This window comes from Vanellus vanellus (assembly GCF_965231255.1).
Source record: "Vanellus vanellus genome assembly, chromosome: 8".
Lineage (NCBI taxonomy): Eukaryota > Metazoa > Chordata > Aves > Charadriiformes > Charadriidae > Vanellus > Vanellus vanellus.
Genome location: NC_138913.1, coordinates 14,172,344 through 14,243,809, shown reverse-complemented (window position 1 = coordinate 14,243,809; position 71,466 = coordinate 14,172,344). Strand labels below are relative to the sequence as shown.

Sequence of the window (71,466 nt, the reverse complement as noted above, 5' to 3'; positions counted from 1 at the left end):
GCTGCTGCCCCAGGCACAGCTCCCTGCAGGTTAGGAGATGCTTCTGCAGTTTGTCTGGATACTGTTCTGCTGCAGCGCCAAGAGAGAAGAAAGCCCTTGGGTGGCGGGGGCAGATAAAGCAGAAAGCCCAATAGCCAGATGCAAGGATGCATGGAGAGCAAACCAGCACAGGACAGCTTAGTTCCCAGAAGCGTGTGCCACGGGGCTTCATTATCCCCCCAAAGAGGACAGTGACCTGCTTGCGCGGTGTTTCTGTTAGCCCGTCAGCCACACGGCTACCTTGCAGGGCTATCTGGGCAGCGTTCCCTGAGAAAAACCTCAGCTGCTCACATTCCTCCGAGCAGCTGCTGCCAGCACGCCCGGTGCACTGCTCGGAGGAGAAGCGCCTCTCCTTTCAGGAAAATAATCTTCATTTATACAATATACTTAGCAAGGTCCCATTGGTAAGGAATGCTTGATGGGTTATTCAGCAGTGCCTTTCTCCTGGAAGGACATAAGCCATTCCCTTAGGAGACCTAAAAAAAAATAAATCACATTAACACTAACATGTTCTTTGGTGATTAGAGACTTTCCCTGGCAACGCTCCATCAGTGCAGGCTGGCAAAATATATTGCCATAATTGGACATAGACTTTCCCCCTTTTGCATTACAAAGTAATTTGGCCAAAGGGCTCCAAGTGGATTCTTTCACACACGGTGCCACGGTATCAATTAAAACTCTCTCCTTTGAGACGATGGAAGGAGCACGTTTTCAGGAATTTTCCCATACTGGCAATTGTGCGCTCATGTGGTTTCATTTAACACAAAGCAAGATCTGGATCCACCATCTGTTGCTCAGTATCTTACGCAACATTTAACTGAGTGTTTTGTATTAATGATGATCACCATTAATAAAACAGTTTGTAGATTAGGAATCCTACCTTTTATGCTTAATAGGCAGCTCTTGCTGATCTCCTCTATGGTACTTTCTGTCCTAGATTCTCAAAGCACTTCGCTTTTGAGATCTAGATCTCACTGCCAGGCCATAACCTACCATAGACAACTGCCTCAATTCCTAATTGGGGAAAAACGGAGACGTGGCAGGGCATCAGCTGGTGCAAGAAATCACAACAATTGGACTTGCTGAGAGAGACCACAGCAACTATTAGAGTAGCTGTTGCATCAAACATCAACTTTTTTCATTCTTCAGCAGGTAAGTGCAGTTAAGACCCCTAACGTTTGCTAGAAGTATTGTTTGCAAGTACCAGCACCCACTGGGGCAAGTCAACCTCGCCGTACTTGTCTGTGTAACTAAGTCTCAACGAACACTTCCCTGGGAAAAGATCAGAGGCTTTAGGAACTGATACCTGCCAAGACCTGTTCCATATTCCCAGTCTGCCTACCGAGGAAACTGGAGCAGCTCCTAGCCTCAAAGATCTCTCTCTAAGCAAGCGTGGGTGCAAAGACAAAGCCTCGATCTCTCCGTTGAAGTTGGACTTGAATTCTAATAAAGGGTCCTGAAGAAACATGAAGCATAAATTATTTCTGTTAAAAGTGCAGAATTAAAGTTATGTTAATAGAAGTCATTTGGCCATCCGAGCAGTCTCCTAGCAATTGCATAAATTACTGACTGAACAAGGAGTTTCAACCAGAACATCATTTCATGGCCGGACCCTGACTGATCCCCAGGCAAGCAATAACAAGCACTCCGGAGGGAGCTGCACTATCCTCAGAAGAGTGGAATTAATAAGTCGCAGAAAGCTGTTTAATAAACAAATTTCTCCTTTTTCTCTTGTGGACTGTACAGGAACCGAGCATGTGAGCACAGAAGCCTTTGCTATTTCTGTGTATTTCCCAGACCGTTCCCTCATCCAGCCCGTGCCCCTCACTTTAAGCCCTCCACTTCTGAGCCCTGAGCTGCTTTGATCTGCAGCACAGACCCCATGGCGCTGCTGCCATTTCCTGAGAGGACTTGTTGTCACCTCTGTAAATCCATGCACTCCACTCAAAGGCGGTTAGTTTTTCCACTGGTCTCTGCCTCCAGAGGCAGAGTGGCAGGATTTTGGTTCAAATCTGTTATTCCCCTCTAAGACTCAGCCATTTGTAGCTCATAAATTGCAGCTTAGCAGATAGATTGAGACGTTTCGAGTTTATCTTCCCACACAAGTAACAGCAAATTGTAGCGTGAGCCTTGTGTGCAATTTTGTTCAAGTGCCCGGAGGCCGGGAAGCGGCTCAGGGAAGCTGTTTTGCTGGAGAGACGCACACTTCCCCAGTCACCGTCTCCCCAACACAGAGCTCTCCTCCCGCTGAAGCAGCTCTGGGAAAGGTGATGGATACACTGCAGGCAGAAGCTTTATAAAAGGTCCAGACTGAAACCCCATGCCGTGAGCTAAAACTGCTTCTTTGAGACAAACCGTTGCGGAACTTTTTAGCGGGTTGGAAAAAAAAGGTCATTCGACTTCTTTTAATTGTACCTGATTTATATATGGCTCTGTACATTCCCAGGGAACAGCAACAGTCCTGCTGAATCACCGTGAGGAAAAGCCTGTATCTAGGCAGATCTGAGTTTGCAGAAGCAAGATTTCAAATTCCTTAGGACTAGAAGGACCGGAAAGAAAATCTAACTGTGCACATGCACAGCATTTACCAGAGGAGAGCTGGATCCTTCAGCTACTGTCACAGTGAGGTTTAGCACTACCAGCGGGAATGACTACGGGAAACTTCTTTTCCTGAGGCATTTCCACGTGCAACTGTGGCTGTAATCACGTCCAGTTCATCTATGCTGTGCCCAAAACAATCTCAGCCCCAACCATCTCTCCACAACCTAAGGCACAGAGATATCACAGTTTGGCTCCAGCAAAAGCTAACCTCCATTTTCATCATGCACAAACAAAAGACTTGTGGCAAAATTCTTATCTTTAGGACTGTGATGGTGTCAGACTGGAAGGAACAGCTCTGTCCCATCTGAATCTGAATCCTCAGTCGGTGCCTAAATGTCACGGGGTGCTCGGTCTCATCGGAGAGAAGCCATGGGGAATACCCCAGATCTCCTTACGACCCACCCCGCACAGAGCTGGGTTTTGTGGGTTTGGCAGCACAGGGCAATTCCCCTGCGCAAAACCCCACCAGGCAACGGGGAGGAATTTGGTCTGGTATTTGCTAAGCCTCATCTCCCCCTGCATGGAGACACTGCAACAGTCTGGCACCTCGACCCCTTTCTGCCATTGGGTTTTCCCTACCGGGCAAGCAGACGGGGCTGCGGACTGGCCGGGAGCCCTCGTCTCACATCCCTATGGCACGTGCTATACCTGCAGCACTGATGGGTGCAGATCCTCGGCAGCTCCCTTTGGAAGCTGGTTGCCCAGATCTTCCTTGGCTTTCCAATTCGTTTGAAAACCTGAAATTCATTAAAAGGAAGGAGAGAGGAAGGGGAAGTGGCATGCTGCTCTATCAAGCCTCATCTCTGAGAGACAAACCTATCGCCGCTGCTGCTTCCACCCAGCTCCAGTTCCAGCTTGACCTCTATTTACCCACCGTCTCCACAACCCACAGAGACATCAAGTGGCCAAATAGTCTAACTGCACATACACAGACTGCAGATTTTTTGAGAGGACAGTGGGGCATCTCAGCTTAATCAAAGTCGGGCCATCCACAGCCCAGCAAGAAGTTTTCTCTCTGTGTTTTTTCTGAATGTTATTTCATTTTATTCTTCCTTTCCTCTTTCGATTATAAGCAAAAAAAAAAAAAAGAAAAAAGAAAAAAAACCCAAACAAAACTAGAAAAAAGAAAAGAAACTAAATGATCCCTGAAGACTGAACAGTTTGTACGCTCCACACAGACACTGCCCCGACAGAGGAGCGTGTGACAAAGCCCCCCAACACCGCAGCCTGCTGGAGGAGACTCAGGCACTGGAGCCTGTGTTCAGGCAAGAGACACCTCAAAGCAAATAAACGGGTTGTGCAACAATTATTTCCTTGATATTGCCCTTTCTCTCCTTCTCCCTGTAGAAAGTACATAAGCATTGGGCTGTTGTTGGTTCCCCCCCCCAAATCCCTGCTGCAAGGTTATCAGCAAGACAAAGCAGAATGGAAGAACGGCTGGAAAAGCTGAAAATCATTTGCTATTGTCAGTGCCATGGGGAGAAGTCTTTCTCTCAGAGACCTGAAAAACATTTCAAAGCTAATCCTAGCCCAAAGCTCCCATCAGCCGCTCCTTCCTCCCACACCTTCCCCTCTGCTAACAAGGGACAGTGGCTGGGGAGCTCGGCAGCAAGCCCGGCAGCCCCAGAGATGCTGGTAGGTACCATCCCCAGCTGATAATGCTGTCAGGAGCCCAGCAGTACCTTATGGGAATCAACTTACTAAGTCCTGTATTAAATAAGTTGATTCAGAGGGGGGGTTCTCTCGCACCAGAAGCTAAGAGGGTGTGGAATTATGGGACAAGAGTTGTGCGCAGGTGTAAGAGGTGAAGGACAGTTACAGTTCCACAAACCAGGCACACAGGTTTCCTATGATTCAACCGTTAAACACCGCAGCAGAGAGCAGTCCCAAACCTCACTGCTCCCTGCAGGGTTATTCCAGAAGAGGTCTTTGCTTTTCCACTCCCAAGCACTTGCCATCATGGTCTGCACAAGAGTTGAGAGCATGCCCAGAGGTCTACAGGTAGGTGTGAAGACAAGACCCCATGACTTCAGGTCTGCACTTTCCCCAGGTATTGTCTTAATTAGATATGTGATCAGCCCCTCCTCCTTGGAACAAGTAGTCTTCACATTTTCCATTTTCTAGAAGGAACAAGGAAGAGTCCAGGGACAGAGACTACGGACACCTGAATGGAGAAGGCAAGCCCAAAGCATGAAGAAATCTTGCCCCAGCCTCAGCAGAGAGGACAAGCTGGGCACCAGGAGACACCAAACACATGGCTACTTCAGCTCTCAGTCACCCTGCTATAAGTTTACCATTACAAAGGGAAAGCACGTGTGATGGGATACAGACAGGGATTGTTATAGAAAACCCGCATAAAACCTGCCAAGAGAACAAAGTTTCACATTGAGGTTCAAGTGCCCACTTGACCCAGCAGCCCTTGCACTCCCGAACCATTGAATCATGCCAAATTTCCTCCCGACACCCAGCTGCTCCTCTTCTCCGTCTCCTCGCATCCCACTGCTGCCTGTGGAGGTTCGATACCCAACTCAAATTCGACGTGCTTCACACAGCACCTCGGGAGATGAGCTGCCTGGCTCCTGGGGACAACCAAAGAGGGGTTCCTTCCTGAGCAGCAGAGTGTACAATTCCCATTTGCCTTCAGAACTGCCGGTGTGGATTCTCTAGTGGCTAATTAGTTGAGCACCTGCTGCAATACCGAGGATGCTTCTGGCTAAATTCACTGGAACTAACCTATAGGTTCACTGGAACTAACCCGTAGGTTCAAAGGTTAGAGGAGCACTGACAGAGTTTCAGCTCAAACCACAGGAAGCCAGGCAAGGAAAAAAGTGTGTCCCCAAAGAATTTCCACCTGGAAGAGTTTCCCCAGCTGAAACCAACACCTCCTCAGTAGCTGGACAGTAACTACGTTAGAGAGGAAAGGGTGTGTTACTACACTTCCAAAGCCCTCTCTGGGGACAGCTGAGCTCCCCAGGGCTCTGAGCAGCGCCCTTTCATGCACATTTGAAAACAACATGAAGATAAACTCTTCCCACTATCTGTGTCTTTCCAATGCAGGTTTAAAAGCTGTGCAGAGTGTGCTGCACCGATACTGCTGCAGTTAGAGCTGCACCAGGAAATTCCGCTTTTTACATCCAAAGGTTGTTTTCTGTTACCCTTGGTCCAGCCCAGGAAACAGGAGTGCAGCGAGAACAGACATCACCCGTGGTTGTTCCCTTCCTGACAGCAGCACCTCTCCGAAACTGCCTTCCTCGTATCAGCTTTAAGGCAGGACAAAAACGCATATAGCTGCTCCAGCTCTGTGAATATCAAAGAGACAGCTCTATTAAACCCAAAGGACAATTGTCCTCTCTGTATTTCAGATTGGTCTAAAACTGTGCTACAGGGGACAATTAATCTTCAAAATCAATTTTTTGTCAGCAGGCTAAATTTCAATTGTCTCAGGAATGGTGGTGCTGGGCTGGTAATTACTGTCTGATGAGGCAACCTCTGAATTCACTGCCCAAGAGAACACTTTTTATTAATAACTTTTGTCACAAACCCCAGGTCCTTTTTTTGACTTTGAAAAAAACCTGTTGCCTTATTTACTGTGTTAAAAACCTCAGGCTGTCAGGAGTCAGACCATTTGCTGTGGGTTTTCATCACCCTGTGCGACAGGGAGTAGATGCTCCCTTTTCCCCAGGAAGGCAAAGCAAAAAAACCCAGTTTGTTCTAGAAGAAACACAATAAAAATGCTAATTTGCATTCTTTTGCATTTGCGTCCTTTTTCTCTGTGCCGCCCTCCACGGTAATCCTGACTCCCCTATGTCTCCCTCCCACTATTTTCCACACAGTTGCTCGTTGTCTGGCCGCTGCGTACACCATAGCCATTTGGCTCCCAGGCTCGCTGCTTGCCATCACCCAGAGGCACACGGTGCCCAGAAGAGCCTCTGAGCATGTCCAAGCAACAAGCCTGGGAAGCCACAGAAGCACCGACTCCATCCACCCGCTCAAGGTGGCCGCCCACCCCAGGACTGTGCACCCTGCCAGTGCCAAGCTTGGCTCCCCGCAGCAAGGATATTTCAGGTTTTAATCCAATGCCAGTGTCAAATGCCTACATCGCTTCAGAAGCAGGACTGATGCAGGGCTCCCCTCTTTCTGAGGGACACCAAAGGCTCCCCCTCGCGCTGCTCACTCGGCCCTGAGGGCTCACATCATCGCAGAACGGCAGAGCTGGAGCCCCAGAGCCTGGAGAGCAGAGCCTTATCAGACTAAACTTGTGTAGCCAGCACACTCTCCTGGCACGGCAGAGACATGGCTTCGTATCTCAGGGAACAGATGGAATAAAATTCGGGTTTTCAACTTGCTAACCACCTACATTTTGGATGCCGAAAACCGGTATGCAAGTGCAGGGGATGCTGCCTGAAGGGGATCTAAGTCTCCTCAAGCCATGAAAGCAGATGTCACCCCCACGCACATCACATTTCCTGGTGAATAGCCCAAAGCGTGTCAATATATTGGACTTCTCAATCATACTTCCAGAATAGCAGCCTTCCCCGGGAGAGGTCTGGTGCTGGCAAGGTGTTTCGTATTCCTTGCTGGGCACCAGGCACCTCCCGCCACAGAGCTCAAGTCCTTCGCTGGTACCCTCAGCCCTGCCGACGCTGCACTGGGAGTTCCCAATGAACTGGAAGACGCAGCCAGCTCTCCTGACCCACAGTCTTGCGCTTAACGCCACAACTGTCCCTCGCAGTGGAGGAACCCCCAGTGTTTCAGGAAATCGGGCTCTGCAGGAGCTACTTTTTACTAGAAAAGGGATTCCACCGAATTGGATCTCCTTTAAGTCCCTGCACGCTCTTTATTTTCCAGCTCACCCAGCTAAAGCTCATTTGATTTTAAAGATAATCCAATAAGTATCAATTAATAAAATTAACTTTGGCAGGATTGGATTTCCCTAGCGCATGAGACGGTGCGATTAAGGGAGAGGCCGAAAGGGAAACAAAGCTGACATCTCTCTTATAAAAAGGCATTTCTGCTAAATCCGAGACGTTTTCCTTTGTACACATAAATGTTTGAACAACTCCTGCTCTGCAGAAGGCCAAGCCAACACTGTACGTAGGTGGCTAGATCTCTCCCAGGCATCGAAACAGGCACTGCACAGGTCTTGGAAAACCAGCTTTCCCCAGGCTGGTCCTGCGTGCCGTGAGAAGCAGGAATGCCGCTGCAAGGGTGTTACAAGTGACGCAGACGTGCCAGGTCCCAGTTCACTTATTGCCGCCTCTGCTGTCCCCAGATTTGCTCTGAGCCTGTCCAGTCTGCACAGGCCGGAGCATCTCCATCCCAGAAACACATAGGGATTTTCCTGGGGAATAAAAAAAGTAAAAGAAGTATTCCAGAAGAGAAAGGAATACGCACTACATGGTTGGAAGTGAGGACAGCAGTGTCTAAAGGACCTATCGCAGTGTGCCTTTGCATCCTGTAATGTTTGTATCAATATTGGCATTAGCAGGTCACAGCTAGAAGAATTCATTCTCTGTGGCTGAAGACCAAATTCAGCTTGCTAAAAGCCCTGAAAACTAAAAAGCTTGGTAAAAGCTCTCCGCTGTCTAAATATTCTGCTGAGTGGCTAGCGCCAAATTAAGCTCTTTCAGACTTAAGCACGGACCCATTCTCTTAGCACAGGCCGGTACGCTTGCGAGACAGCCTCTGCGTACGCGGCTAAGGGCAAAGGGCACCACAAGGACTCTCCTGAGCTGCAGATGTGTTTTCTAAAGAGGTTTCCTTCCTAGCGCTGAAATGGGAGCCATCTCTTGAGTGACCTCCATTACATTCTCAAGCACAAAACACGCTTTGACACCTCAATTCATATACCATGAAAGCAGCACGTATGTCAAGGAGAAGAAGGAACGATACTCTTTGTTACAAGGAAATGCCATTAACCAACAGTCTGGGGTTGCTGTAAGACACAGTTCGGCCCATGAAAAATTAAAGGCAACATAGACCTCTAATGCATCATGTATCAGGAGAACCATTAAGTAATCAGTCAGCATCCAGTTTTATAGGGCATTTTGGGCATAATTCAATCTCCATTCATTTTAGATCATTTCCTTAATGAAGTAATGCACTGGACATAAATATTTCAATGCAACTCTCTAATGCCCTTTGAGTAGCAAGCAGCCTTCAGTAATACAGAACCCAATTAAGCTGTAAAGGGTAAATACCGCAAAAAGGAAGAAGCGCTGATATGCTTAAGTCCATGGGACTCAGGAAAATACATACAGCTGTGCTTCTGAAGCAAGAAAAAAAAAATTAAAGAAACAGGAACAGCAAAAAAAGCCAGTATCAGTGAGTTGCTATTCCTATAGCTGGACTACCCTTACACGTGCTCCTCAAGCAATTTGGGGGACGGATTGTTTTTCTATTTCAGGGGGTACAGCACCAACATAGTGATATGTGGGTAACTCCTGCAATGGAAGTTCCTAATACTCTTCACAGCGGCGGTGCTGTTTCTGCCTTCATGCACAGCAAAAAAGGGAACGGTTTAGCAGGAAGAAGGTTCCATCAAGTGATTTTTTTCCCCTCTTTCACAGCACTAAGTGGTAGTTTTGCTGCAGAACATCTCTCTTCCACAGGTTATGGCGGCTCCTTGTGAGGTTTAAAGTAGTTACAGGCAGTTTACTACAGCAGCTTGGCTGCAGGGCCTGAGGCAGTGCTCTCCACCAGCCCATACCACCTCCTCCCCACCCTCCAGCGCCGCAGAAGCCACCCACACCAGTTCCCTTTGGAGGGGAGGCTGCAGGGCCAAGTTTTCAGACAGGTTGCTTAACACACAGGTACCCAGTATAGCATCCTAAAAGTGCTATGCGTCACAAAGTCACTGCAAGCTTCTTTGCAAAGCAGCAGCTGCCACAGGTTCCACCGGGATTGCGCTCACACCACATTAAGAAGAGATTCTCCAAACCACAACAAAGCACTGCAAGCCAGAGAGAACCAGTTACTCCCTTTGAACCCCAGGCTGAAGTGTTTCACACCAATAGCTACAACAAACATTGCAGGGGAGAAGCTAGGGAATTAATTTTAGCATGTAAGAGTCCATTTTTAATCTTCTAAGGAGAAAAAAGTAAACCAAAATACTCACAGGAAAAGCTAAAATCCATTAGAGAGATGGGGGGGAAAAAGCATCTTCCCAAGTGTGAAAGAACCTGTTCCCAGCAGAGCACACTGGGAAGGGCTGGCTATAAAAGGGAGGAGCCACTTACTTCAGGACATTAAGAGCTTGTAAGAGAAAGTGGTGGAGACTCTGGCTCAAGCTGTGGGTGGGTGGTTATGTTATTTGTCAAGAAGCAGAACTCTGTTCTTTGGGGAGTTTGGGCTTTATTTAATGCTTTAAAACTTGTTAGGCTGCTGCTTTTTTTTTTTTTTTTTTTTTTAAATATCCTTGTAGCTGATGTGTTGTATTGGTAGTGAACAGCATTCCTGTGGCTGCTACCCAAAGTTTGAGGTGATGGCAGTAAGCAGCACTAGTCACAGCTCATCACCCAGTGAGATTGCCCTGGGGCTGAGGTAAGAATCCGGGGAAAAATACCGGCCCTGATCTTGTCTGGCTTACACTGTGTGCTGGCAAAGGGGCTAAATTAATATTACCTCTACTATTTAAATTCTGCCGTTTCCTAAATTTTTGACTGTTTGGCTTTGCCACATACCTGACATCACTTAAATCCATGGTTTTGGCACACAATTTCTATAATGAAATGAATATGAGATGTGCAACGGTGTCAATAAGAAAATTGCCCAAATATTACCCTGTAAGTGATCAATAGTTTAGGTGCCAATAGTTATTACCCACTGTGCTGCCAAATGAAATAATAAAAAAAAAAAACAAAACAAACAAACAGGGGCCTCCGAAGAGTGTCAGCCAAGCTAGAGGAGGAATCCTCTCTGCTGTCCATTCCCAGCTGCAGTGTGCTGAACGGAGCAGGGCAACGGTACGGCTCTTAAAGCGCGAGATCCGTCTGTAACCGATACGAATAACTGACCCCATCTAATTGTGTAAAGTGACGCTCGGTCCACCAGGTGTTTTGACTTTTGGAGGGCTTCAAATGGCTTCATCCAGTTGTACTTTTTCAGCCCCTGAGGGCTTTGCAGGACTGAAGCGCCATCAATACATCTGTCCCAGATGTGGTTCCTCCATGGGCACGCCTCGCGGGTAGGATTATAGGCTGCATTTCCCCGTTGCTCCTGCGGCCTGATCGGTCCACGCAGGAGGCATAGCTGCAAGAGGGGAGCCTACAGCTTCCCTGCTCTCTGCTGTGGGGCGTCAGCACCCCGAAACCCCCCTCCCTCGGTGCAGTTACACGTGTCTGTCCAGAGATGCGGCTGTAGCTCTGCCACTGAGCAGCTGTACAGTACCTTTTTCTTGTCCGTGCTCTGGCCACTAGAGAGAGCCATGGTATAAAATGTGCTGCTCTGGAGCGTCCCTGGGCGCAGCACACAGCACTTGAACTGTTATCGATGAGGAGGAGAAAAAAAAAATCACTTAAAAGGAAAATAGATTTTTTCCACCTTCATTAGGTTGTGGGTTTTTCTCCCCAGCGTTATTATAATTTATCTTTATTAATCCAAGGTTATTTTCAAGCCTGTGTTTTTAATTTGCTCTTCATGTCCCAAGGGAGAGCAGGTTGGGAGGAGAAGGGGTAGGCAGACTGGTAAGTATTTATCCCATCCCTTGTTAAGAATATTAGGGAAAACATTTCCCACTATGGCGGGCACTGAAACTGAATGAAATTCACTCACGTGAGTAATATGAAGTTGATAATATACCCAGTAAGTGTGGAGTAGATGTATCAAAGCACCCTCATGGGAGCTCGAGGCCCCTTTTTCATAGTGCAAAGCTATCAGTGTTTTATCTGAAAGTAAAAGCAGTTTAGTGCAACGTAATATTTGCACATATTTGCCTTGCTGACAGGCTGGGTTGTCTTGCTCCAGCCCTGAGCTGGACTGCTTTGGGGATTGATCCAAAACCTGTGCAGAGTGATGTTTTGCACACATTAGGGTCACAGGGTGATCAGCACTAACTTCAGTCTTGGTGCCATGTGGTACCCAGAGAATAACGGTAGATGCCCCATCCCTGGGAACATCCAAGGTCAGGTTGGACAGGGCCCTGAGCAGCCCGATCCAGTTGAAAATGTCCTTGCTCGATGCAGGGGGGTTGGCCTAAATGACCTTTAAAAGTCCCTTCCAACCCAAACTATTCCATGATTCTATAATAAGATTCAAGGAATAAGCCCCCTATGATGCTCCTCTTCTTGCCCAGGTTCATACTGTCTTTATGAATGTCCCAGTAACCAACCACAAAGGTGATTATTTGTATTTAGATTATTTGTTGTTTTATTTCTGCAAGAACTTCCACTCCTCTGATTTTTAGGATTAGCAGCTAGCTCATTTTGAGTGTTTTCTGTTCCGAATTCAGGTGGGTTGGTCTGGGTCCCAGGGTTTGGTAAACCAGATGGTGAAATCTTCCCTTGTTCCTGGGGATTTGACCTCATTCTCTCCTGGGGAAGACTTGCTCTATTTGCACACCTACAACTCAGCAAATTGGAAGAATATTTAAAGAAAACAAGATGTTTTCAGCTGAGCAGAAAGTGACTTCCAAATTACAGTGACCGGTCCAAGCAGCACACCCTGAGTCACCTGAGATCAGCTACCAGTGCCTGTCCCGCAGAGAAGAAAAGCCATCCCCTCTTGGCCTACCTGCTTCTGATGGGAGCCACCGCTGCCGCCAGAACCCACAAGGGCACTGGTCTCCTCCCAGCTTAAAGTGCAGAAGACAGAGAACAGCAGGGCTAGGAGGGATCAGCTTTGATCAGCTGTTTTGGCATCCTTAGGGATGAGGCAAGCTGGCATTAACTTGTGCCTTTGTACAGCCGAATTAACTCCTGGCATCAGGAGAGCTGGCTTGGGTTCCTACAGGAGCAACCACCAGGAGGACCTGGTCATCATCCGCTGCTGCTGCTGCTGCTGCTGCTGCTGCTGCTGCTGCTGCTGTTGGGACATTACAGTTCTCCCTAGCAAACAGAGAGCCACCCATCCCAGTTGCCTGTACTGCTGCTCTGGGTCTCTTTTATCCCCTGGGGCTGTCAACAGGACACAGCTGCTGTCAGATCTGCAGTCATGGCCAGACTTGGAGCAGCTGTGGGTCCTCTGCCTCAGGTGCTGCAATGATGCATCCCCTTCTCCTGTGGGGTGCTCTGCACCAACTCTCCCAGGCTCCTTGTGGTACCAGGGGCAGTCCTGTCTGTGCACAGGACTCTCTTCCTACAGTTTTCCAGTAGGACAAGCTGGCTGGGTTTGCTAGCAGACTGGAAAATTCACTGAGAAACCCTTGTTCTTGACGCCTCCCCTTGCCTTTGGAGAGGAGCCTGCAAGCAATCTCCTCCTCCAGACCTGCCCGCACGCTCTATGGTAGGGATGTTCCCGGGCATTAAGGTGCACCCTCAGGCTGGCCTTCAGTAGTTCATCAGTTGTGAGTAATTAACAAGTAAATAAAAATCCATCAGTGAAGTGCTCGAGTGGGGTTTGTGCGTCGCTTGACAGGCTGAGCGCAACTTCTCGGGACAGTGTGCAGCAGGGCAGCTGGCAGCCAGCGGTGGGAATAAACCTCGTGTAGCCAGACATCTCATCCTCTCCCCAAACACCGCCTTCCCCTGGGAAACCTCCAACTCTTATATCAGTACCTGTTAAAACTACAAATCAGCTCTTTTCCAGCCTCGCTGGGACAAAGCTCATGCTCCCCAAGTACCCTCTGGTGACACGCACGTGCATGGCCGTGTCATCGCCCTCTGGACACTGCCTGTACCTGGGGAGGACGCAGAGGGAAGGACGGCCACAGAGCGTGGAGCACATTTTGGGTAAGTGCCTGTCCCAGCTCCATGCTCGGCCCAGGGAAGGGGATGCTGGTGTGCTCCTGCAGCGCTCATCTGGGCACAAACCCCGTTAGCAAGACACGCACGTGTTCCTCTGGCTCATAATTAGGCGCTGCATATGTCAACCGTGTTTTAATAAAAATGAAAGAGCATCCAAATCTAAAATAGCCAGGGAAAAAATTGACCTGTGACGTGGCGTTACGCTGTTTATACATAAATAGAAATCACGCGGTGGTCCTGGAGCCCCCAGCACCAGCTAGGGGCTAGTGGAGTTGGCGTTTGAAGCCTGGCCTCAGAAGGCCACGAGGTGAGTCACCGAGGTGGAGTTAGGATGCCCGTTTTGGGGGAAAGGGCAGGACAGGGGAACTGCTACTAAGGCAAAGTAGTGCCAGGGGAGAGGAGACTATGTGAAAACTGAGGTGTCAGTGCTCAGAGCTGCTGCAAACCACCACCACCGATATGAAACAGGAGCAGGTTTTGGCACAGCCACTTGGGTGCTTGTCTTGGGCTCTCTGGGGGCAGAGAAGCACGGACATTCAACAAATTCTCAGCTGCTAGACTCAAGTTCTGTACTTGTTTTCAACTTGTTTTGCAGTCTGATCCCAGGGCTCATTTACTAAATCTGTTTTACCATTAACTGTGGCAGGAAGTCTGGCCAGGGTGATGCAGGATAAAACTGATGGACTCATGGTGCTGTTCAAGGATCACTGTCTGAAAGAACAAATCATGGTGATGGACACGCGTACCTCTGATCTGAGGTAACTAGCTGGTGCCAGGCACTGTCACTTGTTTGCTAGCAGGATGGCACAAAGGAGTGGGATGTAGGACCTGGGTTTGCTCTGTGTTGACACCGAGAAGGAAGTGTCTCAGACATAGCCCAAGGTCTCACATGGCAGAGGGATGCTCTCCACCTCCAGGCAAACTGCAACCCACCAGGTTGAGAATGAAATTGAGAATAGTACATACATAGCACGTGTAGTACACCCAGTCATTTGTATCTCAGCCACCTCAGCTTGTTTAGGCTTTGGGTCGCTCTGCAGCCATGGTTTGCCTCGTGAACAAGAGGAGCATCAGTTCCAGGTAAGAGAATCAAGTTTCCCCACCAGCATCTGCTCCCAACGCAAAGTGTGAGCCAACCCTCAACAGCTCAGCTTAGCCCTGGCTGTCCACGTGGACGTGAAAAGCCATTTACCTGCTGTGTGAGCCCCCTCCAGCCCTGCAGTTCCTTCAAGAGGCAGCCTCTAAGCAGGGCTGAGTCCTCCCAAGCCATGAGCAGCACACACCGAAGTCTGTCTGGGCAAGAGCCCCCAGGTACACAGCATGGACCTGGGTGAAAGATGAGCATCTCGACATGTGCAGAGGTGGGAGATGGCAGCTGCCACCTGCAACTCCTACCTTGCAGTGCAGGATGGAACAGCCAAGTGGGCAGTTATGCTGCCGGGTACTGAGCAACGCTGACTTCAAGCAGTCTCTGCCAGCTTACCTTCTCTCATGGTTGGAGGACACCTGGGAAACCTGGATCCATCACCAACGGCACAATGGACCCACGTCCATACAGTTTGAGAGCTGCATGAGACTTGGAAATCCAGAGATCGGTAATTCCTCTGATACAGAAAAAAAAAAAGAAGAAAAAGACCAAAGTCCCCAGGGGCTCTTCAATGTTCCTTTTGTGGTTCCCACATACAGTCCTCTGTGCACATCCCTGCAGCAGGTGGAAGATGCTACTCAGGGCTCCAGCTGGCCCCCCTCCCACCACAGCCTAATGCTTAACCAAGTGCCAAGGCTGGCATGAAAGAAGCCTTTCAAAGAAAACAGACCAACCCAGTCGCTTCAGACAAGAGGCTGCAATAAATTGTAAGTTGGCAGCACTCTTGGCACTTCCAAATGCCCTGTTTTTACAAGAAGGCTCTTCCACTGCTAGCCACATCCTAATATTTTTAATTTTCTAACTGTTTTGCTGGTCCCTACCTCCACTCGCTGCTAATACCTAAGGGACTCTGAGGTGGAGTTGGTAGGAGGTAAAGACGATGCAAAGGTTTTGAAAGCACTGGGGTAGTGCTGTGACACAGCCCCTACTCAAGCCCAAAACTGAACTCTGTTAGAGTCAGAGCACTCACTCCTGCGCAGACCCAAACCCCTGGGGAAGGAAAGCCCCTGGCCCACGCAGGGACAGCCTGGTGCACCCTGGGGTGGGGTGTGAAAGGGGTCCCTGCTTGGGAGCAGAGGGAAATGGGTAAATAAACATTTAAGAAAGGTTTACAGTTTGGACTCAAGATCCAGTGTTTATATTTAGTAACCCCCCCATTAGTAACATGCTTGGTCACCAACCGAATTTGCGACATGGAAATGGCTTTGTGTCTGCTCATGTTTGAGCTGCTTCCTCTGCTGATGCCTTTGAAGACATCAGTCTGTCACGGAGCATTTGCCATGTTTCCTTCTTGCCTTCCATCCGATCACTGTAGGTGTGAGTTGTTCTTGGGAAGCTTCAAGCAGGCTTTTTGCAAGATAAAAAGCTATGTTATCAAAAAAGAAAAAGGGAAAAAAAAAGGAAAAAAAAAAGTATCCTACCCTTGCAAATAATTACACTGCTTTATTTTTCAGTATCACAGTCTCAGGAAATGAAGCAGTCCAGATCCTTTCCAAGATATTACACAGCTTCCCCCCTCCCCATCTCTCTGGCTACAAAATAATCAAATTAAATACAAATTTGTTGTTTTGCTACATATATTACACTGGAAAAACATAATTATTGGTAGAAGAAGCTTAGCTGCAGACGCCAAGGGTGGAATGAAGTGCTGTTTTCTCCTGCTCTTGTGTGACCCATTTCAGTGTTCCCAGAAAAGCACACGGAGGGACAGAAGGATGTGGTAGATAACAAAATACAGCGGTTTATTGAACAAAGTGGGGCAAGGCAATGTTCCCTTTACATTCATGAGAATTCAGGAGTATGAAGCAAAACATGCTATACACACACAGACATGATACTTTGGTTAAATGTCATTCAGAAGTTCTATGCCAAACCTGATAAAATTATAGAGTGAACAGTCAAAATTAAGAAAAAAAAAAAAAAAACTAGGCTTGCATAGGCAGATTATTGTCAGTGCGCAATTTATATTTAAGGATTAGCTGTTGCAATACAGGGTACACTTGCAGCTCTGAAGAATTTAAGCCTTCTGACTAATCTATCTCATTGCGTGGCCAATATTAAGATTCAACAGGCTGAAAGTTTACCCTGAAGAGCTGAATGAGACAACTGCAGTTATTTCTCCGAGGCAATTAACTATATTGCAGTGCACAGATGCAGTTAGAGACACACCGTGGAGTCTACTTAAAGTGAACACTGATACAGTGGAACTCATTTACTGCGAAGTAGAAAATACTCATTTGTGTGTGCCACTGTCCTCTCTGGGACTCTCCTGGAAGAGCCCACGCTGCACAGCTAAGCCTTGCCCTGTGCTACCCACGGGGAGGAGGCGGCTGACGGTGTCTCCAGCTCAGAAGCCGAGGGCAGTGCAGCTTCTCAACACAAAAACCTGTGTCCTGCAGCTTGTCCTGGGCGTAGCAGTCCAAGCGCCTCTTGTGTGCAGTACAGCCGGAGCCTCCACGGCAGCGCTGCACAGCCAGAAATGTGCTACGGCACATTTATTTTAAAGATTACAGTAAACCGGGATGGATCTCTGTAGGTTTATGCTTGTCCTCCACAATGAAAAAAAAAAAAAAAAGAAAAAAAAGACAAGCGGCTGTGGTATACTTCATGCAAGGGGCACTGCTGTGCCTCAGCACTATATCCCACACCCACCTCCCAAAGCAATTGCAAAACTAAGCACTGAGCGCCTTGAGAGAGTGGGGCAAAACCAACCCTGTCCATCAGCTGGGCATGGATATAGGGCAGAGTAACCCTCAAAGTCACCCCCAGATGGGAATTCCCGCTGCAGCATCCTCCCTGGCATCAGTGCCAGGAGCAGGACAGCAGAGAGGTCGGTCACCCATCAGTCCACGCTATTGAGCTGCGCTTCGTCTCCTGTTGCATCTCACACAGCCTTGCAGCGCCTGGAGGAACGGCAGGAGCAATCTGCTCAGGGTGAGAGACACCCGGCAGATCACGCTGCGTATGCAGCGATGAGTTTCATGGACCTGCTGCACTAGATTACAAGAGTGTAAACTAAGTAGGAGAATCCTCACACTGTTCTCCAAGTACTCCCCTTTAAATATAAATTAGCAATCCACAGTTAGTTTGCATACAGGTTAATATGAATTAAAAAAAAACAAACCTTGATAATAAAAATATATAATATACACATTGATCAATAGCAATAAACTGAATGAAAACACTAGAATGTAACAGTGGCTGTAATTTGGCACAAAATAAAAACGCACAGAGGTCTAGCACTGTAAAAATAAAAATCCTTTTCTTTTTTCCCTAAGTAAGAGAATGTTATTAATCCTGATTCAAATCCTGACAGGTGGGAATGCAGAGATATAAAAATACTGTACATACAAGATCCCTTTTACAGAGTGAAGCAGACTGCAGCATTTGTAACTCCGGTCCTTCCTCCTCAAGAGGAGAAATTCCACGATGAGACTTCATCTATCCCCTAACAGCTGATATTTTCCCACCCCACTAAGGTCAAAACCATGAAGTCCTTGGAAAAAAAGATGAGATTAACCTGTTGGATCTATCCACGTGACGACAACTGCTTCTTGTTGCAGGAAGCTGTACAGTCCACGTTAAGACAGTGTTTCATAGCAAGGTGACTCAGATCAGACCGCTGAAGACATCGAGTATCCCTGCATGTAAGGCACGATCACTCGGGTTCGCCCGACCTCTCTTCTGCAGACCATTGTGCTTTGGACGGAGGCGAGGTGGCGGCGAGAGCTCTTGCTGGCGAGATGTGCCTACTATGGAGATTAGGAAGTGCCAGGATTCCATGGTGATGAATTTTCAACATGGTGCTTGTTGCCTTATTAATGCACAGAGTCAGAAAGGGATGAAAGACCTGAATAACCGGGGCAGGGGTCCCAGCAAGGGCTCCGACGTGCTATTAAACCCAGAGCAAAACCACAGGCAAAGCGACTAAAACTTGGCAAGAGAAGATAAGGAAAAAATAAAGTTACTTAAACATTTTTTCTGCCATAGAAATATTGCTCCGATTGCTTCTTTTTAAAAAGATCAACTTTGTTGTGCCTCTTCCCAGGGACACAAGTGCAAGGTGCCGATTTTGCATCTCACCTACACATGCTGCATCTTCTTGACTCTCAGCGGAACCATGGCTGCTGAACCTCAAGAGGAGTTGGCTCCTTGATCATCCATGATCTTAACTCAACTCTTGTTGACTTCAATGGGATCATGGAATCTCCTTCCAAAAAGTGGTTACTAAACATGCAAGTCCAGTTGCAACCTTTGCCTGAGGAAGCCTCTAACCTGGAGGAGGCCCACAAGGTATATTAGATGAATAATTGCTCGGTTTATACCCCATTTGCTACATGCTTATATCAGCTACCATTCCTAGCATTTCTCTCTCTCTCTCGATAGATGTCAGCCCCTTCTAACAAAACCTCAGGACCCCCCTTTTCAAGAGAGCTATGGAAAAAGAAAACAGGAGAAACACTTACAAGGGAGTGCAAATGAATAAAAGTAGGGAATAGTAATAAAAAGGTAAGAACTAAGGGAGGATATAGAGCACAGCAGCACCTAAAGCATTCTGCACTCCCTGAAGGCATCCAAGGAAGCAGCAGATGCTCCTGGGATCCTTCCCTTGGGGCCTTGTCTCTTGGTGCCATGGCTGGAGAGCTTGGCTGGCCCAAGGAGGCCATTAAGGAGATCCTGCAGCTCCCCAGAGTAGGCACTGAGGTGCTCTTCATACTTTACCCAGCTTCCAAACAAAAATCAACTGGAGTTTTCTCTCGTATCATTTCCACTCACTCCCACTGAAGTCAACAACTTGGATACTCCCAAGCATCCCTCCTGAATTAATAGCTTCTTCAAATGTCAGCAGGCTCAGGGCCTTCATGACTTTTTCTGATTAGGGTAAGAGACAGAAGTTACCTCAGCCAACTGCAGTGCAGAAAGCCCGTCACAGCCAGCTACACAGAGGCCCAGGGAGGGCTGAATTCCTAGTCGGCGATTTCCCCTTGCCTTGTACAGAGGGTTTTTCCCCATGCACAGCGAGTACAAAGCACAACCACTTTCTGATTTGGCAGGATTTTTCCCGATCCAGTTTTCACAAGTGCACCAGATGATACAAGCAGCACGGCCTGGACTGGGGTATTTGTAGAAAGTATTAGTCCAGAAAACCCCACCAGGCATTCATTCCACAACAATAAATACTCTGATGGCAATGGAAAGGAAAAATCCACAAGGGAAAAAAAAATAATGGTATTTTCAGCAGTAGAAATTTTGACTGTTACATGAAATACAAAAATAAATTTTTACAAAATAAAATCATTGCAGATGAGGTTGCCACATTGGCCCAAGTTATCAAATAAAAAAGGAGAACATACGGTCTATGTTGTTCTTTTTCCAGATCCTGTAGAACAACGTTAACACTTCTGAATGGACAGAGATGGAACTAGAAGAGGGAACAAGGCAAGGGCAGTACAATCTAGCCGCTGGCTGGGATATTTCCTGAGAAGCAGCAGCAAGCAGGCAAGAGCTTGCACGTCACTTAAGGGTTCACGCAGGTGAGGAAGCTCATGGTTTGGAAGCAAGGGTATGCAGCTAACGGGACGCTGCCAATGCACAAAATCCTAGATTACAACATTTTTGGCTAGAGTATGCCTGGAGCAGAGGTCTACTGGGGGTTAATTGGTTCTTCACAGGTAGTGAACTGCTGCCAACGTGCCAGTAGGGGTAGGAGATGGGTTTCTTGAGCTGTTGGTCAAGGCTCATGCTGTGGTATTAAACATGCCCTTGCAATTTACGTGAAGGAGTTGCCTTGTCTTCCTAGCGATTTGCCTCGGTAACTATCCTGACCAAGGACAACCACCAAGGGTAAAGCCCTACAGCTGCCTTGGAGCTTCAACTGTGCATTAGTGCAAGAGCAGAGAGTCATGATCTCTTCCAATCTCCTACCGGTGCTCCACACCAGAATGTGCTCTCCACAAAGCTCTACAGAGCTCCCAACAGCAGAACTGAAGCTGCCAGCAGAAGACAAAGAGCATGGTAGGACAGACTCAGTGCTGGGCAATAAGGGGGCTGGGCTGCAGAGGCAACACAGCCAGGCTTTGCTGCCATGAACTAGGCTGCCAAATGAATAACTAGCTTGTACTGGATGAACAAGACTCCAACCCAGTGTCTAGATGCTTCGTTTTGCTGTTTAAATATGCACTTATAAAGAGCAAAAAATATTTAAAAAGACAAAAGAATTGAAACGTGAGGCGGCCAAGGGAAAAAGCTACTTTTTTGCACAAGAGAAGAATGATTTTCAAGGAGTGGAGGGAAAACAAGCCACGGTGAGACAAAAAAAAAAAAAATTAAAAAAAAAATGACCACATGGGCAAATCTATACAGACAACTTATTCTTGCAGACCCTGCTATGCCCGAGAAAGGATTAGTTTTACCCTGACTGGAGTCTGCCTGGGGTACCGGGCAGGAGTAGGGTAAAGGGGAGGCAGTCAGCCCAGACATTGTGTGGACTGTTGGGCATTCCGTGTCTAGCTCAAAGTTGCCTGTAACTGTAGATTTTGGATTCAATGCTCAGTGCCTATATGGCTCTCCTTCAGTCCCATGTTTCCAAGACATATGCAAGTTCAGACACAAGTTACCGTACTCAAGTGCAACAGCAACTGATCTAGGAGTTACAGTAGTTCCTACTTGGCTTCAGTGAAAATTCCTTGGCTTCTACCGCACCGAAGCTCAAAGCAGGTGACCACAGAGGTCCCTTCAGGCATTTAAATCTGTTTGTGTGATTCTTCCCAATCCACAACTCACAGCTTCATCAACTCCCTGGCATGTCTTAAAAGTCATGCACACAAGGTCTAATTTCAGTTGAAATTGCTTTTCTCTTAACTGTTCCATCCTATATCCTGGAGCTAAATGCCTGGTTACACACTCTACCCAAATTGCTGGAAACCCTAGAAAGAAATACAGCAGTTAAGAAAAATTTTTCTGTAAGCAATTTCTTCCTCACTCGTCCCAGGTTCTGGCTTTTGCTGGTGTACATTATGAAGACGCTCTCTCCTTTCTGCAAGCTACCATGACCCTGTCAGGTTGGCTCAGCTGTCCTGTCCAGCACAGGAAGAAACACGTTTCTTCTTATAACTCCTAATATAGAAAGGACTCGTACTTCTGACGTTCTGCTGCATTGCCATAACCCAACTCATTTCTTGGATTTTCCTCCCTGTCGTACGTGCATCTCTATTTGTCAGAGCTACAGCCAAAGCTTAAGGGGAAAGCCTGAAAACAATCTAAGAGGGAGCTGTCAAATTCAGCTAGTTGATTCACACAGTTCAGTGGCGGCTAGATTATACTGCACTGCTTCAGTGATCACATATGAGTACAAAATTGAAAGAAACAAGTGTTCCATATTTATACGATGACACTGGGAGATCCTGGGAGTGGAGGGTGTACCTCCCATTGGGTAAGGAATCGAGAAAGTTGCCTGGCAATTCCAGTAATGTTTGCTACAGAAGAGGCAGTACCAAAGCAAAAGGCTAGCACAGCTTACTGCTTCCTACGGGAACCTGTAAAGCAAAACAGAAAGAAAAAAACAACGTAAGGATATATATCCTGGTGAAGAAAATACTACCTGCAATCATCTTTTACTTCTCCTACCCTCTTGGATATCTGTGAGACTTCCACGGTACTTGTTAAGTCAAATGCCAAAATGGGAACTGCTCATTACTTTATGCAAGCAAAAGGAAGGATAGGTCCACAAGACAGGCAGATATTTGCATTTCTTCTAGGCTGTCAACAGCACTGCAGCCACATTTCACAGCCTCACTGTGAACAAATGCAAATGCTGGGCTTAGAGACTATATGAAGTGCCATCAACTTTCCTGCTTGTTTGATGAAGATAGAATGCAAAAGCTTCCCAAACTTTAAATTTTGGGAAGTAAACTGTCCACATTTAAGTCACAATCAGTTGAGCTGGAAGAAATCTGAGCAACTGAGTCAAACTCTGGCCACCCCTGTGCTTCCCCAGAGGCTCTACAGATAAATCAGACAACTGGATTCGGATTTAAAAAAACTGGAGAGGGCGACCCTAACCACACTGCCCTTGTGCCTAGTGATTTCAGGAAACGAGCCAACAAAGCAGCACTAAGATGCTGCAGGAACACAACAAGCCTGTGCTGAGAAAAATCTTCTGTCTAATCATCCCATTCGCCCGCCAGACAGGTGATACTGTGAGGTTTTGTCTTGTATTGGATTGCTTGATACTATCGAGTCACCTAAAATCCATCATGCCATTGTCTTCCTGTTATTTCTCCTTCATTTGCTGCCTGGATTTACAGTCATTCATCATTAAGAGATCACAGAGGACAAGCAGACAGCAGTTTGATAAACCCAAGGCAAACTCATTCAGCTTTTTAGTCTCTCAGCCTGCAATGCACTCAGCAAGCACAACTCAAACACCGAATAGCATCACCTGCCTATGGGGGCAATCATATCCATTCTTCCTCTCTATTAGCACCCCTCTTTCAAACATCCCGTCCTGCAGGCTAGTTATTTGTGGAAAACAGCCCACAATAACCCAAGTGTGGAGGCAGCCATGGGCTCGATCCTACCTTTAGGAGAGTGGTCAGGTCTGTGGGTCTGGCGCAAGGGGCTGGGCTGGCTTGTGTAATACCGAGAGTGTTCAAAGTCATTGAGGAGAGGCTGTGACCTGCCAAGCACAATGGGAAAAAAAATGTGTTGGGGGGAAAAAACCTCAAAAGCGTAACAGCGTGGCAAAAGCAACATCTCCGCTGCCTGGTCTGTCCATGGCAGTTTGATGCCAACTGTGCCTGGCCCAGGCTTTCCACCTGCAGACCAGCTCTTCTGAGCACAGCCCGTTACTGTTTCTGTGGTGAGAAATGCACAGTATTTACTTCTCACGGAAACAAAGAATTTCCATTATGAAGTTTGATGCAAACCTCACTCAAAAGAGCAACATTTTAAAGTGTTTAATGCTTGCCCAGTTTTAACGCCACAGTATTTTAATAAGATCTCCCACAGTATTTTAATAAGATCTCTCTCAGTCTCCATCTGCAGACCTCTCACAGAATCACAGAATCACAGAATCACAGAATTATCAGAGTTGGAAGGGACCTCTAGAGATCATCTAGTCCAACTCTCCTGCTAAAGCAGGATTGCCTAGAGCACATTACTCAGGACTGCATCCAGGCGGGTCTTGAAAATCTCCAGGGAAGGGGACTCCACAACCTCCCTGGGCAGCCTGTTCCAGTGCTCTGTCACCCGAACCGTAAAGAACTGTTTCCGTGTATTTGAACGGAACTTCCTGTGTTCTAACTTGTGCCCATTGCCCCTCGTCCTGTCACTTGGAACCAATGAAAAGAGCCTGGCTCCATCCTTCTTCAACCCACCCTTTAGATACTTGTATGCCATAATAAGGTCTCCCCTCAGCCTTCTCTTCTCCAGGCTAAAGAGTCCCAGCTCTCTCAGCCTTTCCTCATAAGGGAGGTGCTCCAAGCCCTTAATCATCTTAGTTGCCCTTCGCTGGACTCGCTCCAGCAGTTCCCTGTCCCTCTTGAACTGGGGAGCCCAAAACTGGACACAGTATTCCAGTTGTGGCCTCACCAGTGCAGAGTAGAGGGGGAGAATGACCTCCCTCGACCTACTGGCCACACTCTTCCCTATGCAGCCCAGGATTCCATTGGCCTTTTTGGCGACAAGGGCACATTGCTGGGCCATGGATAATTTACTGTCTACCACAACCCCCAGATCCTTCTCCTCCAAGCTATCTCCCAGCAGGTCAGCCCCTAACCTGTACTGGTGCCTAGCATTCTTCCTCCCCAGGTGCAGGACCTTGCACTTGGTTTTGTTGAACCTCATTAGGTTCTTCTCTGCCCAGCTCTCCAGCCTGTCCAGGTCACGCTGGATGGCAGCACAGCCCTCTGGGGTGTCAGCCACCCCACCCAGTTTGGTATCATCAGCAAACTTGCTGAGGATACACTCTGTCCCCTCATCCAGGTCATTAATGAATATATTAAACAAAATAGGACCAAGTATTGACCCCTGGGGGACACCACTGGTTACAGGCCTCCAACTAGACTCTGTGCCGCTGATCACAACCCTCTGAGTCCTGTCCCGCAGCCAACTCTCAATCCACCTCACTGTCACCTCATCTAGCCCATACTTCCTCAGCTTCCTAATGAGGATGTCATGGGAGACAGTGTCAAAAGCCTTGCTAAAGTCAAGGTAGATGACATCCACGACTTTCCCCTCATCCAGCCAACCAGTTATAACATCATAGAAAGCTATCAGATTGGTCAAGCACGATTTACCCTTGGTAAATCCATGTTGACCACTTCCAATAACTTCCTGTTCCTCAACGTGATTGGAGATGACATCCAGAATGAGTCGCTCCAATACCTTCCCAGGGACAGAGGTGAGACTAACCGGTCTGTAGTTCCCTGGGTCCTCCTTCTTGCCTTTTTTGAAGATTGGAGTGATGTCGGCCTTCCTCCAGTCCTCAGGCACCTCTCCTGTTCTCCATGACCGTTCAAAGACGATGGAGAGTGGTCTAGCAATAACATCCGCCAGCTCTCTCAGCACTCGCGGATGCATGCCATCAGGGCCCATGGACTTGTGAATGTCCAGCTTGGCCAAGTGGTCTCTGACCCGGTCCTCCTCAACTGAGGGAAAATCTTCCACTCTCCAGACCTCCCCCTTTGCCTTCAGAGGGTGGGATTCATGAGGGACAGCTTTAGCAGTGAAGACCGAAGAAAAGAAGGCATTCAGTAACTCTGCCTTCTCTGCGTCCTCCACCACTAGGGCACCTGTCTCGTTCACCAGCGGGCCTACATTTTCCCTAGTCTTCCTTTTTCTATTGATATATTCAAAGAACCTTTTCTTATTGTCTTTGACTGCAGTGGCCAAGCTGAGTTCTGATTGAGCTTTGGCCCTTCTCATTTTCCCCCTACATAGCTTTGTTATATCTTGATAATCCTCATAAGTTGCCAACCCCCTTTTCCAGAGAATGTAAACTTTCCTTTTTTTCCTGAGGTCCAGCCAAAGTTCTCTATTTAGCCAGGCTGGTCGTCTTCCCCGTCTGCTCGTTTTTCGAGACAAGGGGATGGCCTTCTCCTGAGCTTTTAAGAGCACCTGCTTGAAGTATGCCCAGCCTTCCTGGGCACCTTTGCTCTTCAAAACTGCCTCCCAAGGGACACTCTCGACCATGCTCCTAAGCAGGCTAAAGTCTGCCCTTCGGAAATCCAAGGTGGCAGTTCTGCTGGCTCCCCGCCTTACGTGATCAAGAATTGAAAATTCTATCATTTCGTGATCACTGTGCCCAAGGCGACCTCCAACCTTTACATCCTCCACAAGACCTTCTCTGTTAACAAACAGTAGGTCCAGTAGGGCACTTCCCCTAGTTGGTTCCTTCACCAGCTGTGTTAGGAAGTTGTCTTCCACACACTCCAGGAACCTCCATGACTGTTCCCTCTCTGCTGCATTGTATTTCCAGCAGACGTCTGGGAAGTTGAAGTCCCCCACAAGAACAAGGGCAGATGATTGTGAGACCTCTGCCAGCTGCTTGTAGAATACTTCATCGGCTTCTACATCCTGATTAGGAGGTCTATAACAAACTCCCATCACGATGTCTGCCTTATTGGCCTTCCCCTTAATTTTTATCCATACACACTCAGTGTTGTCATCCACACTGTTAAGTTCCTGGCATACAAAACTGCCCCTAACATAGAGGGCCACCCCACCACCTCTTCTTCCTTGCCTATCCTTTTTGAAGAGTTGGTAGCCATCCATTACAGCACTCCACTTGTGTGTGTCCTCCCACCACGTTTCTGTGATGGCGACTATATCATAGTTTCCTTGCTGTACAATGGCCTCCAGCTCCTCCTGTTTATTTCCCATGCTGCGTGCATTAGTATAGATGCACTTCAGCTGGGCTGATTGCCCTGCCACTTTCTTGGGGGGACAAGCCCTAATTCGCACCTGATTATACTCAGGCACTACTGTAGCTACCAAATTAACACTACCCCTCGTGCCTTGGCTGTCACACAATTCACCATCCCCCACAACCACTGGGACAGGCTGCAAGACCTTGCTAACACTTTTACCCAGAAGCACTGGTACGCTTCTCCCAGGCACCACTTTTGTAATCCTGGTCTCATCCCCGTCCCCCTTCAAACCTAGTTTAAAGCCCTGTAGATGAGCCCTGCTAGCTCTTGTCCCAGGATCTTTCTTCCCCTTCGGGTTAGGCTTCCCCCTCCTGTTGCCAGCATGCCTGGTTTCCTGTAGATGAGCCCATGATCAAAAAAGCCAAAGTTATGCTGGATACACCAGTCTCAGAGCCAGGAGTTAATTTCCTGACTCCTCCTATTTATCCCCTGGTCAACCCCTGCAAATGGTGGGGATAGAGGAGAACACTATTTGTGCTCCTGATCCCTTAACCAGCCGTCCCAGGGCCCTGAAGTCATTCTTCATTGCCCTTAGACTTCTGGTACCTACCTCATCACCACCTACCTGAAATATCAGTAGTGGGTAGTAATCTGATGTCTTAACCAGGGAAGGGAGTTTTCTCCTTATGTCCTTAATTCTGGCCCCAGGGAGGCAGCTGACTTCCCTGTGGGATGGGTCCGGTCTACAGATAGGGCCCTCTGTTCCCCTCAGAAGGGAGTCACCTAGCACAATTACCTTCCTTTCTTTCTTGGTTGAGGAAGTCCTGAGGCGGCGGGGTGAGTGCCCAGCACTGGGCGCCTCACTGGATGGATCATCCTTTCCATCCTCGATCGCCTGGTCTTCGAATTCCAAAGCCCCATACCTATTCTGCAAGGGTTTCTTTTTTTTCTTTCGTTTTTTCTTTTGCAAATTCAACAAGAATTTCTAGGCTCATACCTGGACTGGGAACCAAAGCCACTCGGGTCACTTCCAGGGTTCAGTCCCTCATGAGGAGCATCAGGCCAGAGTACCAAGTAATTCAGAAGCAGCACTGAGCTACAGAACGTTCCCATCAGCTCTGGGATGAGGTACCCCAAAGCACAATGTACTTGCTTGCAGGGGGTTGTCCACACATAGCAGCAGGAGCAGTGTACAGGGCTTAACTGGGGAGCATGAACCCAAGGGAGCAGCTGCGCAAATGCATCACAATCGCTCCTTCCTGCCCACAGACGACATTTGGTTTCACATCCCCAGAAGCTCTTTAACCCTCTCAATGCTTCTCTGCCATTTAACAAATGTCACTGCACAAGCTCATCAGTCTCTGTCAGTGCCAGGCATGGAGACCAATATGGACAAATGCCCTGAGCACAGCGACTGATGCATGTCACCGAACACCTCACCAGCTCTGTGCCCTTCATCTCTTTTCAGTGCTAAAACCTCTGCTCTCCACCAAGCCCCTTGTGGGTGGGTCAGGCTGGTCGCCCCACACCTCCTCCTTCGGACTCTGAGCAGCTTCCCGAGCGCATTTCCCCGTTGCTCCTAGCCAGTTCAAGCTCACCTTGAAGACCTGTCGCCTTTGTGTCGCTGAGTTTCAGGCCCTTCTCTTGACCTTGAGCGCGTGGACTCGCTTGCATCATGCTGATGGGAAGAAGGGAAAGCAGTTCATCTGCATGCCTTGCAAGACACTAGACAGTGCGTTGAGCCTGCCGCAGCTCCATTAAGTCCTTTTGTGCATCAGTTTATATATGTAAGCAGCTACAGCCAGACATGTGCACATGGCAGTATCAGGACTACCTTCCAGCAAATGAAAATCAGCCTTGCTGAGCCAAACTCGATTTTTGCTCTAAATATGAGACAGTGCAGTGGGACTCATCCCGAAGCTGGGGTCAAACGCAGTCAGTGCGTAATGACTGTGCACATGGCTGGGCTGAGCACGAGGCACCAGCTGCACGCAGCTGGGCTCCTGCAACTACTCAAACACAGTAAGGAGGCTGAAAACACCAGAGCTACCTCCAACTGCCCCAAGATTAACGCAACACCCCCTTTAGCACCTTACCAGCACAGACCATGAAATCTGTTTCCTATCACCTTCCGCATCAGCTAGCCAAGCCTCTGTAGTATTACTCATACAAAAAACAAGGCTTGATACACTCAATACTTTCATTAAACCGCCAATTTTACTATGAAGTAGAGTGACAACTGGAACAGCTGCATTGGCCTTATACCTGCAGTGCACAAACAGAACCAACTACTGCTTTTACTGCTACCGTCAGGATTGCAGCAGAGGGAAGGTCCTGCACCAGGAGCACCAACAGTGCTTGAGGGAGGCCGTAAAGTGCAGTGACGTCCAGCAACAACCTCGAAGGCCATAGCCCAAGGTTTACCTTGTTTGAGGCTGAAGCCAAAGAGCACCTAACCAAGAAGGTGGCTCCAAAAGGCTTGAGAAGCACTTGAGTAACAGGCAGCAAGACCCTTTGGATGCAACAATCTGCATCATTCCTTTTGCTCTCACCACACACCCTCACCTCCCTCTGGAAATTGGAATGCACTTCATTTGGGGTACCTCCTGAAGCTCGACATACCTTCCAGTCTTGATCATGCCTCCTCCTTTCAAAGGAAGACTTTTCTCTCTCCTTCTCTTTCTTGAAAGCCTTTTTCTCCTCAGCCATCAAGAGTCGGGCAATTTCCTAAGAGGGAAAATACAGACATTTGTACTGTTTTTGTGGATTTGGGTTATTTAAACCCTTTCCTATGGACAGCTGCTGAATGGGAAGGGTGCAAAGCCAAGATTCCACTCATCTGCAATCACAAACCAAGTACCAGAGCAGAACTAAGACTGACTACATGCAGCATGCCCAGTGGACCCCTGATATGCCAGAACTGTGTTTGCAGGGACTTTCTGCCCTTTATCCCTTTTCCTTCAATGGGGTGGTTCGTCTCACAGCATCTCTGATAGTCTCCCTCGGGGCTCAGTTACAGGATATGCTCTTACACAGCCATGAACTTCTTTCCTCTGCCATGGTTGCAACAGGCAGTACAACTCCCACCATGGCCAGCCTGAGCACATACATGAAAATCAGCTAGAGGCAAACCCCACTGATCCCCGAGCTTTCCCTACAAGTAGGGGAATGAACAACCAGAGGGTCAGAGGGGACAAGTGGGTTTAGTGATTTCCACAATTAAAGGAATACTGCAAACATTTGATGTCTTGCTCACCTCATCTTGGGCTACTTGAGCTGCCTTCTGATCTGCCTCATTAGCCTGAAAAAAAAAAAAAAAAGGGGGGGTGGTGTGAGAAAAAAAAAAAGTAACACTTCTGAATTATTCATACCCATTAACCTACTGGGCAGGGCAAGTAGGTGCCCATACAAATACGCTACCATCCTCTCCAAACATACTTAGCTAGCTCAATACTTACAACCCAACACCAAACTGTCATTTCATCTTTTCAGCTGATTTTTGCCCTCATTTATCTAGCAGGCCACACCACAACGCATTGCCCACCCTGCTGCCCACTCTCTCGAAGATAGGCACTGGCCTGTCTCACTTCTGGGCTGACCGCGCTGACTACAGGCTATCTTTACCTGCCTGGAAACATTCATTTAATATCACTCTGCTTCGATAATTTCATTTTTGGGTGTTTATTTCAGAAAATAAGGCTCTACTGGCTGGATGCCTGCTGTCACTCTGTGCGTATGTGCATGGGAGACAAAGGTAACTATCAGGTAACAAAGGTAACATTCGCAAGACCTTAAGTCTTAAAGTCACTATCACATATAAAAGCTTTGCAGATTAAAGTTGTCATTGCTAGCTACTTTAGTTCCTTCGAGTTGACTAATGCACCCTCTCTACTTACCAGGAGCTCTTCCTCCTGCAGCTTCCGAGCAATCTCTGCATCAGACAACTCCTGTTCCCTTTGAGGTGTGTCATACATGGCTTGCTTTGTCCCCCTCAACTTAGTGCCTACAGAATTGTAAGAGAAAACAATCAATCTACCCATTTCCCAAATGCTTTGGTAAGGAAATCCCCACCATCTCCTCCACCACCTGCAAAAGCCCCACTCGAGGGGAGCAGAGGCCACAAAAGCGTACCTGCCAGACCGTTGGATTGAGAGTAAGGAGCTGAGGTGCAGCACACACCTTAGGAAGGTTTCCCTATGAGTACAGAAATATCTGATACATCGAGTCTTACATGACAAATGCAACTATACGGCCGAAGAGGCCATGTCCCTTGAAGCAGTCTTTGCTGACACAGCAGTGCTAGCAAAGGAATTGTAATTTTTCCACGCTCTGCATTGCCATACACTGGCAAAACTGGGCAGCAGAGAGCAGGAGCACAGCAGAGTCTGTGAACACACCGCTGGAGCAGCACAGGCTGCAAAAGTTGCCTGGGACACACTCACGTGAGGTTTCAGACAATTTCTTCCTTGGGCTGAACCATGAGTTTTACAATTTACAATGAGAAAACAGCGAAGTAAACATTTCTGAACTTCATACAAGGTTCAGCTCTTGCTCTGAATACGGAGTTTTATTTGTCTGTTTATTTTAAAGTTAAACCATCTCCAAGTGATTTAAAATGTTGCATTTTGAAAGTCTCTCCATAGTCTATTTGCACCAGGCCATCAAAGGAGTCTCCCTGTATCCCTGTTATAAAATGCATGACTTCACTCGCATACAATGAATGCCTTCTCCTTCCATCTGCAGTCCGAACTGTATTGTTCAGACATCTCAGACATCAAGACGAGCTTTGCGAAGTATACAAATACTCCATATGTCCATCTGTTTTCCACCCCAAACTGAGAAAATAAGTTTTACTCAAAACTTTCATGCCTCCAGCAACACTCTTTATACATTTATTATAAATGTTACATCTTACTGGGCCACATATCATTTTCCTTCCCATCAGGTAAGACCAAAGGGGGAAAATAAAGGAAGCAACCGATTGAACTCAAAAGAACTTTCTGTGCATCTATTGACAAACTCCCATCACGCTCCACCAAGCATCCTGAAGACTTCAAACTGCAGCAGGCCAGAGACCTCATCTATCAACCCAGAATAAAACTGGAGTAAGAAACCACCTCCTCTTCAGGTATTAAAGGAGGCATGGGGGTGGGGTTGCTTTTTGTTTTGTTTGAGTCAACTGATCAATGATCTTAAGCAAATAACATCCTTTTTACAAACTGTCTTTGCATAAAAAGAGAAAACTTCAGCTCTGGCATGTTATAGCTAAATATATGACCTGGCCTTTCCCGGCACAGTGTGATCAATCCAAGCTGTGAAGAGCTGTAATCTCCGGCCAGCACAGAAACTCTGGCAAAAAGCACCAGTTTGGTCAGAGTTAAATTATTCAGAGTCCTTCCAAGGCCACAGTAAACACAGTTTTTACCATGCTGGAATGAACAACAGCACGGTCAACTGGCTCCTGTACACCATTGCCTCTATGAAGAATAAAAGTAAATTTCCAGGAATTGTTTGCTGGCCAGCCCGAGGATGAACTTTCTTCACACGCTGATCAGTGCCAGGCTTCATTTGCTCAGAAGACAACAATAAACATTACTTCCACATCACTTCTGCCCACACTCCGGGGAGAACAAAGCCCACCATAACCATGGCCCACAGGAAGAGGATGTGAGCTTCTGGCTATTTTGACTCAATGTGATGGGATACTGAGTCACTCGGGTCCATGTTGTAACAGGGCAAGTCACAACCTACTGATTATATAAAAACCAGATTAACACCTTCCACTTCCCCAAACAAGACGTCTGCATGATGAAGACAGAGTAACCCTCCCAGCATCTCCAGAGACAGACACGCATTTTCATCCCTACCTTATCCAAGCAAAACCAGTTAGATGGTTGAAAGCAGGAGCTTCCCATGCTGTGACAGACATAGATACAAGTCTCTGACCTCCTGCTTCCATAGAATCATAGGACGGTTAGAGTTGGAAAGGACCTTAAAGACCATCTAGTTCCAACCCCCCTGCCATGGGCAGGGACACCTCCCACCTTGAACCTCCCGCCTTGAACACCTCCAGGGATGGGGCATTCACAACTTCTCTGGGCAGCCTGTTCCAGTGTCTCACCACCCTCAGAATTTCTTCCTAATATCTAACCTAAATCTCCTCTCTTTCAGTTTAAGATCATTACCCCTCATCTTATTGCTCCACTACCTGATAAAGAGTCCCTCCCTATCCTTCCTGTAGGTCCCCTTAGAACCTTCTCTTCACTAAGAACCTTCTCCTCACTAAAAGACACACCACCCCCAGTGTAGTTTCAAAAGCAGAAAGACAGATCTGGATCTTTAAAGCCCACTAGTCACAAGTATGATTGAACAACAAGCACTACACAGGTACACGTTTCTTAGAAAAATTCACTTGTACAGAATTGACAAAAAACCCATTTTACAAATAGAGCCCAGTCAGACACCTTGTGCCACTACTGAACTTTGCCCAAAGTGAATTGATTATGTTGCCAGCAGGTTTTTCAGTAAAAGTGGGTGGAAATTGCTAGCTTCAGCAAACTGTCCTCACTTACAGTGCTGCATCCCAACCAACAAAATACGAGTGTAATCCTAACATTTGATTTTTTGTTAGGTTTCTTTTTTTTCTCCTGTGCAAGGAGACCACAGCACAAAATATATCATGAAAATAAAAGCTGGCTGTTGTTTGTTTGATTGGGGTTTTTTTTTGTGTTTAATTCTTAAACACAGGATACCTAGGGCACCATTTCCAACGATGCCTTCTTACTCATCCTCTCTGATGTCATGAAACACGTCAGGAAATAAACAGAGCAAGAACATTGACGGGTAAGAAGAATCTCATCAAATAAGGGAGAAACTTGGGCAGGATTCACTGTGTATACATTGCAGGTGAATATTGGAGATAAGCATCTTCAAAGGAAACAAGACAGATTTCAGACACCAGGATGGGGCATGCCAAAAGTCCACCCCACACGTACATACACCTTCCCCACCACTTGGTTACCTGAGTCTCGCTGGCAGTCTCCAACCTTCCCCTGGGTCACAGCGTGTGGAGAGGGGGAAGGTCTCCTGTGTCCTGCCCTTTTGCAGTCTCTTTCCTCACCCCTCCTATGATCATCTCTCGATTCACGATCGTGGAGCTTCTCGTCATGCACCGTCCTGTGTGACGAGCGGCCCTGATGACGAGATTTGTGTTTTGCAGGGCGCACCAGCTGGCTGCCGCCCCGATGCCAGGTCTCCTGCTCAGCCTCCAGTTCCACCTCAAGAAGAGGAAGGTGCCTTTCTTTGTCTTGCCTTGTTGACTTTCTGCTGTGCCGTGCCTGGTCTGCGAGTCCATGCTCTGACTCCAGGTCAAGACTGAGAGGTCTCCAAGCCTTCTCCCTGCCAGCTGCTCTCCTTTCCCGTGGCTCCCAGCTATTGCTGTGGTCACAGGCACCGCGCTCAGCCTCTCTTTCCAGGTCGAGGCTGGGAGGTCTCCTGGACCTTCCCTGACTGGTTGACTTCCACTCTTGCGGGTGGCCATTGCTGGCCTCGCTTGGTTGAGGAGACCTCCGACGATGCTCTGAGGGGGAATGCCTACATTCGGAGGTGCCGTTGGACAAAGGTGAGGGTGCTTCTCGGTGCTCTCTCCGCCGGTGCGTATGCCTGTCACCACTGTGTGCCCTGCGAGGCTCAGAAACCTGCTCTCTGGGGTCACCCCGGGGGTGCTCTGGGCAATGGGGGGACAAACAAGGAGTGGGTTAGTGGTGCGGGGGTTAATGGTGGTTCAGCGAGGCCAGAGTCACAGCACGAAGATGAGGGAGCTTGAGGCAAGGGGAAGCTGGAAATGCAGGCTAAGCGTGGCAGCATCAGAAGGAAAAATAACGGGGATATAATGCTTCCAGGACATAACGGGGGACAGAGTGAAATGGCAGTGTGGCTACCAGCAGGGCAGCACGGGAGGCAACAGGGTTGGAGCAGAAAAGACAGGTCCAACCCAAAAGTGTGTCCAAGCACCTCCTAAGACAAGGACAGGTCAATATGGAGATGAAAGGCTTTTAACAATGCCATTGGGGCTGAAAAACAGCCAGCAGAGCAGCTCATCTCCTGGTGACACATCACTGCTGCAGGATACTGGAACCACCAGAGAAAGACTTGCAAAGGAGGGCGCAAGATGGAGGTGAGGATGGGAGACAATGAGGGGGTGTAAGGTTAGGGAAGCCAAGCAGAGGGTCAGGTTGGATCCTGGTTTATGAGCACCAATGCCCTGCCCTGGTTTTGGGCACAAGGTTTTTCATCAGAAAAAACAGCCTCACCTAATGGGGATAAGACCAACATAAAGCAGAAGAGAGAGACAAGTGGGATGGGACTTTATTTAAAAAAAAAAAAAAAAAAAAGGCAAGAACAAGATGATGGATAACTGCAGCATCCAAATATCTTTCACCACAGACTATCACGTTTCTCTTGCAGACCCAGAAGTTTCAGGGCCTGCACTTATTCGTTGCCTAAATAAAAGTTTAGGCTCTGACTGCAGAGAAGGCTACAGAAATTTAAGGGCAGGATAAGTCTTCACAAAACCCAGGCTCCTGATCTCAGCAATATAGCTGGAAAAGCTGCTTACTTGGCAGCTTGGCGGGGTTGTTTCCTCTGTGCTTTCCAGAAAGCAGGTGGAAATTTTCTTTGCTTTTAGTTTCAGTAATAAACCTGACACAGCTATGAGGATGCAGCAGTCTGCCTACAATCTGCTGATTGATTTATTTTCCAATCAACCTATTTGCTAAGAGAAATCATTGCATTGAGTGAACTATTATCTCTGCAACAGCTTTTCAGAATGAAGGTGTATTTCTGAAGAAAAAAAAAAAATTCCTTGAAGCAGAGGCTGATTTGAAACAGAACTATAAAAAAAAAAAAACCCCAACCTAGCATTGTAAGACTTTCCTTCTCCACTGCTGTTGTTTGTTTTGTTTTTTTTTTTTTTTTTTTTTTTTTTACAGTATCTAACAATATTTAAAATAGATTTAACTGCACACGAACTGCATTCTCTTTGAATAAATAGCTTTGCCTTCCTTACAATCATCTAGATTTTTTTTGGGGGTGGGGGGGTGGAATAGGGAGGGAGAAGCCCCGCACCAAAACTGAATGTTCCCTGCAAGTCATTCTATTCAGAAAAAACTTTTTTAGAGCCAGCAAAAATACAGCCTACAGAAAATCTACCTTGAAAACAAATCTGAGACTTTTATCCAGAATCGGTAAATTTTTAAAAATCCAAGAACTGTAAGAGTAACCACAGTAGTTCCTGTTAACTGGTGGGTTTTTCTATTCAGTTTTAGACCATTCACATGATTCACAGAAAACAATTATCTAGTGAAACAATCTATGTGACTTACTGAACAACGGAGACAACAGCCCAAAAGCAAGAGTCAGTTTTTGAACTATAACAACAAGGGTCTAAGAATTAGTTCAATGTTCATATTAAGGAAAGCTCAACAGATACAGCAGCAGAGAGCAGGAGATCAAGAGAGAGAAGGCACGGCCACGCTGGGACAGGATCGGTGCAGGTAACGCAGTCACGCCAGACAGCCTGAGCAGAAGATTTGTTTTTGGGGTATCTCAGGGTGATTAACTCCTCAGCAAGCGCTGGTTCCTGCGGCACCTTCCACAGGGGCTGTGTAAACACTCTTTAGGTCCTGGTGTTACTCTCTCAACCAGCAAGTGACTGAGTGAATACAGAAATGTTTTTCATGGCACAGACACTTCTGGGAGGAATGCTCCCTTTTCTTCATGTTTATTTTTCCACTTTTTAAGAGCTTGGATTGCTCTGGAGCCGTAGCCTTAATCCACACTCCTCCTGGATGCGGATAAATTTTTATTCGGTCTAAAGACAGACTAAAACCCAAGCAAAGCAAGGGCTTCTTTTTTGTTACATTAAGTTTAAGTTTTGTTTAAGTAATGAGGACGATGCAACAGAGAATGCTAAAGTCTCCTTAAATGGTGCCCAGTATTTAAGAGGTTCCAGACCAATGGACTAGATGATCCAGGCATCAAAATCTACTCCAGTCCTTTCTAGTTTTTAAGGAGCGAGGATGAAGAGCAGCACTATGAATAGTCAGGCAAAACACCTTCTACCTCACCTCTGGAGACTACAGATTATTGAAGGAAGAAAAATTAGACCCACAAGATATCCTGCTCTCCAAATCCACACCACAGTCTCAGTTCACAGAGTCACAGACTTTTGTTGGCTGATTTCTGCTACAGAAATCCATCCTGTCCTACCATCTTTGCATGGCAACACTATTAACCTATATTGTATTTTTTCAGGGACTTGTCCCATTTAATTCTGAAAAACTGAAGTGTGGGTTGGCCATAGACTTCAAGATCAAAGTCTTTCCCAGCTCTGTACATGTAGCAGGACTTGTAGGCACGAACCACGTGTGCTCACTAACCACTTGGTTACTGTTTTGCACTTTGTGCTTTCTGTTTTCTTGGCCATTCATGAACTTCTTCCCAATTGAAACTAAAATACTTTGTGTAAGTTCAAATAAAGACATTTAAAATTGCCAATGCCATTGATGTTAAAGTGAGAAATAAGAGGTTTGATCTTCACCCTCACAATCCGTTAATTAAAAGCAGCCCGTCTCGTCCCCAACACATTATTTTTGAAGAAAGAACACAAGAACCACCACCAGTGCACAGCAAAGCCAGCCCAGATCGCTCCATAATTAAACACACCCTGATTCTCTCCTCCCAGTTTAAAGAAGGTCTGTATTCAATCACAAAAGCCAACCAAGAGAAAGCAATTCAGCACTATGGGTCATATCTTTTCCACAACGTACAGACCCAGACGATTATCACAGCAGAGATGTTCTGTGGAGATGACCTTGTTATTCAGTAAGTCATTCAAAGTGGTTGTGCTAATTTTAATGCTTGGATACATACCTGCAAGGAGTTATTTTTGAAAGGCTGTTCCACGAACCAGCATTTATTCCTTTATGCACGTAGCTATGCCAGCATCGCAGATGAGCACACAAAACTATTTCTCTTCAAATGCAAGTGTGGAATTGCATCTGCATTTCTCCCCCACACATTTGCGGTGTTACACAGAAGTAACTGTGGCTTATCAGTACCATCAGCTACTGTCTTTTTCCACAAGCCCTTTCAAAACACGCACAGGCGTACTTGCACATACACACACCACGCACTCTATATCCCTGTCCTTTACGCCATCTTCTAGGACATCAAAAATTATAAAATTGTCTTTTCCACTTTTTTTTTTTTAATATTTCCTGATTGTAGAATAAAGTCTGATCCTGACCCTGGAAACTGATGCAATGCTGCAGTGCTGCATGCAGGACTGCAGGACAAGGGAAATCTCCAAAACAGAGTTGCCAGACCACTAGGTTCACCTATACTGCCGTGATCTTGATCCTTTATCTATCAGAAACATACCTCCATTTTCTGCATAATAGCTATCTTCATAGCCCGTGTGTCCCTGGGATTCTGGGTAGTGCTTCTTGCGCTTTTTTTCTTCCTGCAGTTCCTTCTGTTGTAGGAGACGAGCAATGTCCTGCAGAGATGGAAGAAAATAGACATTACCGTTCCCTCACCAAAAGAAATCTCCAGATTCTTTTATTCAAATTCTTTATTCAATTAGAAAAATCCTGAGAGTTTAACTTTTCAGGCATGGCAACACAAGGGTTACTCTCAAATTCAACGCCGGGGCTGGATGGGGCTTCTAACTTTGTGATTGACACAAGGCACTATCTCAGCAACCAGTACCCAACCTCACCCAGGCCCACTGCTGAGCTTCCAACCCCATAGCAGACTCGTGGGTTCCTTTTCACCTGCACACAAGCCTGCGAAGCCCTAATGGCCACAGCATGGTTCAGAAGGGACCGCATGTGCAACTTTGGACTTTCAGCAAGGATTTGGAAGTCACACAAGCACACTGGACCCCCCCCCGAACTCCACCAGGGAAAGAAAAAAACAGAGGCAAAGACTGTGTTCAGCTGAAGGCACTTTGGACTGCAAGGAGTTCCCAGAGAAAGTCATGAACTCACTTCAAACTAGTGGTAATTTACAGGGACTGTAGGATGCCAGGCAGGGAAATGCATCAATTTGACAAACAGAGGCTGAAGAAAACAAAAATCGAAAGGGACGTTAGGAAGAGAGGACTAGGCACAAGGCAGGAGCGCTGTGGGGACTGCAGCCGTTTATCTTCTGTCGCAGTTTTGGTAGATATGCCAAATACAAGAGCACTCCATTTTTCTAATTGGTTTTCCTTCGAGATGACTAATGGAACTACATGACCCAGCAACAGCAAACAGCTCCCTGGGGCTTGCTGGTTTGGGGCCCAGAAGCTTGCGAGTCAGTGGAGGTAGTCTGAAGCTAGGAAGAGAAGCTGAAAGATACCAGCAGGGCATGCTAACCCTTTGGATGCTATATTTAAGCCTCCCTAATCCTCAGGACCTTTATAGAGCCGTGCATATAAAGTGTACATTGCAGGCAGGAAAAGCATCACTGAAATGCAAACTAAGAGCCAAGACCCTCCAGAGCAAAGCCAGCGCTGGAGGACACTGGATGGGTGTTCAAGTGCAAACTATTATTTCAGGACTCAGATTGGATCTGCTCAGTAACTGGCTTTGTGGAGGACCTGGGGATGCCACACGCTCTTTTCCAAAAAAAAAAAAACCAACCTCAAAAACAACACAACCCCAAAACCCCCTACTTCCTTTCTCCTGACAAGGTTAACCTCTTCTAGCAACTACAGTAAGTCTATAAATATATGGGCTTAAGCACATTATCTCCAGGAGTGAGACAGCTCAGGACTTGCAAATCCACGCAAACCATTTCTTACAAACTGGACTTATCAGCAGGGGGGCTTAGCGCTTCATTTAAATATCCCGCGCCCCAGACTGGATCTGCCAGAGCACTGGTATAACACTGCTAGCCACTACCGATATCAGGGAGCTATCACGTACGCTGGGCAGCTACTACCCCCTCACATATGACAAATACATGACTAGCCTGACCTGTGGCTAGTACCGGTGTAATACAGAGCATCCTGCAAGGTACATGTATAGCTGCTGTGCTGAGGGCTACAGAAGGGGCTCTGACGTTTGCCACTCTGCCAGCTGATAACTCCCCTTGGGGCACTGCGCAACCCCACTCATGCTGCTCAGACTCTGCATCAGCACAGGGGCCCACTCAAATGAAATAACCCTGGCGGGGACCTCGGAAGAAAAGCAGTATCAATTCAAGCTCTCCAGAAATCCTGTTGCAAGGAGAGGCAGCAGTGCCGTGCTCTGGTACCAGCTCCAGCCTAACTCAGTCCACAGCTACATTTCAGCCACACTTGGGAACTTCCTATGTACCAGCAGGAAGAGAAAGAGCATTTATGACTTCTCATTGCTTCGAGCCACATTTATTTGAAGATTTCCCCCGACAGCACAAGGTGCTCAGCAGGCAGGTGTGACAGATTGCAGGGACCTGTTGTCAGACTGCTGACGCCCCAGCAGCTCTCTACGTAAAGCAGGAAGGAAAGGTGCGATTCCCACAGCCAGCATGAGTGGTATTGCATCCCCTTCGCCTTCCCAAAAAAATAAGACAGATGGTCACATTTATAGCACAAATCCTTTAGCCAGCATTCCTCCCAGCCACATTACCACAAGCTCCTCTTGGAAGCCCTTCCACACTTGCCTGGACAGCCCTTCAGTACTTGCTTGGACTTAAAAGTATAAGAAGAAAATGAAGTCTTGCACAAGCAGACCAATGCATCTGTCAGGTAAGGACAGGTTCTTATTTCAGGCTCTTCTGGGAAACACAGCCTTGTGTTTAAGCTCTTCCTAAAGAGAAAGTGCCACAAGGTGCCTCTTGAACATCTTAAGACTACTCAAGACTTCTCAGGGAACTATCTGTAATCAAAAATGGGGCCACGCTCCAGGCTCTCACAGGTGTTCCTCCATTCTGTGGCTTTCTTGACTACCCAATGTGACAGGCTGACACAATAAAGTAATCAACAAGCCAAACCCTTTGAAGGCCAGGGACAGACCACACTGCCCACTCTCAAGCAAACAGCAGCAGAGCATCATTTTGCAATAACAAAAGGAATCTGCTAGTAAGAAACTGCATCAGGGTGTTCAGGCTGTGAAAGACTAAACTGAAGATGAAAGAAGGTAATGGAGAAGCCAGAGATGGATGACTGGGCTGAGGGTTCTGCTGAAGTCTTTGCACCAAAGATGAAGAAATTCACACAAAAGTATTCTCACAAAAGTAGTACTTGCCATCTTGAATTTGAGAAAGCAGGCAGATGTCAGAGCACATAAACAATCATAACTTCCTACATCAGGGCAATGAACACCTCACCAAGACCCACCTATTACTCGCCCTCCTCATTAGCAGGGCCACTGGCATCAACAGCCTTGTGACCCTTGAGCGCGTGGACTGTGACTGTATCTTATTCCTGTAACAAGACTCCCCAAAAATCTCTGTGCAGGCCGAGATCTGTGAGGTCCAGGATTGACACCACGCAAGCCAACTCCTGTGGCTAATGACTGAGAAATTCCTGCACGGAAAGGGCTGCTACAAATAGCCCTGCCATCCCTGCGGCTTTAAAGGTTACCTCGTCTTTCTCCTCTTGCCTGCGGCGCTGCTCTGCTTCAAATACCAGCTTCACTTGGATTTCCTGAGCGATCTCGCAGTCCTGTCGTTCTCTAGAAGGCAAGGAGACAAGGATTATAGGCAGCTAAAGTCCCGGGCATCAGTCAGCCTACAGGAAGGGATAAAAGAGCTGAAGAACCCACCTGATGTACACAGAAGAATTATTACTCAGTATTAGTGCAGAGCCTATGAATCCTCACCAGGGACCAGGACTCCCTGTACTTACTGCTCGCCAAATTTAGAAAATAAGTCCCAAAACACTCACAATCAGAATATAAAACAAGACAGAACTGATTCATAGGCAGTTTGCTAAGAAAGGAGGATAGGCACCATAGAATCGGACAGGCCAAGGTAGTGCATAGGAGTCTCTGCAAACGGTCCAATTCTGCTGAGGAATTTTTATACACCTGGTGCCAAAGGAGGGGTTTAGGGGTCCATTTAATGTAGGCATTTCTGGGAAGTGCTTTTCAGGCAAAGCCGGGAAGGAGAAGTGCAGAAATGCTGATAGCAAAACGCAGTAATTTGGCTAAGCAGAGGCTGGAGGTGGCAGTTCAGTAATGAATGAGAAATGCTGCTGTGGTGGGACGAGACACAGAAGCAGAACCGGTGCCAAGAGGCAAGAGAGCGACACGCGTCAAAACGAGGGGTGACAGAGCCATCGTCACAGTGCCAGTGTGGATGCAGGAACAACACAACTGCATTAACTGGGGACAGAGAGATACCAGAGTAATTGAGACATGGAATAAGAGTTTCATCTGTGCGGACAGACCAGGAAGGTTGTATTTCAGGGATGTCGTACCGAAAGCATCTGCAAGAATTCTGCCATACTCAGCTTCGCGCTCCGATGCCTGGCAAACAGGCTGGAACGGTGTCCAGGGATTCCTTAGGGCAAGCCAGAAAAGGGCTGGGGGATTTGCAAAGAAAGATTAAGAGCTCTCTCTTTCAGTACTGTTGAAATCGAGCCAAACATTAGCTCTAAACAGGTCAGAGAAATCAATCATCTAAGCTGCGTCTGCAATTGAGACTACTGAAAGGCAAGGCAAAGAAGGAGATGAGATTGGGAACAGCAACAGGCAGAGCTTGCTTTATTAGAATCCAATCTTTTGAAGAATATACTAGCAATGATCAGATAGGGGATGGGAGGACTACCAAGAGCATATTACAGAAGTCAAGCAAATATTTCAAGAGAAGCAGGTTCAGCTATGTCAAAGTTGTGCTATGTGGGCTGGAGCAACCAGCTGTAGGCTTGTGCAACGATCAGGGTGTAAATGACCCAGCAAACTTGGAGGCAAAGGACCGGAAGAGAGTCTAGGATGCGAGCGGAGGAAATTAAAATAGTAAGTGCAGGCAAGCATTTTTGGTAGCAGAACAGAGAAAAGTGGCATGGCTGAAGCAGTCAGCGGCACCACAGAGCCTGCTGTTATAGAAAGTGAAGAAGAATGAGAAGTGGAAAGAGTAGATATGTGGCTTAGTGTGGGGAGGAAGGGCACTGCAACAAGAAGCGGGCTTAGAGGACAAATGCCACCAAAAACCAACTAATCTGTCACAGGGAATGAAAAGGAACATGCCGCTGGAGGGAAAAGAAGCTTCTTTATTTCTGTCAACTGCTCCTTGGAAGCAGACCTGCAATTGGGTACTGCATGTTATTTATACCCCCTTCCGCAAACACACATGAACCCCAAGTCATTGTCACAACATGACATTTCCTTCCCTTTCCCAGACGACCGCACTCGCAAACACTTGTGCATATCCATAAACTGACCCACATCTAGAGATGCCCTGCCAGGCACTCGTCTACTTCAGTGTGTGTAGGGCTGGAGTTATCAACAGGTCAAACATCTTCAGACATCAGTTTCTTTCATCCAGGTAATAAAACCTGCCATTTTGTGCGTGTGCCTGTGTGTGTTCCACTCGACTCCAGGGAGAGACCGGTTCAAAGGCACACAAACTCACGTGGCAGCAAGTCTAGTTCTTGAACCTGCCATATAAAAAGGGACCTTGGCAAACCTGGTAGCAGCACAGAACCAGAGTCCCCAGCGAAACAATAGCTGAATATGCAAATCCTGGGAGCAGGCTGCCAGTGGGCCCAAGGCAGTGGATCCCTTATGACCCCAGCCTCAGAGGACGGGAGTCCAGGTAGAAAATAAGTTAGAAAGGTCAGACATATCAAGGCATTGCACGTCTCCAGTTCCCCCAGCACCTGTGAACAGAGCTAAGGTGCCAAGTTCACCAGCACCAACTGACTTCCTAAATGCTTAAAATACATCTTATTGCAGACAAACAGGAGACAGAAACAGCTAATCATCTTTCAGAGCCAAGGCAACAAGGTCACTGCCTCTCCACTTGCAGCAAAGAACACTAGAAGCGATGCAAAAGCAGAAGCATTTTCTTGTTCCTGAAGACATGCCTCTTGGAATACACAGTATCAATCTCTAAGAACCACTGAACAGCAACAGAGGATTAGATTTTCAGTTTTATTGCTCAGTGGTAATTAAATACTGAGACTTGCTTAGTTAATCAAGGTAAGCTGGTGTTTCAGCTTGAGTGAGCATAAGAAAACAGGTTAAAGAACTTTTGACAGTTCTTGTCCTTCAGTTTCTTTAGTGCGAGTTCAAGTGCCCAGTAGTCCCCAAAAATCAGCCAGAGCAACATAAACCTCACCAACCCTGAACGTCACACGTAAGTGTCCTTCATTCCTGGGCAGCCAGGAGTGTTAAGAGTGTCAGGAAAACTCTACATCAGTTTAGGAAAAAGAAGGGGGGAAAAAGTCCGTGTGATCAGAAAGCTCCCATTCACACTGGCTGTAGGCACTAATTGTTGCCAGATGAGGAAAAAAAAAAAAAAAAAGGGGTTAAGGGAACAAATCAAAGGAACTGTGCACATTAGTGTAACCATCACGGCACTGGAAGCAAAACGAAGGAAGAGCATATTTTTCACAGTATTTCCAACAGTTATTTTAGCAGCCTTGCTACTATGCTTGGCAGCGTGCAAGCTGCTCAGCTAGATGTGAGAGGGACTTTTAAAGAAGCATGAAAATAAGGTTTGATGCTTCCCTGAATTCTTAAAAAGAGACAAGTTACTTCTATTCTCTCATTTACTGTCACAAAGTCTGAGAGAATCTAGGATTCGAAAGACAGAAGAAAGCCCATAAATTTGAAGAGCTTTTTTACGTTCCCTGTTTCTAAAGAGCACCCAGTGCTGCCCTTTTACTCCTCCCATCACCTTGCAGTGTCAAACTGTCCCAGACGATACAGAAAGCAACAACAGTGGGGATAATTTTGTTGCCAGAACATGCTGATGTTGCACAAGGAAGAGACAGTGGGAACATACAAAGAATTAAGAAAGAAAAAGATCCGATTACAAAAGGATGCCTCCAACTTTTTTTACTATTCTTGCAGCAGAGCTCAAGCTTTCAGGAGCAGAACTGCTGCTGACACAACATTTTGCATCAGCAGTTCTGCCTGTAACTTGGCTCACAAAGTTTGTAAATCCCATTTTAGAGTCCTACAACAAGAAAATTGTTTGCAGTTCCCAGCAAGTAACAAAAAAGAATAATCTCTGCCATACAAAATTAATTTTTATGTTGTCATTTACATGCTTACATCTCTAATTGGTAACGAAGACAAAAACATTGAAAGAAAGCACAGAGCTGAGAGATACACATTTATCTACCCAGTGCTGCCCGAGTATGCTGGGAACGTTGAAAACAGCGGCTCATTTCTCACGCCCCAGCTTCAAATCTTTTATGAGTAGCTCCTTTGAAGCCAGTCCTGTATCTCACATCTGCAATACAGAGCTCTTCTACTCCATCGCTGCCTCTGCCAGATGAGCCACCCAGGGTCTGTGATCCACCACCGACTGTACCTGGTGGGTGGCATCGCGGAGCAAGAGGCAAGCTGGGAAGCAGCGCAGCCGCTGGGAGATGCACCCTGCCTTGCAGCCCCTGCGTTTGCAGGGAGCCCCATCAGAAAGCAAGCTCCTGTCTCTCATCATCGGGATCTGACTGAGTCCTCTCACGCGACCCATTTGTTTCACCTCATGCATTGCCAAGAGACTAAAGGAGGGGGGGGGGGGACAAAAAAAAAAAAAAGCCAACCAAACAAAAAGAAAAAAAGCACCCATGTCAACTCTGGATTGGAAAGGACAGTTTGGTTCGCCCTGCACTGCCACGTTTCATTTCTACACCAGCTCCACAGCCAAAAAGAGAAAGAAAGCCAAATTACAGGCCACAGGGTTAGACCTGGTGTGTGGGGCCCAAGCAAAGCTGCAGACCAAACCGGATCACTCATCAAACATCCTCCCACAGCTGCTGCAGAAGTCCGTGACTGCAAGGGAAGGCCTGTCCCCCAACACCCATCTCCACCAAGTGACCCTGGGCCAGCAGCTCTTCTTCCCATGTCCCTTCACACTGGAGTATCCACAAACACAAGAAGGGGCTTTCAGCTGTTCAGCGCAGCAGGACACCAAAAAAAATTGCGCCCAGCTCCTCAAAAGCACCCATCCTGCACAACGTAAATATGCCAATATCTGCAATTTCCACAAGAGAGAGAATTCACTGTAACTGAATTTCTGTGGTGTGGCTGCTTCTTTCTCAGACTTTAGCCATGGACACGGTCAATGCGAGTGGCCAAGTTACCCCACTTTGCCAACAAGCAGGAGAAGGGGAAAGCTCCTTTCCCATGGTCTGGCAGCAGAATCTAAGCCACGATGGGCCCCAGGACCACCGACTTACACCCTGTTCTCATTACTCTGTGCCAGAGCCTAGTATCAATACTTCTATGGCAACAGATAGCCAAAGGAAAAAGGAAACAGCAAAAGGCTGATCAACCCAAACCCAATGTTCTGTCAATCAGCCACATCAAAGCAGCTGATTTCAGTGCTCTGACCAAACGGGACTAGCATTCCAACAGCTCCATCCCAAACTCACAAGTCTTTTCGATGTTTCTGGATTTGTGCACGTGCTTTCAGATCCTCCTCTTCTTGCAGTTGCTTGGCCACCTGCAAGTCATGTTGCACCAGACGGTTACGCTGAACATTTGTTGCCAAGTGATGCTCAACTGGAAATAAACACAGACAAGAACCCCCAAATCAGCTTGCAGAACTTCACGGCGTGAACAAGACAAAGCAAGTGGGAGGGAGATTCCAGGCCAGAAAGGAAGACAGCTCTTGGTAGGGAAACATCATGTAATATCTCTAAAGGTGGGGAAGTCCTGAACTGAAATTAGGCTAGCAGCTTCAGATTGCCTCGTTCCAGAACTGAGGGGGCTGTATACGTGTGTCTGTTACCAAAACAAGATCTGCATATCTTAAGTGCATCCAGATTTATAGGGAATGCTTATTAGGCTTTGAATGTCATTGTCTGGCTACAGGAAATTACCCTTGATTCATAAAGGGCTGGAAGGGACCACCAGAGACCAGTGAGGATGAGTTGAACCTAAACCACTTCTGATGGATGCTTCCCTAATCTGTTCTCAAGAACCTCCAGAGGAGGAAACTCCTCTCACTCTCAACATAATCGGTTCCAGAATCTCACTACCTTTATATTTAGCAACTGAATACTGCAGCAAGTCCTTTACCATACATGGATACTGCCTGCTAGAAAAGATGGCTACGTGAGCTGTAGCCGAGCGCCAGCTTCAATTCAGTGGTCTCAGGTTCCCGCAGCAAGGACACAACTTCAGCACAAGCTGCATGCTTGGCCCAGTACCTGGAATGGTATTAGCACCTAATCCTGGTAGATACCGATGGTTTTGGCACCCAGCAAAGCAGATTAGAGAGGTCAACACACCTGAGACTGCAATGCAAACACACCCCGAGTAACAGATAAGCATGTAAAAAGGGGAAAAAAAACAAAGTCACCAGTCACTGAAGTTCCTGGCTGCACTTTTTTTTCTCCTTTTTAAACCCTTGTAGGGTACAGCTGCCCTACCTCAAAATGTCTTGAAAGGAAGCCTCCTTTCAAAAGGCAGGCACTAGCAATTCTGAAATAAGTAAATAAACAGACGTCTTCTGGTTGCACTTCAGGTCAGCCTATAAAACTTGAAGCTTCCAAAATTGCTAGTCATTTCTAAAAACCTTGCACAGCAATAAAACCAAGTGCACTCCCACATGCAATTTTATCATAAATGGCATAAACAAACACAACTCTAAAAGAGAGCACAAAATTGAAACATGAAATGCAACTATCTCTAGGGTACAACGTAAGCTGGGGCAGAACGCAGAGTAGTGTTGCAGGACAGAAGACAGTAATAATAATAATCTGTATTCCATTAGAAAGGAAAAAAATTAAATAAAAGCAGGGAGGATTTTTCTTAACAAAACCAAAGCCAGATATCTGTTGGGAAAAATTTGCATCAGTTTGTTCCAAAGATCATTGCTACTTACTCTCTTGCTCCTGTAAGTTATGGGCCAAGGTATGATCTTCCAGAATGGCGAAGTCTCGACACACTAGACAGGGAAACAAAGCCAAGAGAATTAGTGTTAGGAGAGAAAAAAAAAAAAAAAAAAAAAGGCATCAAAAGAGATATGGGGTTTGGGGGAGCATACATATACAGAGCCTTCTGACACATTTGCTTTCTACCAGCCAAGGTCTGGACTTCTGTTTTTTTTTTTTTTTTCCCACTCCTGCACCTGTGGCTATTTCTGCACGCACTTACTTCTTTGTCCCTGTTTGCACAACAAGCCTTCTCCACTCTCCCCTCCACCTCCACTTTAGTTTAAGACCAGAACTGCCCACGCCACCACTGGATCAGACCTTGTGTACAAAACCCTGTATTCCACCCAGACTTACACCAACACCCACGCTGTGTTCAACTAAAACCAAGGTCAAGCATCTGTGCTTACTATGGCTCTCTTCGCCAAGTTAAAGACTGAGAGTAGTATTTTCTCTGTACAAAGACACATACACACTGTGACCTCCACAGAGCTGAGCAGACTGAGCTCCATGCTCTTGCTGTGAGGCACTTCTACGGTTTCAGGAATCATTTTCACAGTTGTCTCCTGTAAGCTTCATTGACTTATTCAAGTGCAGATACTGGCTATGTACCTAGAACCCAGACATGGGACCAACCACAGCATTACCAGCAGGGATAAGCACACCTTCTTAAAAAGATGCTGAGAAAAACCTGGAGGGAAGCTAAATGAGAAGGGGACAAGCTCGCTTTGGCACCAATCTGAAAGTAGCAGATTTTTGCCAGTGCCTATCACTTTCGCACTTGAACTTTCAAAGGAATGCTCTACCCACACTGTAGAAAAACACCAAGGTTTATTTTTAACTTGTTATGATAGGCAGTGGGGCAACAGAACGCAAGTCACACATATTGGGACAGGGACCCACACACAGCATCAGGTTCAGTCTTTTGGTGGCATGTACACACGAGCTTCTCGGTGAACCAAGGACAAACTGACCTGTGCACCCAAACTACAGTATGGGGTACGTGATCCTGCTCTACACATCTGCCATACACGGGGTTCCCATCTGCTTCAAGGTGAATTTAAGGCAGGGGCACTGAAAAATTGAGACTAGGGAGATCTGTCACTTGTTTTACCTGAACATGACAAGCTAAGCAGCTTAACAGGACCCAAGAGGGGAATCTCTCCCATTTGAAACATACAGCACAAAGCAGAGAACTACAAGGTGCTTTTGAAGCTGCAGAGTGAGGTACGAGCCACTGCCGCTGCGCTCCACAGGAGAAACCTCTGGGGAAGACCAAGGTTTCTCTTTAGCAGAGCACAGCAACAGCCCAGAAGAGAAAGTGAAAATAACCCCAAATCCCCCAGAACGTACCAAAACTGCAAGGGGAATTTATGAGGAACCTGTTTATGAAAGCTTCAGCGTCAGAGAACATTTCCATCACCACAAAGGGTGGAAAATACTGCAAAGAAACGAGAAGGCAGCTGTGTCTTCCCAAGCCACAGTCCCAGAAGCCGTCCCTCTTCTCGCATTGATGCATGTGCTCTGACAGAGAAGCATCAAGATGTTCCTCTGCACCCAGGTATCTTCGCAGAATATCTAGAAGAGTTTCTAGTTGTATGTACTAAGAGGTCAGATAGAGGATAAAGCATTTATCATATTCAATGGAATTTCTGGTTGAGTCTTTCTGCACTGGTGTGTCGCAGATGACAAAAGCTCCCAACAGCTAGAGCAGCGCTTCGGGGAAGGAGAGTGACAAGCAGCAGGGTGGAGATGAGGACAAAGATTATGGTTATATGATCCCATAGTGACTCACTTTAAACATGTACAATTCTGGATGGTGCAATTGAGGTTTTTGTCATTGTTTTGTTGTTGTTTTTTTTTTAACTGCAATTTCTTTTAAAAAAGGAAAGAGGATATAAAGCACTAAATAGAACTGAAACACTTCCAATGGGCATTTGTGTTTAAATAAAGAAACGCTGCCTTCAGCCACAGAACTGGGAAAACCACAGCTGAGCAGCAGGCAGCAGTGCTACCCACCAGTGACATACCCAGGGTGCCTGGTGGTCACAAACATAGGTTTTTACAGGATGGGGCTTGGGGATCTTGCCCAAAGAGACTTTATTTCTGTGGTCCTTAATACTATTCAGCTTTGCAGCACGATGATGGAAAAACCACCTTCTACTTGCAACAAGCATCATCTGGCCTGCTGGAAGAGCACCTCCAACTCGGAGGTTTGAGCCCTACTACCAGTTCAGAGCTAAGCAAAACCACCTCAATACAGAGCCACAAACAGCTTACCCAAATCTAGGGCTGTGCTTTTACCACCACATATTGAAGAAGCAGCACACTTGCTCCTGAGAGTTTTTTTTTTTTTTTTTTTTTAAAAAAAAGGGGGAGGGGGGGGGAGTGTTATTTTTAACTGCAATAGGTCTCTGAGCAAGTCCACTGCACAGCTGCCTGAACAGCTGTACGAGCAAGACAAGGCGGGCAGCACAGGAGCAAGGACGAACATTTCAGAGCTGCGTATTTTTTGCATAAAATTGCTGCTTTAAGAAATGCTTATGAAACTGCTTCCCAACTCTTTTTCGCACAGGCTCATACACTGCTCTGATCCCCGTGGTACTGGAGAGCTCAGCCTTGTTGGCCATGGTGCTGGCAGAGCTTTGCACCATCTTCCCCATAGAGGCACATGTGCAGAGGAGGACTTTTAAGTTTTTTACTCCGTTCTATCCACACCCAGACATGCTTCTCTGTTTGGGAAAAAACATGTTGACAGAAACACCCTTGGCATACAGGCAAGAAATTGGGTGGGCCATGGTAGAACACTGCTGCTCTTCTCTTGCACCAACCCCAAAAAAGTCTCATCTCCAGTGAGCTTCCTACAATACAGCAATGATTGTTTTAACCCTTTTGGATTGATGGGCCAATGGAAACTTTCTAAAGAAAGCATGGACTCAAAATAAAAAGGCCAAGTGCACATACTGTTGTGTTGTATAGATGGCCCTGCTTCTTCTAGCTGCTTCTCCAGAGATCTGTTAGAAGCAGTCCACGGGTCTCCAAAGTTAAACAAACAAGCAAAAATAAGGAAAACAAAGCAAACTCCTCTGCTCCTCACCTCCTATCAGCCACAGATGGAAGCTGCTGGATGCCAGAGACATAAAGCAGGGAATCAAGGCTCCTGTCTGGGTTGGTTTGTCTCCTCAGGACAGGTACATGCCACTTGGAGCTCAGTGCCTGGGCCAGGAAGCACACACAGCCCAGGACACCATCACACACGCTTCCCATCTCACGACCCAAAGCTGCCCAGCTCAGATCCAGTGCCACCCCTAACACGGCCATGCACCACCAGACCTGAGGCTGTGCCCAGCCACCACCTGCCCTGTCTCTGCACACAGGGACAAAGCAAGTGGGGACAACACTCTGGGACAAGCCACCAAGTTGCAGGGCCTAGACATGAATACAGGGGCTTGGTCTTAAACCAGTAATGATTATCCCATCAAGATCCAGTACAGAGAAAGAGAAGCAGCATGGTTATTAATGATATGCACGCTGGAAGCTCCCAAGTGTCTGAGCTCCATGGTGCCCCCATCTCACAGAGGACACAGCATGGAGCAGGCCGTTGGGGCAGCAGCAAGCCTTGGGTTTGCTCACATGTTGGGATCCATTCATGCAGTGCTGAAGAAGTCACTTGGCTGCGTATCCGCTCCCGTTAAGCTGCTCTTACAAACCCGCAAATGGATAGCTCAAGCACACAGCCCTCGCTTTGTGCTGCTGAAGCTGCTGGCAGGGCAGACGGCACAAGAAGACCTTTCGTCACTGTCAGAAACTTGGCTGGGCCGTCCGCCTCCAACTCGTCTGAGCACATTATTCCCAAGTCCCATCAGCCCGAGAACAACATGCAAAGGAAGATGAGAACATCCCATTACGAAAACAATGAAGTGCTGTCAGCCAGCCAGGTGGCGAGAGATGGGGCCACCTGCAACTCCCCAGCAAGTTTGGGGACGCTGGCAAGTACAGAGCACTCGCTCAAGACTAGAACCAGCGCCCATGGCACTGAGTCAAGCATGACCGCAGCTGCAAGTAAGGCCAAGGAAACCAATGCTCCGTCCTTGAAGACACGCATCCAACAATGAGGCAACTATGAAACAACTGGAGATGCAGACCAGGCAGGCATGGTCTGAAATGAAGCTCCATCGGCGCTAGTCCTCCTGCCCTGCCCAGTCCCAGCGTGGCCTCAGCACACTCATTACCAGGTATTATGTGCACTGGGTTTGCGCTGAGAAATAGAATGGTCCCAATGACAACGGAGAGACTCTTAATTCCTCCTTGTCAAGAGGCTTTAAGGGGGAAAGAAATATATTTCCTTATTCCCTAAGGGTATGCCCAAAAAATGAAAGGTAAGATTAACGTTATGTTCACCGCTACGAAATAACCTGACTTCCCATCTCCAGGCCCTGGCCGAGAGCCATCAGACAGTCAAACAAGCAGCAGGGGTGCAATCGCAGCAGCTACAATTGGCAAGTCCAGTGAAGCGCGAAACATTAACAACAGCTTTACCATAGCCTGATTAAGCCAATCTGCCTTGGCACAGCAGGGAGCGGGCCTGGGATACGTGCTTCTGGCACAGCTGTGAAAGGACAAAAACGCCAGTCCAGGAATGCCAGGCACTGCCACCGCCAGCAGAGGTGCCAGCCGGGGAGGACGAGGGCAGAAATATGGCTGAAAGCACCATCCTTTGCAGCAGTGGTGGGCTGCAAAATCCATGCGGCAGCATGAAAAAGTGTCCTCGCTCGCTTGAGGGATCCTGAAGAGCCTCTCTGCAAGCTCCGAGCACAAGTCGTCTCCGCTAGTAGAAGATCACCCCAAAAATATGCCCTTCTAAGCATCAGTGCATCTGAGGCTCTTGCAAGCAGGGTCGCAAGCCCTGCCTTTATGGCTGAGATAAGAAAGTCTCTAGGTACAACAACTTGGCAAAATTTCATGCAATAACCTTTTTCTTTTTATATTTTGCCATCTGCCTCACTAGCTTTCTCCAGCATTACCTCAGATTCATAGCTCAGCATTTCTAACACCAAACTGCTTCAAAGAGAGTGAGGTAACCACAAGAGAGGAGCAAAGGCAGCTTTAAATGTTGCTGGTGATACTTCGGTGTGTGACAAAGAGGCAGTGAATGTCCAGGAATGGGAAGCGCGGATGTGCACTGGCTCTACAAAAGGCCAAACCCCAGTGGCTTCTCAAGCAAGGCTTACAGCAAAACACACCCCACACTTCTGCATAAAGTCTTAGACCATGTTTTGACATCCACCGAAAGGCCCAATGGTCCCCTTGGTTCACGTGGCCCCTCTGACATCCTCTGGGATACCAGCCAGTTCAACAACCCAGGGACCACACATGCGTGCTCCAAGCATTTCCTTTTGGGTCTCAAAAAAAAAAAAAAAAAAAAAAAGAAAAAGAAAAAAAACCCAACAACTATCTTTTGCTTCCCACCCCCTCCACTCCCAACATTTTCCCATCAGCATCATGTGCTGGATAATTCACAAAATAAACTAGAAGGTGTGAGTCATGCTTAGTTTACAGCATCTGCAGTTTTTGAATCCTGAACTGAAGGACAGGAGGGAGAGGAAAGACAGGAGGGACACAGGAAAAAACAGTTTCACCAGCTAAAAATCACTTCTTAGGGCCTACAGAACTGACAAATTAAGCAGCAAGCAGCAAGTACAGCCTGTTACAAGCCAGCAGTCTCAGGAAGATGGTGAGTTATGAAGATCCCTGCAGATTAGAAAGCAAGCTGGGACCTCATAGAGACTCTTACCAGCAGGGACTGGCCAGGCCACTCCAAGCCAGGTAAGCCCTCCAAGATTTGCAGGTTGTTTCCTTGAAACGAAACCAACATGACCAAGCAGCCACCCAACTGGAGGCGAGAGGCTACCCAGAGGGCAATTTCCAGAAGAAATATGCAACTGGGACGTTTCCTTCTCAGCCCCAGCAAAGCTGTTCTGTGAGATACATGGCCTGACTTCAGCACCTCTCATTTCTGTCCTGCCTCTCCCATCACACCAGGAGATTCCTGAGCTCCTGCTACCACACACGGGCGCCGACGAAGGCTGGCCAGGACACGTCTCAGCTGCTGCAGCTGCAGTTACACAGACAGCATTCCTAGGACCTTGTTCACCAGGCACCATCAGTGCCAAGGACATCAGAAAACTCAGCAGGGAGAAGGTGGCTCCGAGGCAGACAGCAGAGCTGGGCAGCCTGGGGAAGGGAACAATTTCTGCTTCTCAGCCACAGCACCAGAGCATCTCACCTAGCTGCGAGGCAGCACGAGGAGACTGGATGGCCCCATGGGGAACCAAACTGAGGGGTTTCAGCCTAATTCTTAAAAGCATAAACATGCAAAATAAAAAAAAAATATTGCCAAAGAACCATGGGGTTTTTGTTGGCAGTCTTAGCCCAGAAGCTAAGAAGAGTTTGGGATCTGGGAAGGAGGTTATCCTCTCTGCTCTAATCTGATGCCTTGAGGTCAAGGCCATACGAAGTTTGTGCTCTGCCTGCACTGTTCTCCAACAACAAGCTCTCACCTGCACAACAATGCTTTAAAAAGGAAGACTATATATATTTTGGAACCAAATCCTCAGAACATGAGTCTACTTTTTAACCTGCCTTGAAATAGAGATCAGCAGCATTCCCAAAACACCTTCTCTGAGGCTACTAGTTTGGTGTTCTCACTGCTGTAAACGTGCCTGCACACCGTACCGTAGAGCAGTCCTCAAGCTGAGAGAGCATCTGCTGAACCCTCCAAAGCAGAAGGTGATGTGCTTGCACGGTATAAACTGGAAGCTGGAGGTACCCAAGATCACAAAAAATAACACCATAAGGGAGCTCAAAAGGTAATCCTAGAGCATGCCCCAGCCACAAAATCTGATAAAATTTATCATTCTGCCTTTATTATAGAAGGCTGCCATCTTTTTTGTTATTAGATAATGATACTGCACCCTACATCCTTTCATCTGCAATCTTTCTAAATAAGAGCAACTCTTCTTATCCCCCCAAGCTTCACTTTTGACCTATGGGTTGTATTTTAAAGACCATGTCTTTGACTTCCAGAAGCAAATGTTGAGTTGAAGCACTTCAAGCTTGGACATACAGGCATACTTGAAAATGACACTGAGCCTTAAGGAGTACTGGCACCCATGCTCTGAAAATTCAGCCTTTTCAGCCAGGTCCAGCTGGGTCCCCAGATATGAGGTACTCCGAGTCACAAGAAAACCCTCCAAAACCCCTCAGTTCCATAGCCAACATTGCTGCTACAGCTGCTGCCTCCTATTCCAGAAATGTCTGTGCATTGAGGGGCTGAATACATGCAGTATTTTGCCACTCTAAAGCAGAAAACAGATTTATAAGCCACCACATGTGAGCCATTACCTGCCAGCCTCAGAACACTATTATCTCTGTAGCTTTTTCTTGTGTGCCACAGTGTCCATCAGCCTGCACAGGACTATCTAGATGCAAAAGGTCACCAGTGAGCTCAGACATCGCGCTGTGGACCCATCAGTAACATCCAGGTAGACAGGTATAAAAACCTTAAGGTAGATATATTGGTCAGGGATGGCTTGGCTAGTTTGACACCACAGCCAAGTAGTAGACCCCAAGCAGCCAAACACACACGTCACTCAATATTTGAGACATAAATGGGTCTGAGTGTGGAGGAAGATAATCATCAATGAGAACAAAAGTTGCTCCTGTAGTCATCCTCTCCAGCATCTGACACAGCTTCAGTTGACTCAGCCAACACCAGATGTGCAAAATGAACAACCAACAATAAAGACAGGGATAAGTTTTCCTAGCAGTCAACTTTCACCACTGCCTCCAAATCACGGATCACAGCAAAACAAACAACACTGCCTCCAACAGCTGTGTTTTATCCTCACTTTGCCCAAGGGCAAACCACCACACAGGTCAGCAGCAAACGGGGCAGGATTCACCTTTACCAAGAGAGGTCAAAATCCTTGGCTCACACAGATGTCCCTATGAGCGCTACTGTAGCTGTGAAACATGCCTCCAGCAATGTCCCATGGATCATATGATGCTATCCTCTTCTGGAGGTTTTTTTGTTTCTTTTGCAGGATATCACAGCAGTTTTAGTTTTATGCCCAACACCACTCATTTAAACTAGTGTAAAGGAGGGGGGGAAAGAAAAACAGTCTCATGCACAACTCAAAACAGCCACCCACTCAGAAAGCTGCTCAGGCGTGGAGTTTGCATCTCAAGAGATTTGCAGTATATATACTCCCTTCCCCCACACCCATCTCAACACTGATCACCATATTTTGCTTTGACCTCTTTATTTCAGCATTTTAGGCAATTTTATACTACACAAAACTCTTGGAAGGACACGCTGAATTTCCCAGATAAGTGCAACTTCTGTTCTCTGCTAAATGCAAGCCTAAATCCCTTGCTCAGTTCAGTAGCTTCTCTGCCGAGAGCCGGCAGGTCCACTTTGTGGTTCAGGGCGCCTTTCAGGAGCCATGGCACCCTGGATCTCGGATGCTTCACCAGCATTTCAAAGCCCTCGGTGTCAGGCTGTGGTGAATAAGCTCATACAGCAGCTCCAGAGAGACAGGCAGGCAGCCGGGAAGAGAGATAATTCAAAGTGTCAGCTCTCCCAGGCTTCTCTTCCAGCTTAATCCTAAAAGGTATTGTAGAAAAATACAAGGGAGAGGGGATTCAAAAAGGGAGCTCTCGGTGCCCTCTGGTACAAGTTCATACACTCTCTTTGGTGACTGTTTAGGCAAGGCTGACTGCTGACGCCCACACAGAAGGTGCCAAGTGCCAAAAAAAAGTTCAAGTTCCTCTCAAAACCCCACAGTGTGGTTTTACACCGCAGGGACCCACAGTCATAAGGTGGAACAAGCATCTCTGGAGAGAACAAGTAGCAGAAAGATTCCCTCAGAGATGCCACTTTCTTTTCAGCCTTAAGACGACTAGAGCCAAGAGACCGCTCCGAGGCTTGTACCTAACTAAACCAGAGCTGCAGATGGAAGGATGGACCACAGCATCAGTGCACATTCGAACATGCCAGGATTTATTCATCCAGATCAGATACCAAGAGAAGCAGCAAAGCTCCAGCAGAACGGGCCTCAAGGCAGCCACTCAGGCTCACTGGAAACCTGGCCAGCTGCTGCATTCGAAGCTGGAGGTGTCTGAACCGATCCTGCAATCGGCTCCAGTTCTTGCAGATTCCCATCAGCTTCCTTTTTCCTAGAAAGGTGGCTGCAGAGACTCCTGTCTGCCACCCGCTCAGTGGCTGCCAGTGCTGCAAATCTACTCCGCAAGAAATATCACCCTTTCCCTAAACAACCGAGGATGCTCTGCTTCGTTTCAAAAGCCCTTTTTCTTTGCTCCACCAGCTCCTCGGGGGTACTCTCCCCCCTCGCTTCCTGCATTTAAGTTCTCCAGGTTTATTAGTCAGCTCTGGAGAACACAAAGTACCAAAGCTGGCCCCAGATCAGTCAAACCTTCACATCCATCTATAGCAGTCACAAGTCGGTAGAGCTACAGCAATACACGTCCCCCTTCCTGTCACAGCCTTGCGTTGGCACACTGCCCTTAAAATAACTACGGATTTAAAACGGTGGCATAAGAGGGCAAGAGTAAGTCCCTGGCCTCTGGGACCAGATGGGCTGGGAGGCAGAGCTCCCAGCGTCGACCTGGAGCAAACCGCTTTGTGGCAGCTGTGCCCGCAGCTCACGTGCGCTGCCAAGCACAAGGAAGAAGCAGGCTGGCAGCCCTTTAAATGCCTCCTCTCTGAGTGCACAAAATGAGCTGCAAGTCAGAAGTAAAACTTTTGCTTTGGGGGCTGAATCACCTTTCAGTGATATTGTATACTCATAGCTTTAAAAAAAAAAAAAAAATAGAGAGAGAGAGAGAACTAAATTAGGACTTAACAAGTCCACCTGTTACATGGCCAGAGCTGATGCTCTGAGCAAATCCAACAGCCTGGAGTACCGGGTAACTGAGCACAGTGATTGGAGCTGGAGACAAACCTGCCTATTGCACCTTGTAGGATCAGGGATGTGAGGAATGCAGGCAGGGCTGTGCAGCCCTAGCCAAGGACCCAGCCTCTCCAGCGCTGCAAATAAGGTCAGGAGAGCCCAGCCTCTTCCCAACACCAACTTCCTTCGGAAACCTGGCGCCGACGGAGTCGCCTGCAGGAGAGCACAGCCCTGTGAACAGCAGTGCTCTCTGCATGCCACAAAAACAGCCAACACCCTGGCGGCTTGGAGAATTCCCAGCTCTCTCCCCACTGTCCTCCACTTCTTCACTCCAGCCCCCAGCAGCACTACCAAAGGCTCCCGGAGGAGATGGTTACTTTAAGACATAAATCCTCCCCATCCCACCAGCCTGCACCCCAATAATAAAACTAACTTCAGAATAGAGGGAGAAAAAAATTTCTTCCTGCCAGTACCTCACAATTAAGGTTTGCCATATCCACAACAGACATATACAATAAGCTCAGATGCTTCTGCAATGCAAAGCTGTTCTGCTGAGTGGACAGGGGAGAAGTTTTCCACCCAGACCAGGGAAGGCTGCCCCAAGCCAGGCCAGCGCTTCCCCAGCCCACCTGCCAGGTCAGTGGTGACAGTCCTCACAGAAGCGAGGAACACTCCCTGCCAGGGCACACTCCAGTCTCTTGGCCTATCCGGCTGTAAAGGGCCAAAGCTATACGCACCACATCTTTTGGAGAGATTTCTGCAGAAAGAAAAAAAATACAACTCTCGCTGCCAGGAAATATTCCTGTTTTCATAAACTTCCTTCCTCCCTTTTGTCCCATTACTTCCCAGTCAGCCCTGTCAGTGTCCTTAAGGTATGCCTGTCTCTCAGTGCCTTCAAATATTTGCTCATTTATGTCCTCTTCCCCTTTGTCATCACTTACTGAACACCACATATTGAGCCCACATAACGTTTCCTCTTAAGCCAATTCCTCCAGCCACCAAATCTTGGTTCCACTGGGCTGGGAAAAGAACAAACCATACCCATGTGCATGCAGGAACTCAAAGTTTTACTGCACAAAGCTTTTTACACCTCCTTTGAAAAGAGAAGTGAAGAGTGACTCACTCACAAACCCACTTCAACTTTCTGTCCTGAAGAGCACTCACCGCAGGCAGGGCTGTCAAGAGTCCACGGACCAAACCGCTACCAATCCAGGCCTGAGTCAAAAAGACCTCACTATTTTTATTTGGCTGACAAAGCATTGTGGTGGTGGCACCGTGGGTTGGTGTGCAATTAAAATAATCATCAGTTGAGCTTCCGGAGCCTGAAACAAAATCCTTGGGCAGAGGCAGAAGGGCTGTGCCGGGCTTCCCAGCAGGCTTTCATCCACACCTTTTTCCCCCCAGGGAAAGTAACATTTCCGGCAAGCTTAATTCACAAGGTGCCCGGGGTTACAGGGTAGATTTTATGAGCACCCAGGCCTAACTGGTCTCCTTTGCTCAATGCAAGGTTAAGGACAGCCCTGCCTTGCATCTCTTATACATACAGCATGATGCTGCCCTCTTCTTTTTCAACTCCTCAATCATTTATCAAAGCCAGAATCATACTGTAAAGATACATGAAGAAACAGAGCAGATGAAAGACTAGTTTAATCATGGCTTCCTTCGTATGTGACTTCAGCTGTCCTCAGTTATGGATCTCTGTGGGATCTCTCTTTCCAGCCCTGCTAAACGTCTCTCCCAGCTGCTGTGCAGTGCCAAGGCCATACAGCACTCACTCGCTGAGCTGCGTGGTATCTTTTCGTATACTGAGAAAGAAAACAGTGGGAAGGCTCCAATTTCTATTTTTAAAAAGGAAGTACAAATGAAGTGTCAAGGGACTTCCACAAGGTCCCATCACGTGTCCCATGGAGGAGCTAGCACTGTAAGGTTAACATGGAGCGTTCCCAACACACAGCTGCCTCTGGGGAGACGGCAGCCCTGCTTTCCCGGTGGAAATGCCCAGCAAATGCCCTTTGCTCCCTGCAGTGCAAGCCACCAGCAGCAGAACAGCAAATATCTTTATCACCTTTTTGGAGAAAGACAAAAGCACAAGCCAGCAGCGAGTGCCACGCCAGAAACTGGACCTAAGCTTCCAGAGTTTTAAGGCAGTTTTACCAACAGACCAGCCTCCTTCCTCAGTCCTTCAGCCTTCAAAGCAGCACTAGGCAGAGGAGCAGCAGCAAGCAAGGGGGAATCCAGCCAGCTGGGGACACCCTGGGAAGGGCACGAAGAAGCAGGGAGGGAACGTGTCGCTTTGTCCTATAAATCACCACATTCATGTGAACTGGATGTCTCTGAGCAAGAAAAAGAAAGGTTATTCCAGCAAAACAGAGAAGTTTCACACAGTGCCAAGGCACATCCCATTGCTTCTTCAAGCAGGGTTTTCCTTGTGCCCAGAGAGAGCACAACTGGCCTCTCCTGCTCCTTGCCACAGCCATCTCCAACTCCCGCCTGGCACACGCACACCCTCTGACACTGCTCATGGCCACAGGAGGTTAAAAAGAGGCCTGAAGACACAGCAAACACCAAGTTGTCTGCAACACATCCCTTGGCTGGGATCCTTACTTGGAGGGCAGTGATGGGTGATGGCCAGTGTCCTAGTATCACAAATCAGGGAAGTCCCCAACCCCCAGGAATCAGAGCAAAACAGACTGTGCCCACTCTTATCCCAGCCCAAGAACTTGTCAGTAGCTAAGGAAACATCTCTGTAGAAGTCATCAGCGTGAGTCTAGAAGCTCCTCTCTGCCAAAAACTGCTTTTTGAGCAATCTTTTTGCCTTGGTACAACCTCCACAGCAGCTCGCAGAGGACAGTGCTAAGGATTTAAGGGATGGGAGGAGGCAGACCTGCTTGCTCAGTTGCATTTTGAAGCTCAGAGCATGAAATATGCTAATCCTGCCCATCTCCTCTGCCAAGCGCTGCAGACCCAGAACAACTGAATGCATAATAAAACTTTCACCCAGCTTTAGCCAGAAGTGAAATGAGTATCACAGCCTCAGCTACTGAATTCATGCATGCTGGAAAAACAGACCTCCTATTACTCAGAAGAGCTGGATGTGAACCAGTGACCTAGAAAGAAAAGCCTGCGTCTATGTCCCATCACCCTCCACCTCCTCGCTGCCCCCAAGCCATCCAGCTTGCCTGAGTTTTTCAGAGCCCTTCCCCAAGGAAGTCACAAAGCAGAAAACCGTGACACTGCACATCATGCCGCAAGGAAAAAAATCTCAGTTGGAGCCAAAGGGCACAGTGCAGGTGGCTCCACAGTGACCTGACTGACCCTCAGCTGCTCTCAACATTGTTGCCCTCATTATATTAATCCAGTTAAAGGCCAACCCTTCCTTCACATGAGTGCAGCTGACACCTCATCCCTCAAACACCAGCCCCTGAAAAGTTCCACAGCAGAATCCCTCCTCACCAGACGCCATGCCAGCCATCAACACTTTCTGAACCCGCTTCCACCTTTGACAGACAGCGAGTTCCTCTCCCCCACCATCCTGTTGCTGGAGCACACACAGGCACTAAAAGCCCTGAAATAAGCAAATAGCATCAGTCAGTCTGTTCCAGGAGAGCCTGTGACACTGCAGCTCAGAGCTGACCCCCTTCCCCTGTCCCTTGGAGGGTCAGCAGCCAGGAGGTTTTCATTGCAGGAGTCTCAGCAAAGGTCGCATTAAGCTGCAGAGGTCAGAGGGAAGGTGCTGCAGTAAGGGGGAAGAGGAAAACTGATGCTTACAGCAAACTTTTATTCAATTTACGGCAACAGAGAGCTAGCCAGGCTGCCTGCCCTAGAGAACGCATTGCCAAGACGGAAAATAAAAGTTCAAGCCCTTCCTGTTTCCCCAAGGCCATAGTCAGAGGTGTACCTTTTGCTACCGCGTTTGGGAAACTGGCCTCTCTGGCAGCGGACTACAACCAGCAGCATTTGAATGTATGAAGCTCCGGAGCCTCAGAAAGTCAAATCAGATGCTTAATGAAGAGTAGAAACCACAGTGCGAGCGTTGTTGCTGTGCCTCTCCAAGCTCAAGTGGCACAATCAGCCTTTGTCGAGACTAGAGCTCAAGAGACAGCAGCATGGCAGGGCTGGTTCTAATGACGGGCACAGATGAACTGCCCTTATACTTCTTTATAGTAGTACTAAAAATAAGATTAAGTAAAAACACACTTAAGCCACTGCAGTTTTCCACAGTTCCGAAGAGCCGTACACTGCTGGAGCAGAGCGCATGGTCACCTTCCCCCCCCACGCCTCCCCTTCCTCTCCTCACAGAGGATTCAGACAGGCACGAAGATCAGGAGCCCCTGGCGAGGAAGACCGTACCTGGGTTCTACCTGCTGCCACTGACAGCTGATGGCTCTCACCGAATGATGGCTCTCAGCATCTGCACTGGACAAGGGACTGAGCCTCAGACTTAGCAGACAGGCATCCCCTTCCCAAAGCCGTGGCCACTGACCTCAGCCCTTTGGCAAGGGCAGCAATAGCAGACAGGACCACAGGTACGTCCTCCAAAGAGGGACAAGGTCTGCACAGCTCCAAAACACCTCCCCAGGAACGCGCCCCGTGCAGCTCTGCCTGCATGCAGGGATGCCTCCCTGGTCCGAGAGTGCTTTGAGATGGCATGGGGACCTGCACCGAAGAGCTTATTTAAAACAGGCAGCCAGGGAGAGGGTATAGCCCTTCCCAATTTTAGCTGCTAAAAATGCATCAGATCACAAGAGATGAGAGACAAATGGTTAGAAATCAAGCAGAGCCCGAGCTAGTTTCTTTTATTTGCTTTATAAGTAAGTAATTAAAATAGTATTTCCAGGATGCTTTTGTGAGCCCAGAAGGCTCACAAATGAGACCTCAAGTAAAAAAGATCTACACACACAGAGCTGAGCAATCCCCTGGGGTGGGTCAAAAGAGCACACAGCGAAAGCTGCTTTGTGAAAAGAGAAAATGTCACTGACACTTGAGAGGCGAACAGAAATACAGGGAGAGAAAAGCAGCCCACAGACTGCAACTAACACCAAAACCTTCAGCAAATAACTTACAAGAGTTTTACTGACCACAGTGGTCAGAACATCCACTTTACTGCCCATGGAAAAATGGCTCTGTAACACCAGACTCCAGCACCGAGGTCTAGTTTATACTAGAAAAAAAGAACGTTTTGAGGGTGTATTTTACACCAGTAAACCCCTGCCCCCAAAATAAACTGGACCGGCTGAAGCAGTTTTCACCAGCAAAATGCCATCTGTATGAGGCCTTCAGCTAACATAAATGCTTTTAAAGATAAAACAGAAAGTAAACAGAAGCAGCAAAGCTTCCTGCAGCACCTAGCTACGGTTATCAGATTTTCACTGCTATCATTGCACTGAAGTGACCTCGCTTGTAGAAGGGTTTTTGAGACCACACCAGAAGGGGAGAACGACGCTGTCCCGCAGCAGCCCCAGTTACCTGCGACCAGGGGGAACCTGGACACAGCACCTCTCCTCCAGACAGAGAGTTGGTGAAGAACAAAGTACTCAAACCAAAACAATGTTCTTCATTGTTAATGAATGACTAAGCTGACCTTTACCCGAAATGAAGAAAGGGAATGTTTTTCCAGAAGGATCAACAGTGATTTCTGTATCAGGAACAATAAATATTTCCCTAGGTATGGAAGGCGATGCATTTCTTTCCTTGGTTGGCATTCACACGGAGCATGAAAAGATCTAATCCAAAGCATAGTTCAGTTCCAACACTTTTCACAACAAAAACAAATGATGTCACTAAACAAAAAGCGTGCAACATGCCGGAGGCTTTGCAGAATGTGGTTCAGGCCTCATGTACTTTGCACGTTGGAGCTGCTCTGGGATGCTGCTTTAATCCAATTGCTATCGGGTAACAACAGAGCGTCATACCAGGACACTCTTGAAACTTAATCCACACTAACCATCGGTGCAAATTTACCAAGGACTGGTTGAGCTCCATTAGAACCCCATAAACATACATTCATTCAGCACGTAAGTAACTCAGACCAGCTAGTTCACTTCAAAAACAAATCAAACTAAATCAAATCAAGGCTACTCAAATTCTGCATAAGAGCGTCTACACAGGGATTTAATTCACTTCAGTCAACCCACTGGAAAGGTTAATTGGATTAATTTTCTTGAGTAACCATGTCTGGACAGACTCTAAGGATGAGATCTTGGCCACACTAAAATGACCAATAACAATTTTGCTAATGACTTAATGGGACCAACATTAATCCCTAAAACTTCAGCATATGGATATTATTTTTCTTCCCATAGCCGTAAGAAGTGAAACATTAAAGGATGACACCAGGTCAAAAGGAACCTCCAGCTCCCTGCATGGACATACACCTTCTACTCTTTGACTAGCTGAATCATCAAATTCATGCTTGCTATACTGCAAGAACTGAAATTTTAAAAAAGAAAAATAAATGGCCGGTGGCAAGGAAAACAAGGTTAAGGAGTTTTGGTTGCATTTAGACAGGTGTGCAGTATTCTCATTACTACAGCATAAACGTAAAATAACTTGATTTTGACGGCGCTTCTACAGATTTAGATCAGTGTCAGAAAGAAGAGGCTCTACCTCGTACAAAGCTTTTCAAACCCAAAGCAGCTCCAGGGCACCTTTAATTAAGCTTAAAGATACACATACACGTGAAGCAGATACTCTCTGCTCCGAGGGAAGCCGAGGCCAACCTGGCACACCGGAAGGCGACTCCGTGTACCGAGCACAGGCTAAACCAGTGGCCAGAGGCAGCCGCTGCCCCTGGACACCCCAAAAGTCAGCGGGGCCCCCCCACAGCCCACCCTTCCCCGACACTCGTGGGGTGCCCGGGGGTTTTGCAGGGTGGAGGAGGCTGCCCGGTGCTCCAAAGCTCAGCGCAGGGCAAAGTCCTCACCGAACCCCCCTGCGCACTAAGTATATTTTTTAAGCGGGACCTCAACGCCGCCAGTCCCCTTCGAATCGCCGCATGTGTGGATAAGTCACAGTTCCGCTCCCGTTTTTCAACCCCCGGAGCGGAGCCCCCCCCCAAACCCAGCCGAGCCGTGACTGCGAGGAACACGTTTGCATGTCAGTAGCCCGAAGAGTCTCCGGGCTGCTTCACACGAGGGTTTATCTCCCGTGGGAGCCCACCCGGGCCGGGCGCGGCGTGGGGAGATGGGGGGGGGGGGGGGATCGGAGCAGAAGCGCCGGCGGCGGCCCCGGCGCAGACAAAGGGCTGCCCCCCTCCCCCAGCGCCGCTCCTCGCCTTCTCCCGGCGAGAACCGGCGCTTCCCCGCCGCCCCGGGGCGCCGAGCCGCCAGCCGGGCGGTGGGGGGAGGTTGGCCGGGGCTGGCCACCGAGCTAACGCCGCTGCTCCCCCGCCGGCCCTCCGCCTTCCTCCCCCCCCCCCCCGCCCACCCCCGATCCGGCCGAAGACAACGCCGCGGAAAGCGGGACCGGCCCCGCCGCACCCCACACAACCCGCCCGATGATCCCCCCTCCCTCAACCGCCCCGTCCCGTCCCGCTCCCCACGCCCGGGGCCGGGCTCCCCCCCCCCCCGCCCGCCCCTTCCCGGGGTGACCCCAACCTTCTTTGACTCCGGGCAGCTTGGAGTGGTCGATACCGATGCCGGCCATGGCGGGGTGGGCCCGGGGCCGGGAGGGGTCGGCTCTCGTCTCTCTCCCCCCCCCCCCTCCCTAACCAACCCACCCCCCCTCACACACACACGCCCCGCGGCTGAGGGCACCGCGCCCCGCGCCACAAAGTTGCCCGCGGATGGAGACGGCGCGCGCCCGGCCGTACGGCGCGGCGGAGGGGACAGAAAGCGGCGGGGCGGGGCGGGGCGGGCGCTCTCCGCCCCCCCTCCCACCCACACACCCACCCCCCCCCGGCCGTGGGCGGAGGGGAGGGGGGGCGGGTTTCTCCCCCTCCCCTTCTCCTGTAGTACTCAAGCCCGAGCTCGGGGGGCAGCCCACGGGAGCGTTTATTTATAGTTAATTTTACTTTTTTTTTTTAATTATTTTTTTTGGAGGGGAGAGGCGGGAGATCGCCCGGCTCTGCCCCTTCTTCCCCATCCCACCCCAGTGCCGCCAGTGTCCCCCGCCAGCCTGGGAAACGAAAACGCCCCCAGGCTGAGCGCCACAGGCGGTGCCCCGAGTCTGTCCCGACGGGCACACGCCAAGGAGGGCAGTGCGGTGCAGAGATTTCTGGCCAAGGAGCACTTCCCCATGTCCCCATGCGCGGGTTAGAGCCAGCCTTCGGCAGAAGGTGGGGAGGACTCACAGCTGCCATCCGCCTTTGTCTTCCAGCAGCGAAGAAACAGCCTGAGATGATGTCCTCTGGGCAAATGGGAGGAGATAAGAGGAAGAGGATTTGGGGTTTAGGGATGTCTGAGCTTCACTGGGCTGTGCTCAGCAAAGCCACTCACTCATGTCAACTGTTTAGTGTTTTGATCACAAATAAGCATCTATCTCAGGAGTATACAAGCAGCAGACAAAGTCAATATTACCGCAGTTGAAATGAGTGGCCTCCAGCTTCTGTTCTGAAGTCCCATGGCCCCTGTGCCACTGGTGGGTACAGGGAAGCAGGGGTGAAGGCAGGGCTGAGCCCGTCTCCTGTTCCCCATCTCCCACAGGCTCCGGGGAGCTCTGTGCCCTGCGAAACTGGGACAGGAGCTCAGAGGGAGACATAGTGGGATGTCAGATCTCAGAAAAAGCAGCAAAGGGAATAATATATCAATTTTATTAAAAAGCAAAGACATTAAAGAAGCAGACTGAAAAATAAGTGATTTCCAGAGGGTTTAGCCATGTGCTATACCAGAATTTTCCTGTCCTGTTTTCTGAAACTCCGGAACTGCCTGTCCTTAATCCTGCCCCTTCCCAATGATGCTTCATCGTCCCCAAAGCAGGTATCCATACACTTTGTCTTTAACCTGTACACAACCATAACGCCTTTACCTTTCCTTCAACCACTCAGCCATTTCCACAGAAAAAGTCCCTGAATTGCCTGTATTTATGATCCCTTCTCACTTACACACATCTAACACACCTCTCCCGTGTGCCACCACATGCTGAGAGCTGATGACCCTTCTGCCTAGAAGGCCATGGCACCCTTTTACCGAGGTGAGTAGTGCACAGGATGACCCCAGCTACACAGGTGCTCCATATGATCATACAGATGGGGATTAGGCACAGGATGGGGACTGTCCCTCCAAGGGGCAGCTCACACAGATTATCTCCTGCCAAAGACCCATCTCCTCCCTTTAATCCCCCGGCCATTCACTCCAGCAATTCAACTGGACTGCTCGCAAATAATCCTGGTGGTTACAGCCAGCTTTATGGTAAGGAAGGGTCTAAAAGTCTATTCCCAGTTTCTCCTTAATTAGAGTTTTTCTGAAGCCAGTATATACCTCTGAACATCCTTCACCCTTTACTAATCAAGCTTTTTGATCCCTGAATAAGCATTTATTATTGGTCAAAAGTGAGGACAGAAGAAGCGGCCAAGCAACCAGGAAGATACAGGCAAAGTGGCACAGAACGTACTGATCTGACACAGATCACAGCTTTCCAAAACTGGAATACGTTTTTTTCCTGCCCTTCTCTCAGTACAAGGTATTCAATACAAAGCAGAAACTGAAAGCCTAAAGTATTCACATTTACACAGCAGCTTTAACACAACAGAGCCAACTGGGTCATAAAGGGTCAGGAATCCTACACTTATGAACACAACTTTTAAGCTCTCCATCCCAGTGATTGCGTGCATTACTCCACGCACACAGCACTTTGCTCTAATCTTCAGTAATGAATTTGGATCATAGTAAGTTGTCTGGCTAGGGCCAAACCCAGCAACATAAATTTGTCATAATCTGCACTGCACTCAAGAGATACCATGTCGTACTGATGTTTGGCTGCTGTTAAGAGAGCTCTGTGCCTGGCTATGTGTAGCTTCACTAAAGCAAGATCTGGTACCTGATGCTCAGAGTCACAGCAGAGTAGTTCCTGAAGCTCCTGGGTTCAGGTTTTTACTACACAAATTACGTGGCTCCTTGTGCCTTCTTGTGGCTCCCTTAATCACATGAATATATTTCTTCTTGCAAGATCTGCTGAAGCTCAGTGATAGCAGTTGGGTGATAAGCTCTGCTAGGACCCAAGGAAACTTCAGGCAGACAGTGCAAGTGACATTATTTGCTTGGTGCTGGAAATGAGGGGAAATTCTCTACCTGTCAGAGCACAGAAAGGCTGGAACAACCTCCTGGGAGGAATAAGATGAGGAAAACCAGTGAGCAGCATTTGTCAACACTGTTCCCTAAGGCAGGGTCCTACACACAAGACTTCGCTCTCATCTTGGCTTGATTGGAGAGATGTATTCAGATGAAATCTCTGAGATTGGAAGATGGCGTGCATCACTTGAAGATTATAGAATGTTTCAAGAACAGCTATAAAAAACTAAACCAAAACAACCACAACAAAAAAAAAGACCACAGGGGGACTGAGGATGAGAGGGAATTAAACAGGATCCAGGGAATGAGTTACTGATGTAATGCAGCAGTATCACATCTCATGCTCCCAACGGGCTCCTCATTGTGGTGGATCTCAAATCACCCTCCCGACTCTCACTTGTGTCTAAAAGCTGTGCTTTTTGCCTAGAAGCAGCAGAATGGGTTTGTTCTGCTAGACTGACATCAGCTTTTCCTGTGCAATTTGCACAGGAAATTTGTACAGGGTCTAGCTTGACAAATGGTATATGTTGCAGTGGGCAGATGAATCCCAATAAAGCTGGGAAGAATAACCACTTTCTTTTAAGGTAGTAAGATGGCGACGCTTCAAACTTTTATAAAAGCAGATACTTAATCTCACAGGAGTTTCTGTTGGAAGACAAGGACATCTCATTTCCCTGGACAAAAGCAACTGGGAAACCGATGCAGAATTTGAGCTGAAGTGCACAGCACACACCTTTAACTCTTCTCTCACAGAGTAACTTCCCTCAGGAGGGAATTTGCAGGGCTCTAGTCCAATCCCCCCCTTAAAGCAGGACTGGCTTCAAAATCTGATGAGGCTGCTCCGTGCCTTGCACAGGTGTGTTGAAAATCTCCAAGGCTGGATACCACACCTCCTCTGAGCTCCTGTTCCATTCTTTACTCCTTGTGATTTCTCTCCTCGTGTCCACATGGCCTTCCCCTTGCTGTAACCTGTCACCGCAGCCTCTTGTCCTTTCACCGCACGCCTTGTTTGGCTCTGTGCTTTCCAGCTGCCACTCTCCATGGCAGACCCCGTGTACCAGGCACAGCATGGTCAGCGAGAAGTGTGCTCTGGAAGACAGCTGTGGGCAGGGGCTCAGAGGTGACACTGCGGCTGGGACCGTCCCACCAGACGTGTCTTAAACCCCAAGGAGCCCCAGGGCTGGGCACTTTCCCTACCTGCACCCAAGCATCTAATCCTGCCCCCAAACAGGTCACTCCTGGGGTATACCCAGATTGTCACACTGGTGCGCCACACAACACTTTCGCAGCTCTCACAGCGCTGAAAACATTCCTTAGGGGATATGCAAAGCAGAGGTTGGAATTGTTAAAAACAGGTGAAAACAACATGATCTGTGCTAACCTACAGAAAAGCCACGGTGAGCTTTTAGGGCAGGAGCTGCCAGGCAGAATGTTGGGACCAGGAATGCCTTATGCTGCTAAGCTCTTCCTGCAGACGGGGAGAGACAATTTTGTGCTTGCTTCTTAAATAAACTGGGCAGCTCTCCAAGGGTCCTGCTGTCATTTCAGGTCAACAGGATAACAACAACTGTGAAATAAATTCAGCCTCATCAAGATGTTCACTTTCAACAGCACAGTCTTTGTCAAAGTTTCCTTAATGATGGCAAGGCTAACTTCCAACTGATGAGGCTGCTGTGGGAACAGACACAGAGAATAATGATCCTACGGGAAGGAATGTGCGCATCAGTTAATGGTCAACAGAAAGGGAGAGAAAAAAGTGGTTCCAGGTGTCTCATGATATCAGGTGCTGCACAAAACCATGTCCAAAATCTGTGGGTCGGTGGTGACTGATGCCAGGGGACTGACTTTCCTTCTCACCTGAGCTGGGGACACAAGTTTTTTTTTTCTCCTCTTTGGCCCACTTCCATCATTAACCTCCCCTCATTTTTAAGCTAAGACACGCTTTAAGAGAGGTTTGAAGTCCTGTGCCAAAAGTGGCCGATGAGAGGAAGCAAACATTACGGCATTGGCAAGGAGCACCAAGAAGCAGGTGTGCAATTTCCGTAGGTAGCCAAATGGTGCCTGTGGGAATTCAGGCTCCCTGAAGGACAAGGAGAGCAGGAGACTGCAAGGATTAAGGTATTATAAAGCACACGGGAGTAACGAATGGGAGGATTGCAAAGAATGAACAAAGAGGAAACTCAACTTGTGCTTACATGTAACATAACGAGAGGCACCAGGGAAATCACGAGCTGTGCATTTACAGAACAGTGGCTTTTGTTGACTTTCAAGTTGGAGAGAGAAGCCATGCCATCTGAAGTCAGGTATGATGCTGCTCGCAGCTCGGTTACATGTACAGGCTACCCTGGAAACGGCAAGGTGCAAGTTAGCTCTGCATCTCTGCCCACAATTTTACATACACATTTGTAAGAGTTGTAGTTTAGGCGATTTCCCCCCCCCGCCTCCCCTCAAGCGAAACGGCGTTAAGTTTCACATCAGCAAAAGGGACCAAAGGCCTTCCAAAAAATCTCCTTTACCACTGAAAGTGAGAAGTAATACTAAAAGTTTGCCACTTTCCTCTTCCCTCATCTGCTGTGCAGCTCTCCTTTGCTCTTACAAGTCAGAAGAGCAGAACCCCCTAGAACAGGTATTTGTTATTCACTTAGTGCTCCGCTGGGAACTGCCTGCAAGCCCGCACAATGGAGGCATAAGAAGCCTAATACAAGTAGCAGCTACTGGTGAAGCACCTCGACCGCCTCTCAGGTATTCAGTCACTACTGCCCGGATGAAATTTCAACACACTGATGATGTTAGAGGCAGTTTGGTGGGAGCTGAAGTCAGGGCAGTTTTCACCTAGCAGTGAGTTTGCTCAAAAGATTACTAAATTACCTAGAAATGGTGTATTTTTTATTTTCTCCTGCCCACCCTTTTCTGGTTAAAAAAAAAAATAAAATCCTGCGTTATCACTTTCCCAGCCTTGTTCACCAAGCGGCAGGGTGACAAGCAGGCCAAAAGGTGAAGGATGGAAATGTCCTACAGTCTCAGTTGGACCCCTCATTTCTAGTCATGATTTTTTATACGCAAGTTTACATTCGCAAAGCATTGGTGCTCACTTAACACAACACTGTTTTGCATATGCAGAAGCTATCAGAGTCTCAGCAGCCCTGGGTGCAAGGGAAAAGTGACGTAAGAAGACAGGTTCTCAGAAATGCAAGGGTTATGTTTATCTGTGAGAGTTTCCTCAAAACAAAACAGATCCACGTAGCCTCTAAGCCCTTCCTTAGGGGGACCTGTAGTGAGAGTTTTCCAAAAAAATGGGTAACGATTCTCGATAAACCAAAAGGACAGATGGTGAGAACTGAGAGGAGGAAGGAGAAAGGGGAACAAGAGCATGAAAGCTGGCACCGTTAGCAGGCAGAATTGACCTCCATGACCCTAAAAGTGCCCCAACCAACATTTTTAGCAGGAAATCACCCAGCCTTGTCTATATGGCCATGTTATCCAAAGCAGTTCACGTACAAGCTACATTCAATTTAGACTTACTGAGAGCGGCTGATTGAAGTAGAAGGAAGCGTGCAAAATTCAGGGGAAACATTCAGAGACAGATGGATGCATGCACTCATCCCTATGCGATGGTTGCTTGC

General features: G+C 47.7%; 1 protein-coding gene across 3 annotated transcripts; it reads right to left on the bottom strand.

Annotated features, from left to right (window-relative positions):
• Positions 1–16,404: 16,404 nt before the first annotated feature.
• Positions 16,405–65,381, bottom strand: CCDC50 (coiled-coil domain containing 50). Of its 3 annotated transcripts, none has more exons than XM_082486886.1 (11): positions 65,213–65,381; positions 47,595–47,657; positions 46,138–46,267; positions 41,173–41,263; positions 38,001–38,118; positions 30,455–30,561; positions 29,815–29,859; positions 29,181–29,285; positions 28,157–28,236; positions 23,268–23,365; positions 16,405–22,223 (listed from the first exon to the last, which is right to left on the bottom strand). In XM_082486886.1, the coding sequence occupies exons 1-11, from the start codon at positions 65,259–65,261 to the stop codon at positions 22,204–22,206; spliced, it is 906 nt and encodes a 301-aa protein (XP_082343012.1). In that variant the 5' UTR covers positions 65,262–65,381; the 3' UTR covers positions 16,405–22,203. The 3 variants fall into 3 exon arrangements, with proteins under 3 accessions (XP_082343012.1, XP_082343013.1, XP_082343011.1); XM_082486887.1 differs by lacking the exon at positions 16,405–22,223 and adding an exon at positions 33,580–34,284 and having other exon boundaries at positions 23,166–23,365; XM_082486885.1 differs by lacking the exon at positions 16,405–22,223 and having other exon boundaries at positions 23,166–23,365.
• Positions 65,382–71,466: the final 6,085 nt, after the last annotated feature.

Bases quoted from the DNA above. Each gene is read 5' to 3' on its own strand.
- CCDC50 (XM_082486887.1), bottom strand. From the start codon at position 65,261: ATGGCCGGCATCGGTATCGACCACTCCAAGCTGCCCGGAGTCAAAGAA. The intron at 46,268-47,594 runs GTAAGTAGCAAT...GTTTATTTCCAG, and splicing joins TAACTTACAGGAGCAAGAGA to TTGAGCATCACTTGGCAACA. The intron at 38,119-41,172 runs GTAACCTTTAAA...CCATCTCTGCAG, and splicing joins GGCAAGAGGAGAAAGACGAG to GACATTGCTCGTCTCCTACA.